This window comes from Miscanthus floridulus, chromosome 9, assembly GCF_019320115.1.
Source record: "Miscanthus floridulus cultivar M001 chromosome 9, ASM1932011v1, whole genome shotgun sequence".
Taxonomy (NCBI): Eukaryota; Viridiplantae; Streptophyta; class Magnoliopsida; order Poales; family Poaceae; genus Miscanthus; species Miscanthus floridulus.
In genome coordinates this window covers 100,456,195-100,512,583 of record NC_089588.1, presented here as the reverse complement: position 1 = coordinate 100,512,583, position 56,389 = coordinate 100,456,195, and the positions used below count along the sequence as shown (strand labels likewise).

The 56,389-nt window shown below is 45.4% G+C and overlaps 2 pseudogenes; both read left to right on the top strand.

Moving 5' to 3' along the window:
* Positions 1 to 4,933: 4,933 nt before the first annotated feature.
* LOC136484018 (uncharacterized) lies at positions 4,934 to 9,019 on the top strand (annotated as a pseudogene).
* Positions 9,020 to 34,105: 25,086 nt separating this feature from the next.
* Positions 34,106 to 38,631, top strand: LOC136480405 (uncharacterized; annotated as a pseudogene).
* Positions 38,632 to 56,389: the final 17,758 nt, after the last annotated feature.

Sequence of the window (56,389 nt, the reverse complement as noted above, 5' to 3'; positions counted from 1 at the left end):
ATAAGCGCCTAGCTAGAGATAGAGAGGCTAACACAAGCCGAGTCTATTTTTTTAGGTTTGGTTATGAGACTTAAGGGCTCGTTGGGCGAGGTTTTCTCGAGCAGCCTTACCAAATGACGACTCCAACAGAGTCATGGAAAATGTGGTTTCTTCCAACTCCTTAAACTTGGCACAAATTATAATAAAACTACCACTCGAGGCCGGAGTCATTTTTGTCAAACGTTTTTCAAAAAAGCTTCGCCTGCACTAGAGAAGCTACTCAACAGGAGGAGCTCTCCTTTTACGAGGAGCTAGAGACTTGCCAAAACTGGCCTTAAAGCTGGTCTACTTTACTTAGTCTTGTTTGGTTCGGTGGCTTGCGTAGTGTTGAATATTCTAACAACATCTCTTCCTAATTTTTTTGTGGGCCACCCACAAAATTATAGGTTTTTATTGGACAATGGTCCATCCATCTCCTATATTTCTTAGTGAAAGAATATGCAAGAAATAGTATACAAAGTAGAAAAAAATAACAATAGAAAAATAGTATACAAGTATTATGTACAATATACATAAAATATCAATAGAAAATAATAAATTAAAAATCTATGTACTTAGCTCAAAGTCAGAAAATAGGTTGACAATTAGTGACAAAGGCATCAGAGGATGAAAGCGAGGAGATTAGTGTTGGTGAACAATGATGGTGGATAGGACATGGGAGCTACTACCGGAAGGTGGGGTGGCTGCCGATGGCGGGTGGACACCTAATTGGAGTGAATATTGGCTTTGTGACCTTGGGTATTTTGGTTATTTCCCATGTAGATAATAGACGAAAAAGAAAAATAATAAATAAAAGGTAAATTTGCATTAACCGGTATGAGTATGGTCATATTTAAAATGGCAATTCTTCTAATCTAATTTTTTGATCAAAACATTTGGAAGCCACCTCACAAGGAGTGGCAAAAATCCAAATCCCTCTAAGAACATCTCAACCTATTTGTTCAATACCGCCCTGGAATAGTCCTGGGTAACGCAACTAACACGAATACGTAGCATGAATGCACTCAACATTAATTTATGTGCATTCATGCTGGTAGCATATTATATTTTTGCCATGCAAAGTTTTTAAGACATGTTTATACATCAATTAGGATGCTTTGTGATTTTTCTGGATATTTTCCCATTTTTCTAGAGCTATAATCCTATTTCTGAATGAAGTTTCTAAAAATGTCTTCATGATCTCTGTGTATTTTATTTGGATTTTTTCGTATCCTAATCTATCTCTATAATGTTTTTCTTTGAATTTTAAAAGGTTTGAGACATTTTTTGTGGTTTAAAACCTTATCAAATATTTACCGAATGTTTTTGACTAAAAATGAAAAAAACTGTCCTTCAAAACCACTCTAATCCTACTTGTTTGGGTTTGGAGTTGAAAATCAAACGTGATGGCTAAGGGCTCGTTCGTTTGGACTTGAACTGAGAGGAAGCTTATGCAAATTAGACACGCAATCCTCGCTGGATTAGTTCCAGAGGCCCTAAAGGAGGTTGGAGGTACAATGGGCCCTTTTCCATTTTTGACGGATCCGGCGCTGGTTGCGTTGGGTAATTGGGCTAACGTGAACTTCATCGGCCCAATAGTTTCCACAGAGCCGGGGCGGAGGTAGGCCCAGTGCAGCGCTCTGGGCAATTGGGAAAATCAAAATAGCCCTAGCACATCACACATCACTGGAAGGCGGAAGCCACCGCCGCACCCCGACTCCGGCGCCCTTCCTCCCGACGGCGCCCCACCCAGCGACCGCCGCCGCCGCCTTACGCCAGGTGCCCGGGTCTCTTCTCTAGGCCTTAGTCGTAGGTCCCTTCGCCGGCGACGAGCACCACATTCTCTCCCATTCCTGCTGTGCGAAACCGAGTTCCCGAACCCTAACCTTCGCTATTTGGCTGTATTCGGATCTGATCTAATTACAAGTGTATACATGTATCATACCTACTAACCTAGACTGCTTTTACAAACATTATTGAATGTACATGTGTACACCCATGCCCTTTACTAGGTCCGCCCCTGGCTGTAAGTGTAAGTGTGTGGTGTTTTGCTTGCCTGAACATGTTCTGATTTGGTTTCTGGGGGTCCTCTGCTTGTTGCATGATAATCCTGTATTTTGGTCACATAGACGAGTGTGCTGTCTATTTCTAGCTTATCCCTACCTCTGTATTCAGGCTGATTAGGCTTCACAATCACTATGGGTTGGATGAATGAATGGATCCTGCTGTGTGCTTTTAGAACCTTGCAAGTAACAATGAATAACAATGAATTCTTATTCAGATGTTATGCCTTGCATAGTTTTTTTAGCTGCAATGGATCCAGAAAATTCAGGCATTGATGTCATAGTATAATGATCTTGCTAAAATCATAGGATCATCTCTTGCACAAGCAATGTTTACAAAGTAATTTGCCCAAAGTCATTGCTGTCACATGACAACAATGCTTGAACTGTGGCTTTGCCCCTGTTTGCAACATGAGCACCATCCTTATTCAGATGTTATGCGTTGTAGAAATGTTTTTGCAACATAGTACCATTATGTACACTTCTGACGGTGCATTGTCTGGTCAATTAATTATGAATCTTACTTCCTCTGGTCATACCTGCCATATTCTCTCTCTATGAATCTCACATTTTCTTACTGAAAAAACAACAACATGATGCACTGTTTTGAAAATTACATAGCTGCAATATATTTAATGTTGCGCTGCATGCAGAATTTATGGTCCAATTTGTCAAAGGCAGTAGTGGCCAGTGGGCACAAAAAGTAGCACATGTGGTTATTGCATGATTCAATGCTTTCCTATTTCTTGATGTATGCACATGTATGGGTATAATCATGCAATCTTTTTTGTGCAATTGTGCAGGTGACACTGCATAGCAATAATTTCTTTTTGGAAAAAAGCTGGAGCGATGAGTCATAAATGGTTCACAAGGATGACCTGCTGTTGCTGTGTGCGTTCATAGGCACACCAGGTAACCCATGTCTAAGTTTATTCCTTTCCTCTTAACATGCTCACTGAAGAAAAAGATCTGTTATACATAACTATTAGTCTTGATCAGTTTAAATGCCTGTTTGGAACTGGGCCATTTTATCTAGGCTTAGAACTGTTTCCTACTTCTCCGCTAAGCTAGCTTTTAATGGAAGTGCTAAGTTTACCTCATTGGGAAGAGGAAGATGTGATTCTATCCAATAAAAGGGGTTGCAGGGCTCTGTAAATCAATAATATTTTTGTAACATGGTTCCCACAGAGACACTGTAACTGTTTGCAGAAGGAGGGATATACATAATATATCAGGGAGGATTGGTTAAATTGAATAGGCACCTCATTCTGCTACTTTGTTTCCAACTATTGTGAATCCATGTTACTTTTCATACCTTTATAATTCTGTACAGTTAGTCTTCATATCAGTTAAGAGAGCCCTCTTCATAGTGAGTGTATCGTGATCATTCATGTCAATTAGATACTTTCCTCAACCTCCTGTTTACTTCTCTTACTTGGGCCCCATCAATCTCCTTTTCGACCCTTTGAACACACTACAGCTGCGATTGGTAGGTGGTGTTAACCTTTCTGTGCTGACTTCTCCATTGTGTCTGCTCTCTAGAATCAGCAGGGATGCCACTTTCTTAACTCTATTTCATCTCATTATTTTTTGTTTAAATTTGACAACTAAATCAGGATAACAAAGATACTCAAGTATTTGTTGTCACTTTGCTTCTATTTGAGCTCCTTAAATCATCTGCTGCAAGTCTTTTGCTCACTAAATCATGCGTAATGCAAACAATGTTAACAAGTCCAACCCATTGTCACCTGCTACCTTGCACTATTCTTGAGGACTAAATAACTCTCTTAACATTCTATTCTTGTTGACACTTTGACTTTGAGTGCCTTGAATCATCTACTGCAAGTCTTCTTTTGTTCACTAAATCATGCATGATGCAAACGATGTTAAGAGGTCTTACCTATTGACACCTGCCACCTCACTTTGATGACAGCCAACTGCTGAAGCAACATATACTACCCCAAGAAAGTTGATGCCTGCAGAGGATAAATAATACTTCTCCACTCAAACGTGTATCTGTAAGTGATGCCATGCTAACGTAAAGTTTCTTTTTATGTTGATTTTGAATTTTGATCCTGTGCATGCTTTACCTATGTGTCTTTATTTTTCTTTGTCCCCTGTAATTCTATTATACCCTCCATAATGAAGTGTCATTGGATGTGTTGAAAATCATGTTATTGACAATAATATGGTGTATATTGTCTCATTAGGTTTATATGTTGACTTCTGTTTGTTGACTCAGTGCTACATCAGATGCTGCAATAAATCATATACATACTTGTGGATTTGCTATTTGTTTGAAAGGAGAGTTTTTATTTTCCCCACTTAGAATGATGTTTGGGTCATTCGCCATCCTCTGCTCATCTGATGATTGTGAAGCTAAATAGCTTATATTTGAAGAAGGGCTAGATTGAAGTAGTACTCAAATGTTCAATCACAATTACGTGCAAGATCATATGAGTTCAATATATGAATTTGCTTTGCATATGTAAGAAAAAAATAGTGTTTGAATCATGGTGCAATATAGATAGAATCACTGGTATGTACTATCTTTTCATGGTTGATTTCATTTTACTTTTCATTCCTTTTCAATTCAACTATTAACATAACAGAATTAGCAATATTCAGTGGAGTGTGATAGACCAAGTCTATAAGTCTTGTGCTTATCCCAAGTAGTAGTTGCTGCATATGTCAGCACCGTTATCATCTATCTTATTAGCATCTACTTTAGGATATGCTGTATGCTTTAGCATCTGCCGTAGAATATGCTAAAACTTTCTTAAGTTGCAAGTTTGCTACTCCTATATGGACTCAGAAAAATCCTGTCATGGTTTGTGGCTAAAAATAGAAAATCTGCCCCAAATACCTGTGTCTTTGGCTAACAGAGTGAATTATGATGGAAAGAAGAGGGCCTTTTTTTTTGCATGATTTTGCATGTCTTCTTGAATTAGTTTATCACTATTCCATTATTAGTTTCACACTGGTATTTTTCATGGTCTAATGCACTAAAGGTTTTAGCATAATATTGTTTGAGAAAGCGATCCTAAGGTGTTCATCCACTTTCGAATAATTTGTACTTAAATAATAACATTTTTCCATAGTATATCCATCTTCATCTGATGTGAACTTATTTGATGCCAGGTTGCGCTCTACTTTTCTGAGAATATGGTTGGTTGCAATAGGGAAGAGGCCTTAAGGGCCAGGGAAATTGCTGTGAAGAAGATGGAAAATAAAGATTTTTTTGGTGCCCAGAAGATTGTGCTTAAAGCTCAAAAGCTTTTTCCAGAGCTTGAGAATGTGTCTCAACTGTTAACCATCTGCAGTGTGCACTGTGCAGCAGAGTTAAGGGTGAATGGAGAGATGGACTTCTATGGAGTCCTTCAAGTGGAGGAAGGAGCTGACAAAGCCTTGATAAAAAAGCAGTACCGCAAGCTTGCATTTTCACTTCACCCTGATAAAAATTGTTTTGCGGGTGCTGAGGCAGCTTTCAAGTTGGTTGCCGAAGCTCATTCTGTACTATGTGATACTGCAAAGCGAAATGATTATGACCTGAAAAGGAGGAATGGATTTAGAAATGTGCCAAAGTCAGCCAAACAGCAGCCATCAAAGAAGACTGATTCACATAAACAGAGCATGCCTGGATCTAGAGAAACATTTTGGACTATATGCTCAAATTGTCAGATCCAATACCAGTACTACAGCAATATCTTGAACACCATGGTCCGCTGTCTGAACTGTAAAAGGAATTTTTTTGCATACAAGCTGAATCAACAGCCCATGTCCACTTCATCAAGTGTCAACAGCTCCCAAGTTCCTGCAAGCAGGTTTGCGAATAAACAACGTGACACTCCCAATCAACAAGGTCACCCTATGAATCCTTCATCTGTAGGTAGAGGCACCAATGTGAAGCCAAATGGTTCCCAAGACCCTGCACACATGTTTCGAAATCAACAGCATGGTGTTTACAGTCAACATGGCCATCCTGTGAAGCCTTCTGCAGACAGAGACACAGATGCAAAGCTGAGGATGAATGTGGCCCAGCGTGATGAATACATGAAAGGGAAGCTAATGACCCAGAGGTGTTGAGGGGGAAATTTCAATCTTCAACGCTGAATCAAGATAAATCTTCTGTCCCTATGGGAAATGGGGACATGCAAGGAAGGCCACCAATTTCAGATCCTGCTGATCCAAACATTGTCAACACACAGAAATCAGTTCAGGAAGATGCGTCTGCAGTGCCGGATGCTATGGATCTGCCTGGTTCTGCAAAGCCTTCTTCTGCAGGTGGGAAAATAGATGGAGATGCAAGGATAAATGTTGCAGGTAGTAGATTGATGCCAGATCCTGTTGATCTAAATATTACTGGCAGAAGAAATTTGCATAGACAAGATGCATCTACAGTGCCTACTGGTGCCGGATCCTCTGGTACCCAAAGCTCAGTTAAGAGGAAGACTGTATGCTGATGGCAATGTTTGCCTGGACACGGATACCAACAAGAGGCCAATGAAAAATAATATTCCATCTGATGTTAACATGAGTTGTAAACAAGTATGTGATGATGGTGTCACTAATGCTCGCATACAATCAGATCCACCTCATGTGTCCGGCGGCAATGTAGACACCCAACAAAAGCCAAAAGTTGCTGATATAAGTGATCATCAGGTAAATATCAAGGAAAAAGCTACTGAAACTGATAGTGATCAGGACAATATCATGGAAGAAGCTCCTCAAACTGTTAGTGAAAACGTAAATATCAAGGAAAAAGCTACTGAAACTGATAGCGATGAGGACAATATCATGGAAGAAGCTCCTCAAACTGTTAGCGAAAAGAAGCCTTCTTACTCTGAGCAGGTCACCCTCCCTGATCCAGATTTCTTCAATTTTGAGAAGATCAAGGATATCAATGTGTTCGAAGTTGGTCAGATATGGGCCCTCTATGATAACCTTGATGGCATGCCAAGGTATTATGCTCGTATAAAGCATTTTGATGCCTCCAACTTCAAAATACATTTAACTTGGCTGGAGTACGTTGCGATGGATGAAGATGAGGAGAACTGGACTGATGAAGAACTGCCTACTGCTTGTGGAAACTTTCGCCTTGGGAAAGGAACTGACATATCAGAAGACAAGGAAATGTTTTCTCACATTGCTTCTTGGACAAAAGGTAAAATGAGGAATTCATATGTCATATATCCTAACAAGGGTGAGGTGTGGGCTCTTCACAAGGGGTGGAGCATGGAATGGAGCTCAGATGCAGATAATCATAGATCATATGAGTATGAGGTTGTGGAAGTCGTGTCAAGTATGTCAGCCAATGGTGGCGCCACTGTTATCCCACTGGTTAGGATTGAGGGATTCAGTTTGTTTATTTGCAACAGCTAAAGACAAATCCTCATTTGTGATACCATCTAGTGAGCTGCTCCGATTTTCTCACAGAATCCCTTTTTATAGGACAAAAGGAAATGAAAAGGTTGGTGTTCCAAGAGGATTTCTGGAACTGGACAATGCATGTCTCCCTGCTGACCTGGATGCAGCATTTTCCTCTGTTACTCTTGACTCTTACATGTCTCTCAGCAAGAAAGAAAGCAGCACATCTGTTAATGTGACCACTGACAATACAAGTTGTAGAATGGATCTGGGAGATGATCAAATTGCTCAAAAGGAGAATCACCGTGAAGAGCATATTGGCCACCCCCACCCAATGTCTACAGACAATCCTAAAGATTTGTGCCCGGAACAAAATACACCCTTAAAGAAAACTGCTGGTGATGCCAATGAATTTAGTGATTGCTCTCTTCAAGGCAGCCTCTCCCCCAACATATACACATATCCTGATTCTGATTTCCACAAATTTGAAGAAGGTCGCTCCTGTGAGAAGTTTGAACGTGGACAAGTATGGGCCTTGTACAATGATATTGATAAACTTCCCAAGTTCTATGCCTGGATAAAAAAAGTCAGGGAAGAGCCTTTTAGAGTTGAGGTGATCTGGCTTGAGGCTTGCCCGAAACAGGATCAGGAGAAACAGTGGTTGAAGCAGGACATACCCATCAGCTGTGGCACATTCAAAATCCTAAAATGGAGAGCTGAGTATGACACAAGCGATACCTTCTCTCATCAGGTATATTTTAGAGAAACCGGCAAAAAGCGGGAGCTTGAAATCCTCCCACAGGTTGGCGATATATGGGCCGTCTACATGAACTGGGCACCTGACTGGGTTCCATGCAGTGTTGATGCCTGTGAGTTTGCTATCTGCGAGGTCGTCGAGTGCACTGAAGCTAGCACAAAGCTCACCTTCCTGGCCCAAGTCAGCGGCTACCGATCCGTCTTCAAGCCTGACAAGCAAAGGGGAGTGCTGGAGGTACCTGCCGGGGAGGAGCTGAGGTTCTCCCACCAGATACCCTATTTCCACCTGACGGGAGAGGGAGGCGGCAGTCTCCGTGGCTTCTACTGAGCTTGACCCTGCTTCCGTCCCCGATGCCTTCCTGTATGGGGACACCTGATGACGACGGCTGGCAGATGCTGAACCAAACCCCAATTCTGGTTAGCATTATGTCTCAAGTGTTAGGCTGTCAGTTTATTCGAGTGTACATATATGGCGGTTAGCTTAGTCTCACTGGAACCGTGCGGATATAGTCATATGGAGGTGCCTGGGGTGGGTTGCTATTTCTTACCAGTGCCTATGGAAAAGGTCTCAGGCGCTGTTGTGCTGGTTACAGCGCATTGCTGCCGGTTAAGTTAATTCTGGTTTAATCTACCAGGGTCCAGACATGTCTTATGCACGACAGTGTTTAACATTAACTTGTTATATGCTAGTGTGGATCTGTAGCGCCTAACCCCTGCACCGTTGTTTTACTATGCAATCTTGGAGATGAAACCTGTACAGTTCAAGGTAATACTATATATATGGAGTTGTCTGTTATGCCAGGACAGTTAGAAATATGGCCGTTGAATGCTGTCTGTGTCTCTGTTGTAGCATGCAATGGTAAGTGACTACCTTATGTTACCTAGTATAGATAGAAATTTACATTCTCTCCACAGGATGGTTTGCAACGCGTGTTGGCGCTGCTTGCTGCTGCTGATTCAAACTATAGCTTATGCCATTTTAGTTTGGAAATCAAGGCAGTGCCCCTCCGGGGGTGGCGACCAGTGCTTAGCTACATCCAGCCCAGAATGCTGCGTGAGAAAATAGTAGGGTATTCTTGGACACTGGCACACTGCATAGGACCGTATTTTCTTAACCCTTTTTTTTTTAAAAAAAATATTCACATTTATATCCTTGGGTGTCCTTAAACCTGTTTTTGGCCTTGGAGTGAGCGCCGTGGCCCATGATGCTAAGATAACATGTATGGGTGCAATAGGCCATGGGGCCAGCCTGAAGGCCTTGATGGCGTGGCGGGAAGGACGTGGTGCTGACGTGGCCAGAGCTGGCTCCACGTAGAGGCTCGTTTCGATTGTTTTGATCCCTGTTTTAAAATATAAATATCGTGTACTCAAAATACAAAATAGCTGTTTTGTAAACATTAAAAATAGCATGAAAATAATAAAACGATAGGAAATGTAAATACTGCATACCCAAAACTTATATCACTCCAATCTGAATAAAAATGTATAGAAGTGACAGTATGAGCACTGATTATATATGCCATTGACACTTGATATTTTACTCAAACCGACATGACGAAGAAGCTAGCAGCTAGTCTTCTTCGGTTAGTCAACGTGCACCAATCCTCCATGGTGGCACATCGTTTGTGAGAAAACAAATCAACTTTGAGACGCTTTTAGCTCTCGTTCGATCAATCCCGCGTAACTTCTTGGTAGTGTGGGAAGAGCCTTAGATTTAACGTCTCTGTACGCAGAGGCGGAGCTTAACTGAGTAAACAGGGCTGGTCTATGTAAACTCGCTATAAATAAACATCATAAACAGTGTTAAAACTACTAACTTCAATTTTTATAAGGTGTACACGTATATCAAGATTTAAACTTTAAATTTTAATCAATATTTTAGCTAATAATTTTTAACTATTACAGTATAAACTTGATACCAAAATTGTGCTATCCAATAATCTAAGTTTAACAATTTTTTCGGAAGGGCTAGTGTCGACGAAATACGTCCAGCAGTCTACTGAGGGGTATGCCCACGGTAGTAGATGAATCGGTGAAGGTGCGTGTTAGGGAACCGGATGGTGACACAGAACGCAAGAGACAGCGATTAGACAGGTTCAGGCCGCCAACTTGGCATAATACCCTACGTCATGTATCTTTCGGTGGGTTGTATTGCGTATGATCAGATCTGCCATCTTGGGGACCCCTGCCCCTCCTTATATACTCTGGAGGGGTATGGTTATAAGGAAAATATCCTATTTAGTATTACAATATCTTATTGTAGTCTTGCGGTGCACGCCGACCAGTACCGTACGCCGCACGCCTTGATCTTGTGGGCTGGGCCACCTCTGATGGTGCGGCCCATGTCTTGTCCTGTGGGTACCGAGGGTTATACCCCTATAACTAGTCCTCGAGCGCTTTGTATCCGCTGAGCAACACCGTCTTGAGCTTGTCCGAGCTGTCCAACTTGCTGCTAATCATCAAGAACAGGTGTCCGACCAGTTTAACTGGGAGCCGAGCTGTTGAAGCGAGTATCCGAACAGTTGAACTGTCATCCGAGCTGTTGTCCGAGCAGTGGGAACGACGTCCGAGCAGTTCAACTGTGAGCAAGCCCAGACTTACTCGAAGTTGAGATTTGCCGGAAGGATGTAAGGGGCTCATGATAAAAAAATATTGAAGTCTCCATCTTGGATGAAGTGTGCCCACTTAGGTTCCGGATGTCGAAGTTAGACGCTTAGTGTCCTTGACTTAGTGCAGAGGAACTTAGTCACTTTGTAGAAGATTAAGTCGAAAAATAAGCACATTCACCGTAAGGTGAAGTGTGCCCACTTAGTCCCCGAGTCTGATAGTAGGTGAAGTAGTCACGTGGTGTCAGGGTCCAAAGTAGTAGTCTTCATGTGCTGGCCTAGTCCCCAATGTCGCTGGAAACCAGTGTAGAAATAAATATAGTCCTCACGAGATGACGTGTACACATGTAGTCCCCGAACCTGCTGGAAGATTTTGAAGATATCTCTTATAGGGTCAAAGAATTTTTAATGAAAGCTTGCCAACATCATCTGCCATGTACTTCACAAGACCCCGGACGTGTTGCCCAAGATTAGCACTCTGATCCGAACAGCATGGAGCAACTTGATAGCACACCGATGAGATGTAACAAGATCCGACCATCAAGGGAGTCCCTAGCTTAGCTGACGATGTTTGCACCAAGAATCGGAACACCGAGGAGTCCCCAGCATAGCTGGCGAGCCCCAATGTAGCTAACGATGAAGCCCTTGCGATGAGCAGTCCAACCAACTGGTCGGCGGCGAAGCGAACGCCGAGCAGGAGTGAGCGCCGAGCAGTCTGACCAGTTGGTTGGCGATGAAGTCCGTCTGATAGGTGGTCCGACCACCCGGACGATGATTATCTTGCCCAGTCCCTGAGCGTAAGCTCGTTGGCCGAACCGTGCCCCTACGAAACAAATATGTAGAATAGGTAGTACATGATGTAAAAATAAAATATATGAACTCCTAAGAAGAATCAGCAATGGTGATGAAATAGTGTATACAGCTCGACGATCAGTTGGTGTGAACACTTAGTGTTATTCTGAAGATGTGTTTATATTTAATATAAACTTCCAACTGGTTAGTGTGTAGCTGAGTCTCCAGCCCTAGCTAGCCCGTTAACCATAATGCGAAGCGCGGAGCCCGTGTGAGTGTAGAAAAAACAAGGCGTTGCTAAGGAGCTGCTGCCGACCATCCATAACGCAGAGGGCAGACGCTCATGTACGTGTAAGGAGAAGCCGGAGACAGGGCCTTCTCTGGAGACCACCGAGCATAAAACATGACTGTTCGGGGATGTGCCTTAGGCAAAAACGTATGTCATCTTTAAGATGGTATATATAGACAAAAAATCGTTTGGATAATAATCATGGAGAAAATAGTATGGAGATATATCATGGCGATATATGAAGGTTAGAGAATATTTAGAAAAATATTAAAGCGTGACTTAGCTTTAGACATATCGTCTGATCGGCGCCGTATGACGTTATCTAATCGGCATCGACGAAATTGTCCGACCCTCGAGCTTTCCGACCTGTCGTCGTGGTGGCGGCCGCGGTTGTGACAGCGCCGTTCTTCACGGCGATCATCATTGCGACGCGGCATGTGGTCGGAGCGAGTACTCAGGACGACGTCGTCCTTATTTTACTGATCGGCCTTAGGCAGATTAGATTCGGGGAGATCGCTGACGTAGCCGTATTTGATCTGATCAGAGACGGCCAAGCGGAGCAGTCGGCATGTATGATGTGCGAGTAGACGGATGCAGTGGGGATGGCTCGCTTATGACTCAGGCAGCAGGCTTATCAACTCGCTTGTGGGTCAATGGAGTCAAACAACTTGATGTAGTCAGATGGGCGCGCAGTAGCTACACGTACGATCCGGCGCATATGCATATGCCAATAGCTTTGATTGTTGGCTTTGTGTAGTAGGTAAGTGCCGCCGCCGTAGCCTGAAAATGCGGAAACTCCTGCATGTCTCGTGCCAGCAGGTACGTGATCTCGAGGGCGACGAGGATCATCATGGCTGCCATTGACAATAGTAAAGTAAAGACAAATAAGTCTGCATACGTATAAAAATATTGAATTGCAGATTAAGGAATCGACTTAGCTGTTGAAAGCTCTAGTTTAGTTTTGGTAAATTGATGAAACCCTAAGTGCTAACTAAGTTTATCAAAATAATTATAAAATAGGTGGCACATTCCAAGTGGTGGAGCAAATGAAGATTATGACATGCTGATGGTGATGCCAAGGTGATGATAAGTGCTTAAACTTAAAAAGAAGAAAGAGAAAAACAAAAGACTTAAGGCAAAGGTATAAGTGGTAGGAGCCATTTTGTTTTAGTGATCGAGACACTTAGAGAGTGTGATCATATTTAGGATCGATAGCCGTACTATTAAGAGGGGTGAAACTCGTATCGAAATACGGTTATCAAAGTGCCACTAGATGCTCTAACTCATTGCATATGCATTTAGGATCTAGTGGAGTGCTAAGACCCTTGAAAACATTTATGAAAATATGCTAACACATGTGCATAAGGTGATACACTTGGTGGTTGGCATATTTGAGCAAGGGTTAGAAACTTCACCGGCGCCCTGTATAGAAAAGACAGGGTTTCACAGAGTAGATCGGACGCTGGACTCAACTGGACCGGCGCATCCGGTTAGTAGAAGTAGTGAAGACGCTGGCATCGGTCTTCGATCGGACGCTGGGTCACTTCGTGACCAGACGCTGAGTGGGTGCTGTCGATGCAGGACCCACAGGATACCCCGCAAGGGAGAGAGAAGATCTAGTCCAACTAGAATTCTTCCCATGTGATCTTAGTAGTAGTACTATTCAGTAATCCTACTAGGATCTCTCATTATAAACCGACTAGGACTCTAGCCTCCTGACTATATAAAGGAGGATAGGGCTCCTGGGAGAGAACAACAATTGTACAACACAACACTTCATAATCAATCTAACGCAAAAAGCTAACACCGACTGGACGTAGGGCTGTTACTCGACCATAGTCGAGGGCCTGAACCAGGATAAATCAACTGTCTCTTGCGTTCACCATCGAGTTCCACATACGCTGAAACCCGAACATACTGCCTCGGGTATCCCCGTGGCAGGCTATCGGTGGTAAAACATCGACAGCTGGCGCGCCAGGTAGGGGCTTTCGGCGACTTTGCATCCGAGAGCTCAATGGACATTGATAACATGATTTTCCCGACGGGATCAACTTTCATCTTCGGCTCATGGATCTGTGAGGCGGACAACAATGGCAAGCTCCAAAGTCGTCTCCTCAAAGATTCGAAACACCATGAAGACGATTCTATTCCGACGACCACGACACATCAAATCTCTGGAAGATTCGCGCAGCTCATAGTGTCTGATTCAACTCAGGTTCCGTAGCTTTGCGCATCCGACTCGAATTCGAACTCCGCATTCGAGTTGGAGTCTTATCCGAGTCCTTTCGGGAAACTGAGTTCTTTTTCGATGGGACTTAAGAACGCGGCCTTGACCTATCAAGAATACAACTCGAAGTACGCGCGGAATCCCTTCAAGAAGTCGGATCTTCCTCCACTTGGACTCCTAAACATGGCAACATCTTATCAGGGACAGTTCGAAAGATCCTTCAATCCAATGCTTGGGATACCACTGACAGGAGCCCAGGAGGGTCTCGTGCTAACGATAACATCGCAAGACTATATCATCCACTGGCCAGGTTCCATTCCTGAAGATAGCAGAACCCAACTAGTCGGCACAACAACAACAGCTATTCTACCTTACCAAGAAGGAGACTCGATCTGTGACATCGAGGCATCTACTGAAGTCACCAGCAACTCCGACAGTATGAAAACTAACACCAATAACAGAACGGCTCACGCACGGGAAGTGCTCATGGTTCGACATCCTCGGTCACCATTAAATCCCCTAGAAGCACCCAATGTCAGGTCATCAGATGAATCAGAATCCAACATATCACCCTTTGCCCAGGGCTACGATGGAGAAACCGAGAGTCAGAAACAAGCTAGAGAAAGGAAGAACAAGTTGAAGCAAGGGCGCCAACACCGTGCTAGGCAGCGCAGGGAAGCCTAGATCAGATACGAGTCAAATTTGGCTGAATACGACAGAAGAAAATCACAACGAGAAGTCGAAGGAAGACGCAGGACAAATACGCCTTACGATAAGATTCGAGAAGCATTAGAAGAACTCAGAGCAACTTCACATCCCGACGAGAAGTATGAGCAGCTCCAAGACTTGCTTCGGTCGATGATCCCAAGAACGCATGATGAGAGAGACCAATCAAGACTACCCGCCAGATCAACAACCCACAGGCAAGAAGATCAAAATCAAAGGAAGTCCGCTTTCGAAAGACTTGGGCCAGGTGGAAGCCATAACGGAGGAAGTAGGAAGGAACATAATCAAGGCCACCAATTTGAACAACTAAGAAAGACCAGGAGTAGGGTGCCTACTCAGATAGCCTCGTAGAATTATTCCCATCAAAACAACAGTTGGACAGAAGGAGGTGCCGAATCCGAATTCAAAGAAGCCGGAACACACGACAGATTCCCCTGTTTCGCGAACAGGCTTGCATCGGTGCGATTACCTCACAAGTTCAAACCGTCCAACCACTCTAAGTATGATGGCAAAACTGAACCAAGGCAATGGCTCAGAATATATTCACAATTAATTAAACTAGCCGGAGGAGACGATGATATCAAGACCCTATTCTTTCCCATGGCACTAGAGGCCATGCCCCTCCAATGGTTCGATAAATTGAACCCAGGGTCAATCAGAAATTGGGAGGACTTGCAAAGAGCTTTCTGTGAAAATTTCGCGGGTATCATCACACACCCGATCACTCATGCAGAACTGAAAGGACTCAAGCAAAAGGGAGGCGAAAGTCTCAGAAATTACTATCGATGATTCGGCGAACTACGAGCTCAAGTGCATGACATCACCGAACGAGAAGTAATTGAAGCTTTCTCTCACGGAATCATGGCTAGATGGCAATTTCAAGACTTTTGCAAAGAAAATCCAAGAAACAATGAAGAATTCAGACGAACAGTAGAAAAGATAATTACTGCAGAAGAAAAAACACGAGAGAGGTTCCCAGATAGAAGCAACCAGGACAACCCGGACAAGCAAAATCATCGAAATAGCAGACATCAAGAAAGAAAACGTAGACCAGACAATACCGTGGCAATGGCCGACAAATCAAAAAAGTTTTCCAAACTCAGAAGATATGATGACATTGAAAACATACGTTGCCCATTGCACCCCAATGGGAGGCACACCATCGGAAATTGCTACACTTTCAATGATCGATACACAAGAAAAGATAGTAAGGAGAACACCAAAGAGGACAATCAGAAAAAAGATAAAGACAACCACGAGGACAAAGGATTCCAAAAACCTAGGGGAACGGTAGCAGTGATCTTCTTAGGGGCTCCAGATTGCAGAAGCAAACATCAAGAAAAACTAGCACTACGGACTATCATGACAGCAGAACCGGCTACACCAAGATATCTCAATTGGTCACAGTATCCTATCCAATTTACCAGAGAAGACCAATGGACTACCGTGGGAAACGCAGGCCATTATCCACTGGTTCTAGATCCAACTATTGCTGGTATGACTGTCACCAAAGTACTAATCGACGGGGGAGCCGGACTCAACATCATCTTTTCAGAAACACTAAGGAAGATGGGACTACAACTCGCCGGGATGATCACACCAACAAGCACACCTTTTTACGGAATAGTACCCGGCAAAGCAGCCATGCCGCTCGGACAAATTACTTTACCCGTTACTTTTGGAACTCCTTCGAACTACCGAACAGAGTTTATCAAATTTGAGGTCGCAGACTTCGATTCATCATATCATGCAATCCTCGGACACCCAGCACTAGCAAAATTCATGGCAATACCATATTATCCGTACTTACTGCTTAAGATGCCAGGACCCAACGGTATCCTTTCTCTTCGAAGTGATTTGAAGCATGCTTTTGACTGCGATGTTCAGGCAATCCAAATTGCAGCCAAAGCACAAGCCGACAATGGAAGAAAAGAAATAGCCACAATTGCTGCAGAGATGAGCCAAGAAGAATTAGAAATACCGGCTAAAAAGCCCAGCATCATCACACCACCAAAAGAAGCCAACATCAAGCAAATCGACTTGGGCACTGGCGATACCTCCAAGACAGCAACCATCAGTGCTCACCTCTCGGCAAAATAGAAACTCGCGCTCACCAACTTTCTTCGAGACAACAAAGATATCTTTGCTTGGAAGCCGGCCGACATGCCAGGTGTCCCAAGAGAGTTGGCTGAGCACAGAATTGATGTTAATGAAAGCTCCAAGCCTGTAAAGCAACGGCTACGACGATTCTCACCCGACAAAAAGGCAGCGATTAAAAAGGAAATCACAAAACTGATGGCAGCCGGATTCATCAGAGAAATCCTTCATCCAGATTGGCTAGCAAACCCGGTCCTTGTGCAGAAGAAGAACATGGACGAGTGGCGCATGTGCGTCGACTACACAGATCTCAACAAACATTGCCCAAAAGATCCGTTCGGGCTACCACGCATTGACCAGATAGTCGACTCAACAGCAGGGTCTGTACTATTATCCTTTCTCAATTGCTATTCAGGGTATCACCAGATCGCATTAAAAGAACAAGACCAGAGCAAGACGTCTTTCATTACTCCGTTCGGTGCTTACTGTTACAAGACCATGTCGTTTGGACTAAAGAACGCTGGCGCCACATACCAAAGAGCTATCCAAACTTGCCTTGGGGATCAAATCGGTGAAAATGTGGAGGCATACGTGGATGATGTAGTGGTGAAAACAAAGAACCCAGACACTCTGATTGAAGATTTAAAGCAAACCTTCGAAAACTTGAAGAGATGGAGATGGAAGTTGAACCTAAATAAATGTGTATTCGGAGTTCCCTCAGAACAACTACTTGGATTTTTGGTCAGTTAGCGCGGGATTGAAGCTAGCACCAAGCAAATTCGAGCTATAACAGAAATGGGCCCACCTAGAAGTATCAAAGATGTGCAGAAACTAACAGGATGCATGGCGGCCCTCAACCGTTTCATATCAAGACTCGGCGAAAAAGGGTTACCTTTCTTTAAACTACTAAAGAAGACAGACAAGTTTGAGTGGACAAAAGAGGCCGATGAAGCTTTCAAGAAACTTAAGGCATACCTCACATCCTCACCAATTCTCACACCCCCAAGGAAAGACGAAGATATGATACTATACATTGCGGCGACTACTGCTGTGGTCAGCACGGCAATAGTCGTAGAAAGAGAAGAAGGACGCGTGTATAAAGTACAACGACCCGTATACTACATCAGCGAAGTATTATCTGAATCAAAAATACGGTACCCGCATGTACAGAAACTACTCTATGCCCTATTGATCACTTCACGCAAGCTTCGCCACTATTTTGAAAGCCACCAGATCACAGTAGTGACATACTTCCCGCTCAGAGACATCTTACACAACAGAGATGCGACGGGACGCATATCAAAGTGGGCAGTTGAACTCGGAGCTCTTAACATCGATTTCACCCCGCGGAAAGCAATCAAATCTCAAGCCCTTGCCGATTTTGTGGCTGAGTGGACAGAGATTCAACAGCCGTTATCAGATACAATCCTTGACCACTAGAAGATGTACTTTGATGGGTCACTCAAACTAGGCGGAGCCGGTGTAGGCGTTCTCCTCATTTCTCTAGAAGGAAAACAACTCAAGTACGTCCTTCAGATATTATGGCAAGCTACAAATAACGAAGCAAAATATGAAGCCCTCATCCACGGGCTACGAGTGGCAATTACCCTCGGAATAAAGAGATTACTCGTATACGGCGATTCAACAGTAGTCATCAACCAAGTCAACAAAGATTGGGATTGCACCAAAGAAAACATGGGTGCTTACTGTACTGAAATACGGAAACTTGAAAAACATTTCCAAGGATTAGAAATTCTACACGTCCTGCGCGATTCCAACATTGTAGCAGATATCCTCGCCAAGCTCGGATCAGACAGAGCGAAGGTTCCACCCGGCGTATTCATAGAAGAGCTATCAGTTCCCTCTATCAAACAACCTGGTGAGACAACCCCTGAAATTCAGGCTAAAGGCGTTCAGATCTTGGTAATCAACACTTCATGGAGCCAAGTTTTCATTGACTATATCAAAAAAAATAAATTGCCAGCAGATAAAGCAGAAGCCACCCAAGTTGTTCGCAGAAGCAAAAACTATGTTCTAGTAGGAGAAAGACTTTACAGAAGAGCAGCATCATCAGGAGTACTCCTAAAATGTGTCTTATTTGAAGAAGGCAAAGAGATCTTAGACGAAATACACTCAGGTTGCTGTGGAAATCATGCCGCTTCAAGAACACTGGTTGGCAAAGCATTTTGCACCGGATTCTACTGGCCAACCGCTTTGAAAGACGCAGAAGAACTTGTCAGAAAATGCAAAGGTTGCCAAATGTTTGCAAGACAAGCCCATGTACCAGCTCACAATCTTATCTGCATCCCACCCGCTTGGCCTTTTTCCTGCTGGGGGCTGGATCAAGTAGGACCCCTGAAGAAAGCAAAAGGCGGCTTCGAGTACATCTTTGTAGCAATCGACAAGTTCACCAAGTGGATTGAATACAAACCACTCGCGAAATACAGCGCAACCAAAGCAGTTGAGTTCATCCAAGACATTATGCACCGCTTCGGCATGCCCAATCGCATCATCACAGATCTAGGCTCCCCCTTCACAGCTACAGAATTCAAAAGCTGGGCACAAGACTATTGTTTCAATATAGACTATGCGTCTGTTGCACATCCAGAAGCCAACGGACAAGTAGAAAGGACTAATGGACTCATACTAGCCGGATTAAAACCAAGGTTATACGAAGAACTAGTGGACTATGGGTCCAAATAGATTGAAGAATTACCTAAAGTAGTATGGGGGCTACGAACTCAAATAAGCAGAGCAACAGGCTACTCACCCTTCTTCAGAGGCCGTACTGCCTGCCGACTTGATCTGGACATCACCAAAGATAGAACAATACGATGAAGGAGAAGCAGAACACACAAGAAGATTAGAACTCGACAGCTCAGAAGAAGTCAGAGTAAACGCTACCCTCCAATCAGCCAGATACCTACAAGGTTTAAGACGACACTACAACAAGAGTACCCATCCTCGATCATTACAAGTCGAAGACTTAGTGCTAAGAAGGATACAAAAAACTGACGGACAACATAAGCTACTCAGTCCATGGGAAGGTCCGTTCATTGTCACAAAAGTCACCGGACTAGGCACATACAAGTTAATAACCGAAGATGGAAGAGAAGTCAACAATACATGGCACATCAGTCAGCTAAGAAGATTCTACGCGTAAAAACAACTCAAGAAAAAACAGATATGCAAGCCACAAGGGACCAACGTTCACAATCGACAAAGGACAATATTCCTCGACAACATATGTATTAGTTTATATTCATGATCAATAAAGATGATATTCATCCATAGCATGTCTTGTCATGACTTTCAACGAGTTGTTTTCATGAAACAAAAAGCAAAATGGCTGAAAACATGCCTGAGCATCCTGGCCGAGAGCAAAATAGCTGAAAAGACGCTTGAGCCCGCCGATGAGGGTAGCTAAAAGCTAACACCCAAAACAAAAAGTAAAATGGCTGAAAACATGCCTGAGCATCCCGGCCGAGAGCAAAATAGCTGAAAAGACGCTTGAGCCCGCCGATGAGGGTAGCTAAAAGCTAACACCCGAAACAAAAAACAAAAAGCAAAATGGCTGAAAACATGCCTGAGCATCCCGGCCGAGAGCAAAATAGCTGAAAATACGCTTGAGCCCGCCGATGAGGGTAGCTATAAAAGCTAACACCCAAAACAAAAAACAAAATGGCTGAGAACATGCCTGAGCATCCCGGCCGAGAGCAAAATAGCTAAAAAGACACTTGAGCCCGCCGATGAGGGTAGCTAAAAGCTAACACCCGAAACAAAAAGCAAAATGGCTGAAAACATGCCTGAGCATCCCGGCCGAGAGCAAAATAGCTGAAAAGACGCTTGAGCCCGCCGATGAGGGTAGCTAAAAGCTAACACCCCGAAACAAAAAGCAAAATGGCTGAAAACATGCCCGAGCATCCCGGCCGAGAGCAAAATAGCTGAAAAGATGCTCCAACTCTTTGTTTCGAAAAGCAAGAGGCTCGGGGGCTACATCCAGACAGGAATACTTTTTCCTCAGAAAAGCACAAGCGCCACTCAAGAAAGCACTCGGATGCCGAAGTTTATCAAGGCAACATTCTATGCCAAGTCGTTTTACATAACGCAGATGAAAGGTTGTCAACACAAAGATCTACATCTAACAAGTCATAGCGCGGACAAAGCACTCGACGGATCACAAAAGAGGAAGAAAAGAAAAGTACTCGACAAATCGAGGGATTTCGTCAAGATAACACACAGAGTTGTTTATAGAGCAGAGACGAAAACGGGACAAAGTACTCAGCAAGTCAAGTAACTCCGACCACACCCGGGCAAAGAATACATCAACGAAAATAAAGAATCTTCATTTGAAGAGGAGTGTAATATTACAAGAGGCTGGTCAATTGGATCAGGCATTGTCATCAGGAAGGGAAATATCAATATTAAGACTGTCTACAACCCTACTGGCTAAACCTTCGACCTCAGGCTCCATCCTCTCAACGGCATCAAGGTATTCTTGGCTATCAGCTTCCTCTGCTATCTTGGACAGAGGCGCCTCTAGAGCAAGGACCCGGACCTGGGCCAGCACATTCTTGGTACATATTTGAGCACACTTCTTCGTGAACTCTTAGAAACAAGTCAGAATCCGAGGAATGAACTGAGCCCAAGATTGCCCGTCATCCACTGGAGTCCGGAGAACATCAGCTACTGAACGAAAGGATTTCCACAAAACATTCCAATTTTCAGTAGCCGTCGCCAGCTTCCCAAACAAATCTTCAATAGTTTTTTGGGCCTGCACAAGATCTTTATCAGCTCCACGCCTGATCAAATTAGCAAGTGCAAGCTCTTCCTCAGCATGAGTAATTACCTCCTCAGCCTTGTTATGACTTGTACGAACAAGAGTCTTCATTTCATCAATGCCCTCCGAGAGCTTTTTTCCTTCAACTCGGAGAGCTAGACAAGACACCAAACAACAAGTCAGCAGAAGGGAAAGGTTTGAATACTGAAAGAAACAAAGAGAACCCGGAATACCTTTACATTCTTTCTTCACGGCTTCCAAGCTCTTCCATGGCCACCGAGTTCTTTGAAGCCTCCCGGATGGCAGCATCTTTCTGTTTCTCCAACTCCTGGGCAACAGTGTCTCTCTGTTTCTCTACCTCTACCACCCGGGCACGGAGAGCCTTTTCCTCTTTTTGATGCGACTTATGCTCAATCTCCAACTCGGCCCGGAGGAGGTCAAGGTTAGTCTTCAGAGAACTTACCTCGGAGGACAACTTCTTCTCGGTTTCAGACGAAAAGAAGAAGCCGGTATGGTCACGAGAGAAAGTCTAAACAATTAAAGAAAGAGAAAAATAAGGCGTAAGGACAAAGACAAAACAAATGGCCTAAGAAAGAATCTTAGAAAACTTACGTGAAGCTTCTCCCCGAAAGAAGTCGTAGAGGACGCCAAGCTCCCCCAGGCTGCGGTCAGCTCCGATAGCCGATGGGTGGCATCGAACTGTTGCCACCACGTCACCGGTAAAGGAGGGACCGCCGGAAGCAAGAGAAGGGGAAGGAGAGGCCGGCTGGGGCAAAGAAGGAACGACCAAAGCAACCTCCAGGGAAGCCGAAGCCAATCCCTCAGAAGGACCCGACGCGACGGCCACAGTCACCTCCGGGGCGGCCAAGTCCGCAACTTCGCCAGGTAGCTCCGAAGCCCCCGTAGCAACTTCACCAACAGTATGTTGCGAGTCCTGAGGCTCGGAACTCAATGGCACGGCGGAAGGCTGAGAAGAAGTCGATGAAGAAACGAGAGAAGACGAAAGACTGAAAATTGATAAAAGAAAGCATCGATGAGAACTAGAAGAAGGAAGACAGAAGCAAAAGGATGAAGCCAGAATCTACTCACCCAACCACTTTCTTCTTCGCGAAACCAAAAGAAGGCCTCGCAAGGGGGACCATGATGGCGAAAACGTCCCCGCCACCCGACGACGGGAGCGGGATAGCAGATACCGGAGCCACGGAAGAAGCCAGGGCTGGAGCCGTGGAAGAACTCTACACTGGAGGAGCAGTAGAGCTCGGTATCAAGGCTACCAAAGAACTCGACACCGGAGCTTTAGAAGAAGTCGGCGCGGGAGCCTCAGAAGAACTCGTACCCAACGTCCGGTTACTTCAAAAATTTCAAGACTAAAAGTCAAGACAAATAAGAGAAATTCAATGCAACAGGAATATGAAAACAACTCACCGCCGCATGATGAGGGGTACTTCGTCATCCTCCTCTCCCTCTACCAAGGAAACCAGAGCACTTGCTGGAAAAAGAATAAAAAGTACTCGGTTCAAGAGAGAAACAGGAAAACAAAAGAACAAAGAGTATTAAATGTGCTCACCTAAGAGCATGCTAGCAACAACTAGAGTACTTGAGAGAGTACTTGGTTTGCGAGGCTTCTTAGAGACAGGTAGGCCAGATGAAGACCCATCCGTTTGCCCCCTCTTCGGGACACTACGAGGACCGCGAGAGACTAGACGAGGAACATATTCTTCATATACATCAACAAATCCGAAAGAAACTCCAGGAAGCGTTGTGGAGGTTGGGGACTTACTAGTTGCAGAAGTTCCAGCAAGTTTATCCCCAGTCTCCGCCACGGCAGGGAGAACATCAAGAGGGATCGGGTCAACAAAGTTCCGCCCAAGCTCCTACGAAAAAGGATAAAATAGCAAGACAAGGAAAAGCTAAGCAAAAATGAATGCAGCGAGAGTACATAAAGCATTCAAACAAAGAGATAAACAACTCACAGCTGGGGGCGGGTTGTTGGCAGAGAACTCAGAAACAGCAGGAGGAATAATGCTCACTCCTTTCAGCATCTTCTGGAGATGCTCGAGTACCTCCTCATCGGTCAGCTCAAGAGCTGGGACCATGCGTGAAGGATCCTCGGCCCCAGAATACTCGAAGCCAAGGTGCTCCCGCTCTTTCAAAGGCTGAACTCGGCGACGAAGAAAACTCGAGACAATACCGAAACCGGTTAAACCCTACTATTTCAGCATGCTAATCCTATCAAGGAGTGGCTGGATCACTTGAATCTCAGCAGGTGACTCAAGTTTCTTGTCCCATCGGTCATTCACCATAGGACCCAATCCAGAGTGGACGACAAGGGAAGGGATCAAATTGGCAGCATAAAACCAGTCAGCACGCCAATCTTTTACAGAATCGACCAGGTCATAGTCAAAGAACTTGATCTTAAGACCCTGGCGAAACTGAATCCTGCAACCGCCAAGAACGCTGGTTTCTTCACGGCGGGGTTGAGGTTTCAGACGAAAGAAGTAGCGAAAAAGAGATAGAGAAGGAGGGATTCCGAGGAAAGCTTCACAGAGATGAACGAAAATGGAAAGATGGAGAACGGCATTAAGGGTTAGATGGTTCAGACTAACCCCGAAATAACCAAGAAACTGATGAAGGAAGGCGGAAGCAGGAAGGCAAAGTCTAGCGTGGACAAAGGAAACGAAGAGGACAATCTCACCAGGACCCGGAGCAGGAACCCGATGCTCGCCTGGAACTCTCCATTCAGCGATGACTTTGCTTTGGATCAAGCCGTCGCTGACGAGCTCACGCAGCTGATCTTCGCTTGTTGTTGGAGCCGGCCAAACCTTCTGAGCAGCCCTCATGGCCATGAACTCTTGGTTTTCGATCAAAGAAAGGGATGACTCCTCGTCCACGAAGGTCGCCTGGGACTTGCTTGTGGTTTTCTTCTTACCCATGAACTAGCGGAAGCAGAAAGGTACTGGGGAAGATGAAGCTAGATGGCGGTGCTAAGGACGGCGGCGGCAATGGCGACGGCGGATGATTAAGAGCTAGGGTTTGAAGGCAAAAGAAAGGCAGTAAAGAAAAAGAGGACGAAGGGTCTATAAATAAATTTTACAGCGTTAGAAACGGCCCACCAGGCCCGTTAAAACACCGTGTGAGAACGCAACGGTCCATTTACCGATGCAGCTAAAACGACGGAGGGCACAAATCCACACAATGGTACAATCCAATGGGCAAATTTCAGACTTATTCGTCCAGCACCACGGCAGGGTCATCAGATCACTACAAGGACAACCCATCAACCAAGAAGAAACAAAGGGCTACCTCGCAAGGAACAAAAGAACCCGGTTATTTAAGAAAGAACTCGGTAATCTCATGAACGATAGGGATCACAGCAAAGAAGTAAAGGACAACTCAGAAGACAAGATTCGTTCCATTACAAGCGACTTCAAAAATAGAAGATTACAAAACTTACAAGACCCAACGAACTCGGTACCACGAAAAGCAAAGTAGCAAAGAGGAACACGGACACGGCTAGGCTCTGGAATGACTACGTGTCCCAAATTCCTACTCGAAAGGACAAACCGCCATCAGCTACACTGTTTTCTTCAAAGGACGGACGCAGTGCATCCAAGGCGGAAATCAGCAGCACGGTAGGATAACATGGAGCAGAGAAGGCCGGCGGGCAGCTATCTACCCAAGACCGATGTGATGCTGGATATGGTGTTGATCTGCACCGGACAGTCTCAGGACACGCGACGAAGATCAACCCAGAACTGCCAGATGAAGGAACGAAGCCCACATCACAAGACTTCCTCCAACTACCGCCATGTACATCCTGGTACAATGCTGTCGCGGGATTAGCCTACCTCTAATCCCTATCACAAGACTTCCTCCAGCTACGACAAGACATACAGGAACTACAAAATATGCTCGGGGGCTGCTCTACTTCACAAACTACCATGTTCATGACCTCGAAGGTTTCAACAGAATGTCCAATGGATGAAAATAAGCACTCTGGGACAGTATTTATAGATCAAAGGAGCGGCGCACATGGACTAGGAGTACCAACAAAATAAGCCTAACAAAGGACACAGTGAAAAGACAGGACTCAATAATGGAAGACTCAGGCGAGAGGGAACAGTACTCGAAGACGAGCATATTCGGAAGAATATACCAGCACAGTACAACCTGTGAACAAAAGGCATTTACACTCAACCACCACCATACAACTACATCTGACAACAGCAGACTATCAAAGAATACGCCAAGACCTCGCATCCGAGTTCTTCCTGAACAAAACAACACGGATATACGCTCGGAGGCTGCATGCTGCGAAACTTCTCAGATGATGGTTTAATCCAAGACTAAAGGGCTGCTTCGGAAAGATGCCGCAAAACTACTCGGATGATGACTACTTCAGAACACAAATTTTCAAACAACATAAAGATTCAAGACCCTCCAACTTTTTGTTCCAAATAGCAAGAGGCTTGGGGGCTACACTCAGTGAGTGCACTTTTTCTTCGAAAAAGCGCACGTCACCAAAAGACTTCCTCAACGCAGACCACTTCAAAACATTACGATAAAAAGAACCCGGAACGAGCCATATTCGAGTTCTTTTTGATAAAACTTCAACGAACAATCAGAGCAACTTCAAGACAAGATCCTCCAGCTCCTTGTTCCAAATAGCAAGAGGCTCAGGGGCTACAACCAGATGGATGTACTTTTTCTTCAAAAAGCACTCACCACTCGAAGATCCCAAGAAGCGCTACAAGGTTTCACTCCAGAAAGCACTCGGATGACGTTTGTTCCTACTCAACAAGACCTGAAGGAGCAAAACGAGACTTTCAGAGCTCAACCATGAAGTGCTCGGGGGCTTGTCGATGCGGGACCCATAGGATACCCCGCAAGGGAGAGAGAAGATCTAGTTCAACTAGGATTCTTCCCATGTGATCTTAGTAGTAGTACTATTCAGTAATCCTACTAGGATCTCTCATTATAAACCGACTAGGACTCTAGCCTCCTGACTATATAAAGGAGGATAGGGCTCCTGGGAGAGAACAACAATTGTACAACACAACACTTCATAATCAATCCAACGCAAAAGGCTAACACCGACTGGACGTAGGGCTGTTACTCGACCATAGTCGAGGGCCTGAACTAGGATAAATCAACTGTCTCTTGCGTTCACCATCGAGTTCCGCATACGCTGAAGCCCGAACATACTACCTCGGGTATCCCCGTGGCAGGCTATCGGTGGTAAAACATCGACAGGTGCATCCGGTCCCGCTGAAGCGGCAGCACAGAGAAGAAGAGAAAGGACCGGATGCGGGTGCTGCATCCGATCATGATCGACCGGACGCGTCCGGTCGTGAATTTCCACCTCTGGAAGTGACCGGATGCTGGGGTCCTACGTCCGGTTGGACATGATCGGATGCGTCCGGTCGTGAGTGGAACCTTACTTGAAATGACCGGACGCTGGGGTCTTGCGTCCGGTCACTTTGAGCAGCGCGTCCGGTCACTACTTAAATGTACTGATGACCGTTGAGATCGGGCGATCAACGTTTGAAGCCGATGACATGTGGTGGCAAGCATCGAGTGACCGGATGCTGGGGTCCTGCGCCCAGTCGATCTGACTGGAGCATCCGGTCACCCCGAGCAGTGCCCAGTAAAGGGGTACAATGAGTCTATTTCGTGGGGGCTTCTATTTAAGCACCATGGTCGGCTCTAGCTCACTTCTCTTGTCCATTTGCATTGACATAACAACCTTGTGAGCTTAGTCAAAGCCCTTCCACTCATCTTCATCATAGATTCAACATCTTTGTGAGATTGGGAGTGAATCCAAGTGCATTGCTTGAGTGTTTGCATCTAGAGGCACTTGGTGTTCGTGTTTCGCTGCGAGATTCGTTTTGTTACTCTTGGTGGTTGCCGCCACCTAGATGGCTTGGAGCAGCGAGGATCGTCGAGCGGTGGTTGGTGATTGTCTCTGGCTCCGATCGTGGTGATTGTGAGGGGTTCTTGACCTTTTTCCGGTGGAGAGCTAAAAGGTACTCTAGTGAATTACTCGTGGCTTGTGTGATCCTCATCTTGTGTTGGTTGTGTGGCACCCTATTGAGGGTTTGGCGTGTGATGCCAATTAACGTGTGAACCTCTAAGTGAGTGAATCGCCACAATGAGGACTAGCTTGCCGGCAAACAAGTGAACCTCGGTAAAAAATCATTGTGTCATTATTTGATTCCGAGGTGATTGGTCTCCATTGATATTCATTCTTGTGATTGATTGGTTCACTCCTCGACACGACGGTATAACTATCTTGCTCTCTCTCTCTTTACAATACCGCAAACTAGTTGAAGGTCTTTAGTGTAGCTAGTTGTGAGAGCTTGTTAGTTTGGTTAGTGTGGCTTTTTAGTTAGCATTTGAGAGCACACTAAGTTAGTGTAGTGACATAGCTATTATGTGGATAGAAACTATATAAACTAGAATTGTGGTAGGTGGCTTGCAATTTTAGTAGGCTAGCACAACACTTGCTTCGCCTCATAATTATCTAACCGGTTTGCTAAGTGTTGTTGTAGAAATTTTTAATAGATTATTCACTCCCTCTAGTTATTAGGACCTTTCAGCTATTTCTGTTGCTAAATCTGGATGAACTCGCGTGCATGTGCCCATGCAAACTGAAGTATGATTATTCTAATTAGCATGGACATGCAGATCGCATGTTTGTCCACTTGCTTGTCTTGTAGATCATACGCCTTCCTTATTTGCTTGTTGTTGATTGGAGAAAACATCGCGCGACGATAGGACGCCGCCCAGTGTTGCATGCCTCATGGAGATACACGCGCACATGCAAGCTTGGCGTAGTAGACGTGAGGCTGCATGGCCCTACAGATCGATCGTGTATTGTAGTTGGCTTCTTGGGAGATGCATCCGGATCTTCAACCGATGGGCTTGTCAGCTCATGTTGACACGCGTGCGGTGGCCGGCGACAGCCGTTGCATCCGGACATGAATTGCAGCAAGCGGGCAACCAGATGGATTCGGCGAGTGGTGGCCGCGTGTCGCTCGTTGCCGCGAAGAAAACAGGGCCTGCATGTAGCGTGTGGCGCAGCCGCCGTACGTGTGGCCCGTAGACCACTATCCTCATCCGAACGGCGCCATGGGAGCAGATCGGCATAGGGCAAGCGTTGAAGCACACATCTGGATCCACGATGAAGTTAGTAGCGCTACACGACGCCACCAATCCTGATCTACCAGATCTTCCTCGATGCAGAACCACGTCGCCGTACGTCGGGAGTATTACGGCAAAACGGGACGTCGAATAGCTGTGGTTGATGTTGGTCTTGACATGGAATCAGTACGCACATCCCTACCTGACATGTCAATGTTGATAAAATATATCCGGCAGTCTATCGAGGGGTATGCCCACGATAGTAGATGAATCGGTGAAGGTGCGTGTGAGAGAACCGGACGGTGACACAGAACGCAAGAGACAACGATTAGACAGGTTCAGGCCGCCGACTTGGTGTAATACCCTACGCCATGTGTCTTTCGGTGGGTTGTATTGCGTATGATCAGATCTGCCGTCTAGGAGACCCCTGCCCCTCCTTATATACTCTGGAGGGGTAGGGTTACAAGAAAAATACCCTATTTGGTATTACAATATCTTATTATAGTCTTGCGGTGCATGCCGACCAGTGCCGTGCGCCGCATGCCTTGATCTTGTGGGCTAGACCACCTCTGATGGTGTGGCCCATGTCTTGTCCTGTGGGTACCGAGGGTCATACCCCCACAGCTAGCGCCCGAAACATCTGGACAGGCATCGTGTCTAGGCGTAGCTCCCGTGCCCGGCCGCTCGCATCGCATCACACACCCACGCGTCTGCATCCTATCTAGCGCCAGTGCCCGCACCCCCGATGCGGCACCCGCGCCCATCCAGCGCCTGCATGGGGGAAACCACGTGGGTCCCATGTCACCTGCTGCGGAGGCGTCTACCGGCCTCAGGGCCCGCACGTGACCCACGCGCGACGCCCTAGTAGCAGCAAGCGGTCGCGGCAAGCCACGGTTCGTCAGCCAATGGCGTCATTACAACATATGCAACATCATATCTACTTTTAAAACATCTAGACGAAACATTTGCAACATACGTCTGAAATAGATGAAACACCTAAATATGTGCTTGAAACACGAGTGTATAGCCATAGCAACATATGCAACATCCAGATCCACTTTTACAACATACCGATGAAGCACTTGCAACATAAGTTTGAAACATACGAAACACTTAAAACATACGCCTGAAACATGCGGTGTATAGCCATAGCAACATATGCAACATCCATATGAAATACTTGAAACATATGTCTGAGACACTTGAAACATAGGCTTGCAACATGCGTATATTGTCACTGCAACATACTAAATCTACTTTTGCAACATCTAGATAAAACACTTCAAACATAAGTTTGAAATGTCTAAAACACTTGAAACACGGCGTCGCCGATGGCCACGGCCTACTTGGTGGGAAACTACGGTAGCCAGCAAGATCGAGTCAGGGGGACGTCGAGAGCAACGGCCCAGCATACACCGAGGCGCAGACGACCTCTCCTTCCTGCCGCGGTGTCTTTGACCGCCCACGGGAGACGATGTCTGGACCGACAGTGACCACCTCCTGGTGGCACCGGGATTGTGATGGCGCGGTGCACGCCATGTCCATGATGGGTGAGGTGGATGGGGGCGCGGCGGGGGACTCCACGTGTGGCGCAGGACGGGCCGCGACGTGGCGTGAGATTGAGGTAGGCGCGACAGTGGATGGCCGCTGTGGTGAGGAAGAGTAGGGTGGGCGGACGGCGCGTCGCGGCCGCGGGTGCGAATGGTGCGGTGGACACGATCGCTACGAGCGGACAGAGCAGTGAAAGCCGCCGTGACGGTCAGGAGTGGGGAAATGTTCTAAACGATGCGCAGTAAACAGATGTGTTGGGGAGGCCATAGGCCGGTACATAGGCCCAGCAAGCAAGTCCGATGGATGGATGCCCTGACCCAACATTACCGCAATTTTTTATCAATTTATAGTTCGTAGTGGTTTTTTTCATAGTTCACGGCTTAACCAATCAGACCCTAACTCTATCCAAAAAGATGCACATACCATTTTTCGATAAACAAACCAATCTCAAATTTAAATAAATATATACTAAAAGTTATTAATACTTATGATACCTGATTAAAATTTGATAATTGTACAACATATCTTTATAATAAACTATTTAGATATACAAGGATTTTATTGTTTATAAATCTAGTTAAAAATTGATTGACTCCTTGGAAAAGTGAGATTTACACTTTCTTTAGGATGGAAGGAGTATTAGAAAATTTCAGATTTCAACGTCTTTTTCTAGGAAAAAGTGTATAGGGATGGCCACAAAGTTGGATAGAAAACCAACTTTATTTCTAATTAATGATTATCATGACATAGTGCTAGTGTATATTTGTTAGCATATAATTAGTTGTTATTTTAAATAAAATATAATTAGTCAACTATTATTATTCTACCCATTCTCAACCATCATCAACCAAATAAAAAATAGCTTGTTCTATTTATCCAACCAACGCTATCAACTATTATCTCAAATTCTAATTCTAAAAAAAAGAAAAAAAATGATGTCAAATTCTAAAAGTTATCATACCAAATACCAAAAACGCCCACTCAACCAACGTACATAAGGAAGCCATCAAAGCCGCTTTTCTCACTCGCTCACTGACACTGCGCCGCAGAACCCTCCCCTCGCCGGCCGCTCGTGCCGGCTCCCCCTCGCCAGCTCGCCACTGCCATAGCTCCGGGCACCGCAGGTCTACTCCGCGCAGCTGAGGCGATCGTCAATAGCACTCCGGTGAGTCACCCTACACACCCGTGGCCATTCCGTACCCTTTTCCCCTCCCTTACTTCCTGCGGTCTGGGATGATGGATGTGGGTCGGCGGGTCGCTCGTCGCCGGTAAGCACCACCGTCACGCCGCTCCGTACGACCGTACCTTCGATTCGCTCTAGCCGGGCATTTTGGTTGGCTCCGCCTAGCACCGCATTGGGGTTGGGAAACTCTGTAATCGCGGCTGTAGAATGCTCGAAAGGACGAACTCTGTTGCCCTGAGACGAAATTGTCTGCCGTTTCTTGGATTGTTTCTGTCTAGCTGATAGTCAGTGCCTCCGTCTGAATCCTTCTGAAAGAGAGGGTGCTACTGCAGTACTACAGTCGATTATAGCGCTGCGTTTTTTTTTTTGGGTAAAGATCAGCTGGAATTTGTGCTAACTGGTTTAGATGAAGCTCATCACTAGCATATGCATATATGCTTTTTTTATTGTTTGGAGATGATTGGTCACAAGTTTATTGTTTAAAAGATCTTCAAAGGGGTGGCTTTCTTTACCCGGGTGTGCATTTGTGCTACTGAACAGGGGAGGGGTGGTGATAGCAAAAACTGTAGTGATAATGACTCCCACAAGCAAACTGAAAACATTTTCTCCGGAGGGTACTTAGATGAAGCTGATGATAGTTTTCCCTGCCTCACTCGGAGACATTGACATGTTGCTTCTTTATTTCAATTTGCTTGTCCTCATTGTAATTTATGCTTATCTATTGATCAAATTTAGGATTCCTGTTATCCAGTATTTTTTGGACACTGCAACTATTCCTGTTTAAATCTGTGCCTGATTACTTAATTAGCAAAGTAATGGTGAATGACTCAAAAGTTGTGCAGTAGTTTTGATCTCAGAAGCACGGACACGGCAGGGAAGGGGCGTATCCCGTATCCGATACGTTTCCGATACGGATACGTCTGAGATACGGCCGGGATACGTATCCGCGGCGTGTCCACGTATCCCAGCTTATTTGGGCTGGAAACTAACGATTGGAAACGTTTCGGCTCAGTCGATACGACCCAGCCGGCCCAATAGCTTACCACCGTCCCACCTTTTCCCTACTCCCGTCTCCTGACCCCTCCTAGTCTCCCACGCGCAGCCGCCTCTGCCTCCGCCTCACACAGCCGCCTCCGCCTCCGCCTCGCGTAGGTCCGCCTCCCGCCAGCCGCCAGTCAGCCTCCGTCCTCGCCGGCGACCAGCATCCGCCCTCACCGCCAGCCCGTGCAGCTCGCCCCCGCAGCACCCGTCCCCTTCCGCTACGCACGCCTTGAGGACGGACGCGAGCGTGCACCCGTCGGGCGCCGATTCCGGGGCCGCTGACGCCCACATGGCACCGTAGACCCACAAGGCCTCGCCGGCGCTCCAGGACGAGTACGCCCCGACGAGCGCGTTCCAGGAGAAGACGGTCCGGGCGGACATTCCGTTGAACAGGTGACAAGGGCATCCCCGACCAGCCTCCGCCCTTGCCGGCGACAAGGAGCCCCCTGCTTAGGTGAGTTCCTCTCCCTCCCCAATCCAATTTAGAGCTGAGCCAGTGCGGCATGCCCCATTAGGCCAGCCATTACCCCTTCCTGATTACTGATTAGAGCCTTTTTTTATTTTGTCCAATGTTCATTGTCCAGTATGGCATCTCCAAATTTGAGTAGTGCAGGTAGTGCTAGTGCTACTGCTAGTGGTAGTGTGGGATCGGGGTCCAGAGAAACAATTGATATCAAGGCTCCGCTGTGGGATCATTTTATTCTGAGTGTAATAGACTTTAAATGTCTCTATGTTGAACTTAAACATCTATTTTGCAATTTAATATGCATTGTTATCTATTTATTAATAAAATAGTTAAAACGTATCCGCGTATCGGGTTGTTTAAGAAATTGCCCTATCCGCATATCCGTATCCTTCCGATACCGATACGCGTATCTGTATCCGTGCTACTTAGGTTTTGATCACAAACTAACTTGGATCACATCATTTTTGCCTCGGAACGGAATTCTTGCTTGACGTTCCTAACTTCTGGTGTTTCTCCGAATGTTTTTTCTTTATGAAAAGAGGGATGTAGTCGTGGTTGTAGGATGCTCAAAGGGGCTAAATTTGTTGCCTCGGAACGAAATTCTTGCGTGGAGTTCCTAATTTCTGGCGTTTCTCCAAATGTTTATGCAAGGATAGAGTTGTTAGAGGAGTCAAGGGTCTATTGGGCCTTAGCCCGTTAGGGTTAATTAGTCGCTTGCTTAGGAGTCAAGTAAACCTCTCTATATAAGGAGAGGAGATGTATCAATCTAATCAAGCAAGAGATTAGAAGGAAATCCCTTCTCTCTTGCCGGCCGTGGCGCGAAGCCCCGCGGCCGGCCTCCCCCTGCGCCCCTAGCCGCCGCCACCACCACGTGAACAGTACCCTCGGTACTGTAGCGCGCGGGTACTGTAGCACATCAGACGCCGTCGCTCCCCTCAACTCTCTCCTCTCAATCCTAGCAGCCACATAACATCTGGTATCAGAGATCTCTGGTTCGATCATGTGGTTTGATCATGTCCACCCGTCGTCCTCCGCCGTGGGCGTCATGACGAACGAGCAGTTGACGGCGGCTATCCTTGACCTCGGCAAGATGGTGGCCGGGATTCATGGGTTCCTGCTGGGGCCGCAACCGAACCCGCCGCCGACGTCCCAGCAGCAGCTGCTGCCGTCGCCGCCACCGCTTCCGGCTTGGATCGCCGGTTTGCGGCCAGTCGTCCCTACAGCAGCAGCCTTACAGCTCACGGAGAGGAAGGCGATTGCGCGGGCAAGTGCCTGCCAGGTGTTTGCGGCGGTGCGGCTGCAAGCTGCGGCGCGTGGCCTCCTAGCGCGCCGGCGGCTGCAGAAGATGCGTTCACCTATGCACGAGGCGACCTTGGCGGCGGTCGACCTCAACATAGGGGAGCGCGACCTAGCATGGTCGGTCGACCTCGCCTGGTCGGACGGCCACCAGCAACCGCGCCGACCTGCTGTTGTCTTCAGGCGCAAGCATGGTGTTTTTTCCGTGGGCGGCGAACTCCAACTCTACGGCACCGGCGATATGGGAGCAGCTTTCCTCCTTGTCACCGGCGGAGACGCACTGCCTAGCGCTGCCGCGTTTCGCTGTCGGCCGCCACGAGGTCGTCTCCGCTGGTCGCTGTTGCGATTGATTCCAGACAGCCGTACCCGTGCAACCCTCTCGTTTCGATGGTCTCCATGGGATCCAGGCGGCTACACGAGCCTGTCCAGCACGCGGAGGGTGTCCGCCGCATCTTCAGGATTCAAGAATAAAGAGTCGAGTTTATTTGAAATAAGTCGAGATGTAAAAGGCTTGTTCTTAGGTGTTCAGTTTGTGTCTAGTGAAGCCATAGTTAGCATCATTGTTAGGTCGCAGCTCGAGGACGAGCTGCATGTCCGGGTGGGGAGTAATGTTAGAGGAGTCAAGGGCCTATTGGGCCTTAGCCCGTTAGGGTTAATTAGTCGCTTGCTTAGGAGTCAAGTAAACCTCTCTATATAAAGAGAGTAGATGTATCAATCTAATCAAGCAAGATATTAGAAGGAAATCCCTTCTCTCTTGCCGGCCGTGGGCGAAGCCCCGCGGCTGGCCTCCCCCTGCGACCCTAGCCGCCGCCACCACCACGTGAACAGTACCCTCGGTACTGTAGCGCGCGGGTACTGTAGCGCATCAGCCGCCGTCGCTCCCCTCAACTCTCTCCTCTCAATCCTAGCAGCCACATAACAATAGTACCTGCAGTGTTTCTGTCTAAATCCTACTGCAGAGAGGGTGCTACTGAGGTACTCATTATAGTACTATACTGCTGTGGATTGGTGGAAATATCAGTTATATGTATAGAGGGATGGGATGCATTTTCCACTATCATTTTTGCTAACTGGAATTATTGTATTTGACATAAGTAACTTAGATTGGAAGATCATCAGTAGCTTATGTTTATCTGTATAGAGGGATGCATTTTCCACTATCATTTTTTCTAACTGGAATTGCTCTATTTGACATAAGTAGCTTAGATTGGAAGATCATCAGTAGCATCTAGCATATGTATATATGAGTTTGTTCCTGTAACAAACTCTTCTCTATTCTATGAAATGGGCACAATCTCTTGCCAATTCGTTCAAAAATTAAAGAGAGGAAGCTTCCTTTTTATCCAGGTGTGAATTTGTGCGATTGAACAGGGACAGTGATTGCAAAACAGTGGTGATGACTTCCACATGTGAACTGAAAGCGTTTTTCTGGGGAGTACTTAGATAAAGCTGATAATAGTTCTGCTTCTCTCATTTGAGATACTGACATATTGCTTCTGTATTTTCAATTTGTCCTCATTGTCTTCTATGCCTATATAATATATAGTGATCAAATTTAGGATCTTCTTTGTTGAGATTGGTTTATATGTACTTTTCTAGCTTTTGCAGGCCTATTCTTTACCTTGCAATGCAACTATTCGTGTTTGAATGTCTTCTGGGATGCCTGCTTACTTGATTAGCAAAGAACTAGTAATGGCTCAAATGTACTGTCTAGGTAGTTCTAGTCACAAACAAACTTGGACCACATCCTCACGAGAAATAACAAGTTGTGACGGCACTTGTAGATTGTCAGTATGCACTTGTGATACCTAGAGTCTGACACCTGAATTGCTTATCATACGCTATTGCAGTATTTCATAGGTCTGTTGTATCATGTTAAAATCTGCCATTAGTGAACTTTGAATTTACTTGATCATAATAAATTATATTCATCTATCCTGAATTCTTGATGCATAGATATCATTAAGTTAACTTGCCTCCACACTAACATCATACTTGTTGTATTGTTGACAAAACATTGCAATTGTTTGGCCTGCTAATATTTTGCCAGAACACATTTCCCTTTCTGTCACTAACATATCAGATCCTCTGTATATGTGCAGGACCTGATGCAGACAAAATTTCTGTCCGTGTAATTGTTGACAATCAATCTTGTGATCATTGTCCCAGCAACTTTGACAACCCAGAGGAAGGAAATTCAACACATAAAGACTATCAGAAAATTTACAGGAACAGACTTCGGATATTTCTACCCAGAGTTCAGCTGGCAATTCTATGATTTCTTGCAGTTGTCCTGATATCTTTGATTTCAAGACCTACAGAGATGCCAATCGGTTTGCAGTTGGTCAGACATGGCCCCTTTACGATAAGCATGATTCCATGCCAAGACTTTATGCTAAAATAATGCATTCTGATGCTCACAACCACAAGATACATTTGACTTGGCTGGAGCATGATGCAACAAATAAAGAAGAGGAGAAATGGACTGATAAAAAACTGCCTGTTGCTTGTGGAACCTTCCGCTTACAGCCAACAGTAGATACATCGCAAGGCAGATTCATGTTTTCTCACATTGTTGCATGGACAAAGGGTATGAAAGGAAACTCTTATGATATCATTCCTAACAAGAGTGAGGTATGGGCACTTTACAAGGGATGGAGCATGCAATGGAGCTCAGATACAGATATAACCATAGATCCTATGAGTACGAGGTTGTGAAAGTCCTGTCTACTATGTCAGCTGATGATGGTGCCACAGTTATCCCACTGGTTAAGATTAAGGGTTTTGTCAGTTTATTTGCGAGAGAGCTAAGGGCATGTCCTCATTTTTTATACCATCAAGTGAGATACTTAGGTTTTCTCACAGCATTTCCTTTTATAGGACAAATGGAAATGAGAAAATGGGTGTCCCAAGAGGCTTTCTGGAACTTGACACAGCATGTCTCCCATCAGACCTGGATGCAGCATTTTCTTCTGTCACTCTTGTGTCTTACATGTTTCTCGGCAACATGACAGACTGTGTGTTCGCTGATTTGACCACTGAGAGTGAAGATAATAAAATGGATTGTGGAGGCGAGCTGATTGTTCGAAAGGAGAATTCCTTAGAACAAAATGTTTGCCACTCAATTTCTGCAGATGACACCGATGATATTTCTCTAGTCCAACTGGTTAGAGCGTCTCAGCGGCACTCCTTAGGTCCTAGGTTCGACTCCCCGAAGCGAAATTTAGGCTGGGGTTAAAAAAATCCCCTCGTCTGTCCCACGCTAAAGCACAGGTCTAAGGAACGGCTCCGTTCTCACAAGGCTACGATGCCGCTGTGTATGGGTGGGGCAGGGGTTCGGGGGTTTTCTGGACCTGCGTGAGAAGGTCTTCTTCTTCTTAATGCAATGCCCGGGGTGGTCATACCCCCGTAGGTCCAGTTTTTTTTTTATATTTCTTCTGAACAAAATACATCAACGCAGAAAAATGACCATGGTGCCAATGAATCTGGTGATTCTTCTCAGCAAAACTGCGTGCCCCCCAATAGTTATTCATATCCTGATCCTGAGTTCCATGATTTCGAGGAAGGCCGCTCGCTCAAGAAGTTCAAACACGGACAAATATGGGCTATCTTTGCGTTTAAAAAAAAAGGGCTATCTACAGTGATGCTGATAAATTCCCCAATCTCTATGCCTGGATAAGAAAAGTCGACCCGGAACCTTTCAAGGTGCATTTGACCTGGCTTGAGGCTTGCCCTCAGTCAGAGCAAGAGAATCGGTGGTTGGAGCAGGACATATCTATCAGCTGTGGTACATTTGAAGTTCGGAACTGGAGAACGGAGTATGATACATCTAGTTATTTCTCACATTTAGTAGATGCCAGACCAACTGGAATGAAGTGGCAGTTTGAGGTTCTTCCACAAGTTGGCCAGATCTGGGCCACTTACATGAACTGGGCAGCGGGCTTGGTTCCACCCAGTGACGGTGCTTGTGAATACGTGATCGTCGAGATCATCGAGCGCACCGAAGATGGGACAAAGCTTACTGTCCTCACTCAAGTTGGTGGCTACAGATGTGTGTTTAAACCTGACAATACAAAGGGAGTCCTGGAGATACCTGCTGGAGAGAACTTGAGGTTCTCCCACCGCATACCGTCGTTCCGCCTGACCGAAGAAATGGGTGGCACCCTCCGGGGCTTCTACGAGCTTGATCCAGCTTCTCTCCCTGATGTCTTCCTTTACAGGGATACCTAACGTACGTGTCTACTCTTTGGAAACTAACGCCTAGCTGACTCTGAGTCAGTAGAATTGGAACTGCATCTCACTGTAGTATTATTGTGTCTTGATATGTTCTACTATCGAAACCTTTCTGTGTACATATGTTCCAGTCAGTTTAGTCTTACTGAATGCTAGAAGAGAACCATGCCAACATGTTAATTGGAGGGCTTCCTTGCTCTTCAATCGGCACTGTGTAATTAAGGGCAGGCCCTACATTCACGGTACTTTTGTGTTAACGCACTGCTGCTTGCATCATTAATTACTCTTTACCAGACACCTCACTTGTATTATGTGCTCAAAGACTAAACTGAAGTCGTCTCAGGTACTGTTGTTGGACTGCAGTACCTTACCAATGTACTGTTGTTTCATCGTTCAATGGAACTGTGATCTGGGCATTTGATTTGGCTTGCACAGGCATCTGAAGTCAGCACAAACCTTACCATCGATCCTTCAAGTTCGCTGTTACAGGGACAGGGTGTTCTGGAAGCATTTTCTGGAGAGAAATCGAGGTTCTCCCACCTCATAGCCTCTTTCCACCTGCTGAAGAAAGGGGTGGGAACACCCTCATCCGGTGAATTGTAATAGTCGTAGCAGACTCTCGGAATAGTAGAACTGAACTCTTTAGGATTATTACTGTGTCTTGATATGTCAGCTTAATGTAGAGGCATCCTGTCAACTGCTATTCTGTAATAACCAAGGGTAGGTCCTGTAGGCAGCTTAATTGTGTCGGTTTGTCTGTTTATTACCAGGCCTTCTCTTATGTCCTATGTGCTGAATGATTAACCTTGAACTAATTGAAAGGAACTGAGACTTGGAAGAAGAAATTTGAGCTAACTGAAATAGTCTCAGGTTGTTACCCCGCCCCTGTTCCTGTTCCCGTTGCCATTGCACGCCCTTTCCCCTTCCTTTCTTGGTGAATCGTTGAGATGAAGATTTTCTTTATTATTATTATTATTAGTGGTGAATCTTTATTGAAGGGTTAGTGCTGCCTAATTCGGCAATCTGCATTTGGTTGGACGATAGATCCACTGAACAATGTGAGATGCTAGGTTTATGGTGCGGCGTTCTCATGCGTGCCATTTTTAATCGATTGTGAAAAGTAGGAATCTTTTTTGTTTAAGTTATTAGTGATGTAGGGTAATCCTAGGTTTATTGGTTGTTTGGCTATTTGGTTGCCTGTCAGAGAAGTACACAAGATGCAACATAAGATGCAAATAACCAGACGCTGCAACTCGAGGGCCTGGTTGGGACCAGACAAGTGCATCGATCTTGATGTCCAATACCCACTTCATGCTTTGCTCAAGTGGTCTACTGAATGTTTCTAAAAAAAGTGGTCTCTTGAATGTACGATATCACCATCTTCATGGAGCTGTGGTTTTTTTTTTTTTTTTGGAAAGATCAATTTAATTAACGTGAGTTGAGATGCAAATGGTTTGGTTCACTAATCTGCACATAGGCTTAATTTTGCCGGTTGCTTGTGGGACAACTCACTTGCATCCCTCGTCGTGAGGGGTATAACTTCCATAGTCAATGTTGAGAGGCAAAACAAAAGGCATGATACTACGTAAATAAATGAAAAAATTTACTGGCGGACACTGAAAGTGAAGTCGCTTGGCTAACGGGTATAAAAAAAAGATCGATTTACACTCTAGTTTGTGCCAAATTTGAATGCATTAAAATAATTTCTGGCTCGGGAGGTGACAGAAGAGCAATGAAATGTCATTTTTCCTCGTGCCTCTTTCTTCATCCTCACTCCCTATTCTCTCCCAGCGCTCACCGTTCGGGCTCGAGCAGGAGCGCACGGGCCACCACCGGTCGTTGGCGCGTGCAGGATTTGGCCACCATTGGCATCCTCGCCCGGCTGCCGCCGGCCGTCGGCGAGCGCACGGGGCGCGGGCCTCGCCTGGCTGGGCAAGCTCGTAGGCGTGATCCTCACCCAGCTCACCGCCGCACAGGCCGCAGGCGTGGGCCCTGCCGCTGCGTAGGACGAGTAGGCCACGAGTGCAGACATCGTTGCCGGCTGCCACAGCCGGTGAGCATGCAGGAAGCGCGGGCGCAGACCCTCCTGGCCAGCACGCAGGAGGCACCGACGAGCACACAGGAGGCTGTGGGCGCAGAACTCGCCGTAGCAGAACAAGAAAAGGAAGAGAGAGGAAGAAAAAAAAGAGTCAGGGACAAAAATGTCATTTCACAGCCGTTCTCTCCTGGGTGGCCTGAAAATGAATGAATATTTTAATACGAAATTTGACATAGATTAGAGTGTCTGCTAGTAAATCGATCTTTTTTCGGTGTTTGCTGGCAAAGTGACCTCACTTTTCGGTGTTTGCCAACAAATTTTGCCTAAATAAATATATTTTGGAGGTCACTACTCCAAAGTATCAAGTGTGTTGTTCAATATAAAAGGTCTGAAAAAATAGAAATTTATACGGTTAAATGCTAGCCCTATTTGAATCAAAGGATCGTGCTTCAATCCAGCCATGCCGAGCCGTGCCTCACCCACGACGACACGAAGCGGAGCGGAGACACGCGTACCACGAGCCGAGTGGAGCGGATGGATACACGGAGTCTGGATGCACAGGTGTCAACCATCGAGCCACGGTATACACGGGCCTGGATAGATACGTCATTCACAGAATTTTTACACGGGCCTGGACTGATCGGGCCGGGCTAGGAAAGGCACGACGTGCCAACGGGCCATGCCGAGTTGGCCTTCGTGCCTGACCGACGGCCTAGGCTGTAGGGCCGATTTTCGTGCCGGGCTGTCCTGAGAAGCACGGCCAAGCTAGCAGGCAGAGCCGGTCTATGGCCCACTGCCGACAGAGAGATAGCAGAGAGGGAAAGGGAGGCCGGGAGGGCGCCGCTCGACGCCACAAGGCCGGTGCCTGCGGTGCGCCAGCGTAGGGGCGTGGAGGAGGAGGCAGCCGCCGGTCGGTGGTGCGGGGCCACGGAGACCGGATCAGTGGAGGGAAGACGGCGGCGCCTGGGAACCGGGCATCAAATAAAACATGTATAAGGGCATACATATAATCACCAATGAAGGTTCAGGGGTTTAAACTAATAAATTCCATGATTTTTGGTGAATATATGTTTCTAGCAGGGTTTAATTAGAAAACCGCCAAGAAGGATCTAATCGTCAAAGGAAAATACGGAGTTTCACCGCGGTACCTACGTGAGAAGACCCTAGAAGGGTCCAAAAGCCACATCACCGAAGCCTAGGGTCACCCCTGATAGGTGGGGCCGCCCAGCCCTTGTGGGCCCCACCTGTCAGCCTCGTCGCTATGTTAGTTTTCCACCGCCTTTGAGGATGCATGGAGGCCATTGCTTAAGTCGGTTTGATCCAAGGGCTCACGTTGGACCCTTAGGGCTATATAATCCAGCCCCTGCCTCTCTCCCTAGGCATAACCCTAGTCATCAAGTCATTTGAGAAGACATAAACCCTAATCATCCTCAGAGCTCCAGCATATTCTAGGGCATAGCTAGTTAGGCTAGGTCTAGAGGGAGGCAAGCAGGCTTCACTTGGATTCCCGATTGTGGGGGGTATGGCCCCGGTATCGACAAGACAAGACATGGGCGGCACCATCAGAGGTGGCCCAGCCCACAAGATCAAGGCGTGCACGGCACTGGTCGACGTGCACCGCAAGATATTGTATAGTACCAAATAGGATACTTTCCTTGTAACCCTACCCCTCCAGAGTATATAAGGAGAGGCAGGGGTCCCCTAGTCGATCGGGATATAGATCTACATACATCCCATATTCAATACAATACACCAAAGATACAGGACGTAGGGTATTACGTCGATTAGATGGCCCAAACCTATCTAAATCGCTGTCTCTGCGCCTTGTGTCACCATCCGGTTCCTGATTACGCGCACCTTCACCGATCAATCTACCTTCGTGGGATACCCCTCGGAAGACTGTCGAGCATCTTTTGTCGACAGTTGGCGCGCCAGATAGTGATTTTGCGTGCTGATCCATGGCGAACCAGATGGCGTACCTCAAGACCAACGTCGTTTGCGGCAACTCATCTTGCCACGACGTCCTCCTTCAACAACACCTATGATGAATCGGCGACATCGTTCAACATGGAAACGACGTGGAGCATGACGACCTCAACCGCACCAAGAATTTCAAATTCGGTGTCTCGGTGATCAAGGATCATGTATCGTGACCAACAAGGAGCACGTGTACAGGCCACGCAAACTAATCAAGATGAAACTTGCATCTACATGTGGCTGCATGCGGGCATGCAACAAGATGGCACAAATCGCTCAGGTGCTGGTGTGCAGCGTTTTGCAAGTACATCGACACACGGCAGCATCTCGGTGGATCGATGTGCACATCAGCGCTGTCCAGCCCCGGCCGACTCTGTCCTATCAAGTACGACTCTGATTCCTAGGTCCCAGCTCTCGCTGACTCTGCCTTGACTGAGCCTGACTGGGACTCCATGCACTCGTCCGACAAGGACTCTACGTACTCACCCGACTATGACTTCGCGCACTCGTCCGACTGCATCAAACCGTCTAAACCAGAAGCAAGTTGTCTACTAATGTCAAGCCATCAAGCGAGCCGTTGAGCCCACATCCTTTTACTTGGATACTATGGCTCAACAACTCCTCAACTCGGTCATGAATCAAGCTAAGTCACAGCTTTAATATTCTTCTAAATATTCTCCAATCTTCGTATATCGCCATAATATTTCTCTGAGCTATTTTCTCCATGTTTGCTCTCCAAACGATTTTCTTTCATGTATACCATCTTAAAGATGACATACAGCTAAGCCTAAGGAGAACCCTCGAACAGTCATGTTGATGCTCGGATGTCCCCAGAGACGGCTCTATCTCTGGCTCCTCCCTACACGTGCACGAGCGTCTGGCCTCTGCGTTATGGGTGGTCGGCAGCGGCTCCTTAGCAACGCTTTGTTCTTCCTACACGCACACAGGCTCCGTGCTCCGCGTTATGGTTAACAGGCAAGCTAGGGCTAGAGACTCAGCTACATATTAACTGGTCGGGCGGTTTATATTAAATATAAATGCATCTTTAGAATAACACTAAGTCTTCACACCAACTAATCACCAAGCTATATACGCTATTTCTTCTCCGAAGTTCATATATTTCTACATCATGTACTACCCGTTCTACATATTTGTATTGTAGGATTATCGTCCAGGTGATCAGACCACCCGGTGCTCGGACTTCTCCACCGATCAACTGGTCGGACCGCTAGATTCATGGACTTCATCGCCAACCAGTTGATCGGATAGTTAGCAGGTCGTTTCTACTCAATGCTCACTTCAACGCTGACTAGTTGACCAGACTATTCGTTGCTTGTGCTTCATCATCAGCTACGTTGGGGACTCCTCGGTGCTCGGATTATTCATGCTCGAGGACAAAGTGGGCACACTTCACCTTGAGGACATCACCAGCTACGTCGGGGACTCCTCGGTGATCGGACATCACCAGCAACGCTAGGGACTCCTTGGTGCTCGGACATCACTAGCTACACCAGGGACTCCTCGGTGCTCAAACATCGCCAGCTACTAAAAGCTCTAGTTTGGTTTTGGTAAATTGATGAAACCCTAAGTGCTAACCTAGTTTATCAAGTGATCATGAGATAGGTAGCACATTCCAAGTGGTGAAGCAAATGAAGATCATGACATGATGATGGTGATGCCATGGTGATGATCAAGTGCTTGAACTTGAAAAGAAGAAAGAGAAAAACAAAAGGCTCAAGGTAAAGGTATAAATGGTAGGAGCTATTTTGTTTTGGTGATCAAGACACTTAGAGAGTGTGATCATATTTAGGTTTGATAGCCATACTATTAAGAGGGGTGAAACTCATATCAAAATGCGGTTATCAAAGTGCCACTAGATGCTCTAACTCATTGCATATGCATTTAGGATCTAGTGCAGTGCTAACACCCTTGAAAATATTTGTGAAAATATGCTAACACATGTGCACAAGGTGATACACTTGGTGGTTGGCACATTTGAGCAAGGGTTAGGAACTTCACTGGCGGAGTGTCTACCCATAGAGTGCGAACAGTTCGATGGTGCCACTAGCACCCTACACAGAAAAGACGGAGGTCACTGTAAGTGACCGAACACTGGTCTCGGTTGGACCGGTGCATCTGATCAGTGGCAGCAGAGGGTGCACAGCCTCGGTCTCTGACTGGATGCTGGGTCACTTAGTGACTGGACGCTGACAAGGTGCGTCCGGTCCTACTGATGTGGCAGTGGATAGAAGAGTCACCGAGTGACCGGACGCTGGGTGTGTCCGGTCGAGCATGACCGGACGTGTCCGGTCGTGAAAAGTCGTCTCTGGATGCTTACTAGAAACGACTAGACACTAGGGTTCAGCGTCCGGTCACTTTGAGCTGTTGCGTCCGGTCCTCACTTGACCGTTGAGATCGGGCGATCAACATTTCAAGAGAGGGGACACATGGCACGCATCGCGTGACCGGACGCTGAGGTCTAGCGTCCGGTCGATATGACCGGAGCGTCCGGTCACCCCGTGTTGTGCCCAGTGAAGGGGTATAACAACTCTATTTCATGGGGGCTTCTATTTAAGCCCCATGGTAGGCTCAAGCTCACTCTCTTGGCCATTTACATTGACATAGCAACCTTGTGAGCTTAGCCAAAGCCTTCCCACTCATCTCCATTATAGATTCAACATCTTTGTGAGATTGGGAGAGAATCCAAGTGCATTGCTTGAATATTTGCATCTAGAGGCACTTGGTGTTCGTGTTTCGCTATGGGATTCGCTAGTTACTCTTGGTGGTTGCCGCCACCTAGATGGCTTGGAGCAGCGAGGATTGTCGAGCGGAGTGTGGTGATTGTCTCTGGCTCCAATCGTGGTGATTGTGAGGGGTTCTTGACCTTTCCCCGGCGGAGAGCCAAAAGGTACTCTAGTGGATTGGTCGTGGCTTGTGTGATCCTCATCTTGTGTTGGTTGTGCGGCACCCTATTGAGGGTTTGGCGTGTGAAGCCAATTAGCGCATGAACCTCCAAGTGAGTGAATCACCACAACGAGGAGTAGCTTGCCGGCTAGCAAGTGAACCTCGGTAAAAAATCATTGTGTTCATTGTTTGATTCCAAGGTGATTGGTCTTCGTTGGTATTCATTCTTATGATTGATTGGCTCCTTCCTCGACACGGCGGTATAAACAAATTGCTCACTCTCTTTACTTTACTGCAAACTAGTTGTCAAGCTCTTTAGTGTAGCTAGTTGTGAGAGCTTATTAGTTTGGTTAGTGTGGCTCTTTAGTTAGCCTTTGAGAGCACATTAACTTAGTTTAGTGTCATAGCTTTTGTGTGGATAGAAACTATATAAACTAGAATTATGGTAGGTGGCTTGCTATTTTAGTAGGCTAGCGCAACACTTGCTTCGCCTCATAATTATCTAACCGGTTTGTTAAGTGTTGTTGTAGAAATTTTTAATAGGCTATTCACCCCCTCTAGCCATTAGGACCTTCCAAGTGGTATCAGAGTCGAGGTCACCGTGATTTAAGGCTTAACAACCTTCGGTGTAAAAATGGCTCAAATCAACAACACAAAGAAGCCACCCTAATTTGATGGCACAAATTATCCTTATTGGAAGTCAAAGATGACCACACATATCAAGTCAATCAATAGAAAGGTGTGGAAGGTGGTAGAAACCAAAATTGAGATTGGTAATCCGGAGAATCCCACCGCAGCCGAAGAGGTGCTTCTCCAAAACAATGACATTGCTCTAAGTGCCATTCATGATGCAATTGATGAGAGAACATTTGAACAAATCAAGAATATTGAGATGGCTCATGAGGCGTGGAAGAAATTGGAGGAATCATTTGAAGGCACTCAAGACATGAAGGGTGCAAAGGCATATATTCTCAAAGAGAAGTTTGCAAGCTTCAAGATGAAGGAGGATGAGAGTGTGCCGGAGATGTTTCATAGGCTTCAAGTGCTTGTCAATGATCTCAAAGCACTTGGAGAAGAGGTAAAGGACAAGGACTTGTCCCACAAGTTCTTAAGATGCTTACCTTCATGATTTGGCACATTGGTCACTATTCTAGTGAGGAGTGGTTTGGACACCATGACACCAAACCAAGTGTTGGGAGATATAATGACCGATGATACATATAGAGATGATGATGATGAGAAGGAAGAAAAGAAAGAAAAGAAAGATGAGAAGAAGAAGAGTGTGGCATTCAAGGCCACATCATCCAAGGGCAAGGCTAAGCAAGAAACATCAAGTGAACATGATGGCTCATGGGATGATGATGATGATGATAAGATGGCTCGCTTTGTCAAGAAATTTGGCAAGTTCATGATAAAGAAAGGGTACCGTGCTAGAAGAAAGAAATCTTCATCCAAGAACAAGGAAGAGTCAAGAAGATGCTTCAAATGTGGAAGCAAAGATCATCTTGTTGCTCAATGTCCATACAATAGCGACAATGATGATGACAACAAGAAGAACAAGAAGAAGGACAAGAAGGAAAAGAAAGAGAAGAAGGACAAGATGACCTTCAAGAAGAAGAAGGGTGGTTCATATGTGGTCACTTGGGATAGTGATGCTTCCTCAAGTGATGATGATGATGATGATAGTGATGATGACAAGACCACCAAGAAGAAGGCACTTGCAAGCATTGCAATCAATGAGAAGCCTTCTCTCTTTGACACTCCATCATGCTTCATGGCTAAGGCCACTAAGGTACAAAATTGTGATGATGGAAGTGATGAGGAACATGATAATGAAAATGATAGTGATAGTGATGATGATGAACCTACTAAAGATGAATTATTTGACATGCTAGAAGATGCCAAAGAACACTTTGACATTAAGAGAAGGGAATGCAAGAGCTTGAATAAGGAGGTAAAAGCCCTTAAGCAAACCCTTGATGAGCTCAAAGCAACTCATGAGAGACTAGAGGAAGCCCATGAGAAGCTTGGCAAAGCTCACAAGAAGCTTGAAAAAGCTCATTCCTCTTTGCTTGATGAGCAAAATAAAAAGAAGCATGTTGAAACTTGCAATATAGGTTTAACTTGCGATATAATTGATGAATCATTATCTATGCCTATCATTGTTGCTCCCACTAATCCTTCTTGTAGTACTTCTACTTCCACCTAATCTAGTAGTAATGGTTTCACTTGTGATACCTCAGTAATGGTTGAGAATGAGAACCTCAAGAAGGAGGTAAATAAGCTCACTCACACCTTAGCTAAAGCCTATGGTGGTGAGGACCGCTTGCTTATGTGCTTGGGTAGCCAAAGAGCTTCTCTCTATAAAGAGGGATTGGTCTATACCCCCAAGAAAGGCAAGGCGGCCTTTGCTCCTCACAAGACTAGTTTTGTGAAGAACAATGGTTGGTTTTGCACTAGTTGCAAGCAAGTTGGTCATAAAGAGCATGAGTGCAAGAACAAGAGCAAAAATGCTAATGTATCTTCAATTAAGATTAATTCTTTCTATGTGCTTACTAAGGGTAAAAATGGTGTGAAGGCTAAGTTTATTGGTAAACCATGGATGGGCTCAAAGAAGAAAGCCATTTGGGTACCTAAAAAGAATTGATCTTCTTTTAGGTCAATTATAAAGCCGGAGGAAGGCATTGGGTTCTTGATAGTGGGTGCACTCAACACATGACCGGTGATGCAAGAATGTTCAACTCAATCAACACCAATGGCAATGATGGTTATGATAGTATTATATTTGGTGACAATGGCAAAGGCAAGGTCAAATGGCTTGGTAAGATTGCAATATCCAATGATATGAGCATATCTAATGTGTTGCTCGTAGAGAGCTTGAACTTTAATTTGCTATCCATGGCTCAATTGTGTGATCTTGGATTCAAATGCATATTTGGGGTAGATGATGTAGAGATCATAAGTGTAGATGGCTCTAATTTGATCTTCAAAGGATTTAGATATGAGAATCTATACTTGGTTGATTTCAATGCTAGTGAAGCTAAATTATCTACATGCTTGTTCACTAAGTCTAGCATGGGTTGGTTATGGCATAGAAGGCTTGGTCATGTTGGAATGAAACAATTGAATAGATTGGTTAAGCATGACTTGGTTAGAGGCTTGAAAGATGTGTTTGAAAAGGATAAGCTTTGTAGCTCTTGTCAAGCCAAAAAATAAGTTGAAAACACCCATCCTAAGAAAAGCATGATGAGCACTAGTAAAGCATTTGAGTTATTGCACATGGATTTGTTTGGGCCAACATAATACATTAGCATTGGTGGTAACAAATATGGCTTTGTGATAGTAGATGATTACACTAGATACACATGGGTATTCTTTCTAGTGGATAAGAGTGACGTGTTTGCAACAATCAAATCATTTATCAAGGGCATTCACAATGAGTTTGAAACAACCATCAAGAGAGTTAGAAGTGACAATGGTAGTGAGTTCAAAAACACTAGAACTAATGAGTTGTGTGATGAATTTGGAATTAGACATCAATTCTCGGCCAAGTACACTCCACAATCAAATGGCCTTATTGAGAGGAAAAATAGAACACTCATTGATATGGCAAGGTCTATGCTTAGTGAGTACAATGTGAGTCAATCTTTTTGGGCCGAAGCTATCAACATGGCTTGCTATTGTAGCAATCGCCTCTATTGTCACCCATTGAAAGAGAAGACACCATCTGAGCTCTTGAATGGTAGAAAGCCCAACATTGCATATTTTTTGGTCTTTGGTTGCAAGTGCTATATCTTGAAGAAAGGCACTAGATTGGGCAAGTTTGAAAAGAAATGTGATGAAGGATTCCTACTTGGTTATTCAACCACTAGCAAAGCATATAGAGTTTGGAATTTGGATAGTGGTACTCTTGAGCAAGTTCATGATGTTGAATTTGATGAAACTAAGGGTTCACAAGTAGAGAATGAGAACTTGGAAGATGTTAGAGGCATTCAACTTTCAAATGCCATGAAGAACATGGATGTTGGTGAATTGAGGCCTAGGCAAGTGAATGATGATGAAGATGATCAAGTGCAAGTGCTCTCTAACTCAAATGTGCAAGATGATACAAATCAAGTTAGTACAAGTGGCTCTCATGATAATGAATAAGATCAAGTGGCTAGTACATCATCTCAACCCAATGATCAAGCAAGTGCAAGCAATCAAGTTCAAATGCTCCAACCAACCAATATTGCAAGGGATCATCCATTGGACACTATAATTGGTGATATTTCTAGTGGTGTGCAAACAAGATCAAGATTGGCTTCATTTTGTGAGCATTTCTCATTTGTGTCATCCATTGAACCAAAGAAGATAGATGAAGCATTGAATTGGATGAATGCTATGCATGAAGAATTGAATAATTTCACAAGAAATCAAGTATGAGAATTGGTAGAAAGACCAAAGGGACACAATGTGATTGGAACCAAATGGGTCTTTAGAAACAAGCAAGATCAAGATGGGATAGTAGTAAGGAACAAAGCAAGATTGGTAGCACAAGGCTATACACAAGTTGAAGATCTTGACTTTGGAGAAACATATACCCCGGTTGCTAGATTGGAAGCTATTAGAATCTTGCTAGCCTATGCTTGTGCCCACAACATAAAGCTCTATCAAATGGATGTCAAGAGTGCATTTCTCAATGGTTACATCAATGAAGAAGTATATATTGAGTAACCTCCCGGTTTTGAAGATGACAAGAAGCCCGACCATGTGTACAAGTTGAAGAAGGCATTGTATGGCTTGAAGCAAGCACCTAGAGCATGGTATGAGATATGGAGGAACTTCCTACTCTCTAAAGGGTTCATAATGGGCAAGGTTGACACCACTCTTTTCATCAAGAAGATTGGAAAAGATTTATTTGTATTGCAAATCTATGTTGATGACATCATATTTGGAACAACAAATCAAGACTTTTGTGATGAGTTTGGAAAGATAAAGGCTAATGAGTTTGAGATGTCCATGATTGGAGAGTTAAGTTACTTCCTTGGTCTTCAAATCAAGCAATTGAAGAATGGTACATTTGTGAGTCAAGGCAAGTATATCAAGGACATGATCAAGACGTTTGGCATTAGTGATAGCAAGGCCATTAGCACACCAATGGGAACCAATGACAACTTGGATAGTGATGCAAGTGGAAATATGATGGATCATCAAAAATTGTATTGGTCTATGATTGGAAGCCTACTCTATGTGAGCGCATCAAGGCCGGATGTCATGTTTAGTGTATGCATGTGTGCAAGATTTCTAGCCTCACCAAGAGAAAGTCATTTGAAGGCTACAAAGAGAATATTGAGATACTTGAAGCATACACCAAATGTTGGTTTGTGGTATCCCAAAGGAGCAAAGTTTGAGCTAGTTGGTTACACCGACTTGGATTATGCAGGATGCAAGGTTGAAAGGAAGAGCACCTCAGGCACATGTCAATTGTTGGGAAGATCACTTGTTTTATGGTCATCAAAGAAGCAAAATAGTGTTGCATTATCAACCGCTGAAGCCGAATACATATCCGCCGGTAGTTGTTGTGCACAAGTACATTGGATAAAGGCCACTTTGAGTGATTTTGGAATCAAGTTTAAGAAAGTGTCATTGCTATGTGACAATGAGAGTGCAATCAAGTTGACCAACAATCCGGTTCAACATGCAAGAACAAAGCACATTTATGTCCGCCACCATTTTATAAGAGATCACCAACAAAAAGGGGACATTTGCATTGAGAGTGTTGGCACCGAAGATCAACTTGCCGATATATTCATCAAGCCATTAGATCAGAAAAGGTTTTGCAAGCTAAGGAATGAGTTGAACATATTAGATTTCTCAAATATGTGTTGATGCATCCCCACTTATATGGCATGCCTCTCCTTTGAGTAATCCAAGGTAAAAGTTGATTGGCATAGCATACATCCTTGCTAAGGACTTGTTTAGTGTATCTAGACATCTTTCACATTTAATAGGCTCATTCATGAAAATTAAATGAATTTGATAATTGTATGGTACCACTATTGCTTCTATGCTTATTTTGATCTAGTGGTATCATATGACATGTTTGTGGGCTTGTAAACCTAGTGTTTGATCTAGAAAATGAGCTCTAAGTGTTTAACTCAACATGGTACAAGATAACCCTTATTTGGAGGTGTGAAGAAGCTTGTCCTTGGATCAAACCGAGTTAAATATCTTTGGTAAATGATCTAGATTGGACCAAATTTAGGAAAATGATCCTCATCCCATCGATTGACATTGATAATCTCAACCTATCTACATTTTGAACCTTTATGGTCATTGATGACAAAGGGGGAGAAATAGTGCACAAAGATAGTGAAAAGACAACACAAAGGGGGAGAGAAATAAAGATACAAGTGATAGGGGAAGAACTTGACATAAGGGGAGAAATATGACAAAGGAAAGGGATCAATTAAAATGTTGAGCACACAAGTAGGGGGAGCAAGCTCATGAACTTGTATGGTGCATTTGAATGTGCATTTCATATGTTTGCTTGCATGGCACAAGTTTTAAATTTCAATATTCATGCTTGTGTGGTGTATGCTAGTTATAGGTTTGAATGATGAAATGGAAATCTAGCATGCATAAGTTTATCTAGTGATTTCTTTTCAAAGTGTTTCCAAGTGGTATCGAGCTAACCATGGTGCTAAGGATGGTATAATGGTGCACTCCAATTGGTATCACGCTTCAAAGGTCCATCTTTTATACCTTAGCATCATTTGGTAGACATTGTCTCCTATATTTCCTATCTAAGCATATGTGCAAGCTTCAATCCAAACTCTTAGCACATATGTAGGGGGAGCAATTGCTACCATTTGGGGTTCATGAAAACTTGTCCATATCCTTTTACACATGGTAAAAATGCTTGGGAAAGCAACATGGATTCAATTGAATTTCAATTCATATCTTTGTGAAAGGGTTGTCATCAATTACCAAAAAGAGGGAAATTGAAAGCTCTAGTTTGGTTTTGGTAAATTGATGAAATCCTAAGTGCTAACCTAGTTTATCAAGTGATCATGAGATAGGTAGCACATTCCAAGTGGTGAAGCAAATGAAGATCATGACATGATGATGGTGATGCCATGGTGATGATCAAGTGCTTGAACTTGAAAAGAAGAAAGGGAAAAACAAAAGGCTCAAGGCAAAGGTATAAATGGTAGGATCTATTTTGTTTTGGTGATCAAGACACTTAGAGAGTGTGATCACATTTAGGTTTGATAGCAGTACTATTAAGAGGGGTGAAACTCGTATTGAAATGCGGTTATCAAAGTGCCACTAGATGCTCTAACTCATTGCATATGCATTTAGGATCTAGTGGAGTGCTAACACCCTTGAAAATGTTTGTGAAAATATGCTAACACATGTGCACAAGGTGATACACTTGGTGGTTGGCACATTTGAGCAAGGGTTAGGAACTTCATCGGTGGAGTGTCCGCCCGTAGAGTGTGAATAGTCTGATGGTGCCACTGGAAGCCTAGACAGAAAAGACGGAGGTCACTGTAAGTGATCGGACGTTGGTCTCAGTTGGACCGGTGCGTTCGATCAGTGGCATTAGAGGGCGCGCAGCATCGGTCTCTGACTGAACACTGGGTCACTCAGTGACTAGACGCTGACACGGTGCATCCAGTCCTGCTGATGTCGCAGTGGACAGAAGAGTCGCCAAGTGACCGGACACTGGGTGTGTCCGGTCGAGCATGACCGGATGTGTCCGGTCGTGAAAAGTCATCTCTAGATGCTTACTGGAAATGATCGGACGCTGGGGTTCAGCGTCTGGTCACTTTGAGCTGCTGCATCTAGTCATCACTTGACCATTGAGATCAGGCGATCAACATTTGAAGAGAGGGGACACGTGGCACGCATCGCATGACCGGACGCTGAGGTCCAACGTCCGGTCGATATGATCGGAGCGTCCGGTCACCCCGTGTTGTGCCCAGTGAAGGGGTATAACAACTCTATTTCGTGAGGGCTTCTATTTAAGCCCCATGGCTGGCTCAAGCTCACTCTCTTGGCCATTTACATTGACATAGCAACCTTGTGAGGTTAGCCAAAGCCCTCCCACTCATCTTCATCATAGATTCAACATCTTTGTGAGATTGCGAGAGAATCCAAGTGCATTGCTTGAGTGTTTGCATCTAGAGGCACTTGGTGTTCGTGTTTCACTATGGGATTCGCTTGTTACTCTTGGTGGTTGCCGCCACCTAGATGGCTTGGAGCAGCAAGGATCATCGAGCGGAGGGTGGTGATTGTCTCCGGCTCCGATCGTGGTGATTGAGGGGTTCTTGACCTTTCCCCGGCGGAGAGCCAAAAGGTACTCTAGTGGATTGCTCGTGGCTTGTGTGATCCTCATCTTGTGTTGATTGTGTGGCACCCTATTGAGGGTTTGGCGTGTGAAGCCAATTAGAGCATGAACCTCCAAGTGAGTGAATCACCACAACGAGGAGTAGCTTGCCGGCTAGCAAGTGAACCTCGGTAAAAAATCATTGTGTTCATTATTTGATTCCAAGGTGATTGGTCTTCATTGGTATTCATTCTTGTGATTGATTGGCTCCTTCCTCGACACGGCGGTATAAACAAATTGCTCACTCTCTTTACTTTACCGCAAACTAGTTGTCAAGCTCTTTAGTGTAGCTAGTTGTGAGAGCTTATTAGTTTGGTTAGTGTGGCTCTTTAGTTAGCCTTTGAGAGCACATTAACTTAGTGTAGTGTCATAGCTTTTGTGTGGATAGAAACTATATAAACTAGAATTATGGTAGGTGGCTTGCTATTTTAGTAGGCTAGCGCAACACTTGCTTCACCTCATAATTATCTAACCGGTTTGTTAAGTGTTGTTGTAGAAATTTTTAATAGGCTATTCACCCTCCTCTAGCCATTAGGACCTTCCAGCTACGTCGGGAACTCCTCGGTGCTTGGACGTCGCTAGCTATGCTGGGGACTCCTCGATGCTCGGACATCGCCAGCTACGCTGGGGGCTCCTCGGTGCTCGGATGTCGCCAGCTATGCCGGGGACTCCTCGGAGTTCAGACATCGTTAGCTACGCTAGGAACTCCTCGGTGCTCGGACATCGCCAGCTACACCGGGGGCTCCTCGGTGCTCGGACGTTGCCAGCTACGCCGGGGACTCCTCGGTGTTTGGACATCGCTAGCTACACCGGGGACTCCTCGGTGCTCGGACATCGCCAGCTACACCGGGGACTCCTTGGTGCTTAGACATCGCCAACTACCCCGGGGACTCCTTAGTGCTCGGACATCGCCAGCTACACCGAGGACTCCTCGGTGCTCAGACATCGCCAGCTACGCCGGGGACTCCTTGGAGCTTGAACATCGCCAGCTACACCGGGGACTCCTTGGTGCTCAGACATCGCCAGCTGCGCCAAGGACTACTCGGGTCTTGGACATCACTAGCTATGTCGGGGACTCCTCGACGCTCAGACATCGCCAGCTACACCAGGGACTCCTCGGTGCTCGAACATCGCTAGCTATGTCGGGGACTCCTCGGTGTTTAGTTTCTTCGTGCAAGCATCGCTAGCTAAGCTAAGGACTCCCTTGGTGGTCAGATCTTCCTATGTGTCATCGATGTGCTATCAAGCTGCTCCATGCTGTTCGGATCAGGGTGCTGATTTTAGGCAGCACGTCGAGGGGCTTCATACACGCATGTCAGACGATGTCGACAAGCTTTCAGACTTCTTTTTCTCTAACCCTGCTACAAGATTTATTCTTCATCTTCCAGTAGGCCTGGGGACTAAGTGGGCACACTTTACCTTGCGGTGAATGTGTATTTTTCAATTCAGGGCTCTGCCTATGGACTAGTTGCCTGCTCGGCTGATCTTCTGCCTTTCTTCTACTTTCTAACCCTGGCACCACGTGACTACGTCACCTACTGTCAGGCTTGGGGACTAGCTGTGGGGGTATGGCCCCCAGTATCCACAAGACAAGACATGAGTCGCACCATCAGAGGTGGCCTAGCCCACAAGATCAAGGCGTGCATGGCACTAGTCGACGTGCACCGCAAGATATTGTATAGTACCAAATAGGATGCTTTCCTTGTAACCCTACCCCTCCAGAGTATATAAGGAGAGGCAAGGGTCCCCTAGTCGACAGGGATATAGATATACATACATCCCATATTCAATACAATACACCAAAGACACAGGACGTAGGGTATTACGTCGATCAGACGGCCCGAACCTGTCTAAATCGCTATCTCTACGCCTTATGTCACCATCCGATTTCTAATTACGCGCACCTCCACTAATCAATCTACCTTCGTGGGATACCCCTCGGATGACTACCGAGCATCTTTTGTCGACATATAAGATAATAAAGAACTACTTAGTATCATTCTAGTAGTGATGCTACATAGCACCAACAAGCATCTCTGGCGCCATCACTAGGGATGACAACCTAGTAAAGTAATGTTAGGAGATGTAGGTAATTAATAGGTGGCTATTAAAATAAGTGACAAGTTAATAAATACCAACAAGCATTTCTGGCGTCGTTGCCAGGGAAGGTAGCTAGACAAAGGAAGTATTGATAAACTTATACTTGTTGATGTGATCGAAATAATCATTGACCTATGCTCAAACAGGTGTTGATGGTAGTTAACAACCAATATAAACCATCAATTAAACATGTATAAGGGCATAAATATAATCACCAATGAAGGTTTAGGGTTTTAAACTTATAAATTCCATGAGTTTTGGTGAATCTGTGTTTTCAATAGGGTTTAATCAGAAAACCGCCAAGGAGAACCTAATCATCAAAGGAAAATACGGAGTTCCACCATGGTACCTACATGGGA